The sequence below is a fragment of the Vigna umbellata genome, chromosome 6 (assembly GCF_029865625.1).
Source record: "Vigna umbellata cultivar VRB3 chromosome 6, Vumbellata_1.0, whole genome shotgun sequence".
NCBI classification, from domain to species: domain Eukaryota; kingdom Viridiplantae; phylum Streptophyta; class Magnoliopsida; order Fabales; family Fabaceae; genus Vigna; species Vigna umbellata.
The window spans coordinates 25254482-25315429 of NC_142170.1; the positions used below are offsets into that span (position 1 = coordinate 25254482).

At 31.4% G+C, this 60948-nt stretch overlaps 6 protein-coding genes across 12 annotated transcripts; 3 read left to right on the plus strand and 3 right to left on the minus strand.

Annotated features, from left to right (window-relative positions):
* Nucleotides 1-966: 966 nt before the first annotated feature.
* Nucleotides 967-3480, minus strand: LOC124845432 (putative protein phosphatase 2C 58). The gene is made up of 5 exons (XM_047322528.2): nucleotides 3329-3480; nucleotides 2486-2734; nucleotides 1888-2164; nucleotides 1411-1565; nucleotides 967-1257 (listed from the first exon to the last, which is right to left on the minus strand). The coding sequence occupies exons 1-5, from the start codon at nucleotides 3359-3361 to the stop codon at nucleotides 1120-1122; spliced, it is 852 nt and encodes a 283-aa protein (XP_047178484.1). The 5' UTR covers nucleotides 3362-3480; the 3' UTR covers nucleotides 967-1119.
* Nucleotides 3481-18544: 15064 nt separating this feature from the next.
* TPX2 (targeting protein for XKLP2) lies at nucleotides 18545-23446 on the plus strand. The gene is made up of 18 exons (XM_047298527.2): nucleotides 18545-18878; nucleotides 19653-19735; nucleotides 19816-19908; nucleotides 19988-20374; nucleotides 20451-20549; nucleotides 20649-20768; nucleotides 20866-21018; nucleotides 21103-21165; nucleotides 21278-21358; nucleotides 21441-21599; nucleotides 21678-21812; nucleotides 21938-22021; nucleotides 22102-22221; nucleotides 22308-22474; nucleotides 22574-22682; nucleotides 22759-22818; nucleotides 22914-23008; nucleotides 23101-23446. The coding sequence occupies exons 1-18, from the start codon at nucleotides 18722-18724 to the stop codon at nucleotides 23216-23218; spliced, it is 2283 nt and encodes a 760-aa protein (XP_047154483.2). The 5' UTR covers nucleotides 18545-18721; the 3' UTR covers nucleotides 23219-23446.
* A 2200-nt stretch (nucleotides 23447-25646) lies between these two features.
* Nucleotides 25647-31626, minus strand: RING1B (RING 1B). Its single transcript, XM_047298526.2, has 10 exons — nucleotides 31319-31626; nucleotides 31194-31236; nucleotides 29987-30045; nucleotides 28031-28112; nucleotides 27747-27867; nucleotides 27620-27661; nucleotides 26717-27238; nucleotides 26523-26630; nucleotides 26014-26235; nucleotides 25647-25924 (listed from the first exon to the last, which is right to left on the minus strand). The coding sequence occupies exons 1-10, from the start codon at nucleotides 31455-31457 to the stop codon at nucleotides 25898-25900; spliced, it is 1365 nt and encodes a 454-aa protein (XP_047154482.1). The 5' UTR covers nucleotides 31458-31626; the 3' UTR covers nucleotides 25647-25897.
* A 4983-nt stretch (nucleotides 31627-36609) lies between these two features.
* On the plus strand, nucleotides 36610-40227 carry LOC124825813 (pentatricopeptide repeat-containing protein At5g27110). Its single transcript, XM_047298525.2, is given in 3 exon segments — nucleotides 36610-36918; nucleotides 38002-39263; nucleotides 39266-40227. Coding segments are annotated over 2 exon segments (2115 nt in total). The 5' UTR covers nucleotides 36610-36918; nucleotides 38002-38023; the 3' UTR covers nucleotides 40141-40227.
* Nucleotides 40228-44578: 4351 nt separating this feature from the next.
* Nucleotides 44579-49462, plus strand: LOC124825812 (dol-P-Glc:Glc(2)Man(9)GlcNAc(2)-PP-Dol alpha-1,2-glucosyltransferase-like). Of its 7 annotated transcripts, none has more exons than XR_015780444.1 (5): nucleotides 44579-44948; nucleotides 45027-45124; nucleotides 47499-47615; nucleotides 48754-48899; nucleotides 48981-49121. XR_015780444.1 is itself a non-coding variant. In XM_088093401.1 (3 exons), the coding sequence occupies exons 1-2, from the start codon at nucleotides 44811-44813 to the stop codon at nucleotides 45120-45122; spliced, it is 234 nt and encodes a 77-aa protein (XP_087949527.1). In that variant the 5' UTR covers nucleotides 44582-44810; the 3' UTR covers nucleotides 45123-45124; nucleotides 48981-49121. The 7 variants fall into 7 exon arrangements, 4 of the variants coding, with proteins under 4 accessions (XP_087949527.1, XP_087949526.1, XP_087949525.1 ...); XR_015780443.1 differs by having other exon boundaries at nucleotides 44580-44948; nucleotides 47507-47615; XR_007027793.2 differs by lacking the exon at nucleotides 47499-47615 and having other exon boundaries at nucleotides 44580-44948.
* A 5403-nt stretch (nucleotides 49463-54865) lies between these two features.
* LOC124845572 (uncharacterized) lies at nucleotides 54866-60471 on the minus strand. Its single transcript, XM_047322689.2, has 4 exons — nucleotides 60234-60471; nucleotides 57250-57372; nucleotides 57076-57166; nucleotides 54866-55289 (listed from the first exon to the last, which is right to left on the minus strand). The coding sequence occupies exons 2-4, from the start codon at nucleotides 57361-57363 to the stop codon at nucleotides 55159-55161; spliced, it is 336 nt and encodes a 111-aa protein (XP_047178645.2). The 5' UTR covers nucleotides 57364-57372; nucleotides 60234-60471; the 3' UTR covers nucleotides 54866-55158.
* Between the last annotated feature and the right edge of the window lie 477 nt (nucleotides 60472-60948).

A 60948-nucleotide genomic window follows, 5' to 3' on the forward strand; every position in this document is an offset into this window, starting at 1 on the left:
ATAGAATAGACAACATGCATTTATGTTTATGTTTATGTATGTCCTTTAATATTTCAAATATTAATTAAATAGTTTTTGTAATTAAATAGTTTTTACAAAAAGTAAGAAAAATATTAAATATTATAAAAAATAGAACAAATAATCACATGTGTCATAGATGCAAATTTTAAAATTAAGGACAAAAGAAAACTTAATACAAGTTTTTTATATTATCTATTAAACTAAAAGTGTTTGAGTAATTTAAAACGAACACAAATGTAAAAACTTGAGTATTAAAATAGAGATACAATAGAATGAATATGTATATATCCGCTATATCCAATTTAAAAAGCTAGTATTAACCATATTTAATTAATATGATAACTTTTTTATTAAAATCGAACTAATTGATAAAATATCGCATGTTCATTTATTATCTTAAGAATAAATAGATATAAAGATATATTTCTTATTCGATACAAATATAAAAAATATATATTTTTCATTAGGTCAATATTTTTTAGTTTTATCTAGATTTACAGAAAAAAGAATAAAAAATATAAAAAAGTAATATTTTTTATAATTACTCTTTTCCTATTTATTTCAATAATAAATATATAAATACTTTTGTAATCATAAAATTACTTAATTTTAATTTACTTATTTATTATTTTTAAAATAAAATATTTCTTTCATTTGTATGCCGTATTTTATCGTCAAACAAATAAATATACTTTTTATTATTTACGTGTCTCTTCAATAAGACTTCTTTTCATATTCTTTTCTTATTATCCAAGTTAGGATCAGAAAAAGAGCATTGATATGAACAAAGAAACAACAATTTGAAAACTTATTATATTAATATTTTAATACTTTTAAAATTAAAATATTAATAAATTCTTATATTATTAAAATAAAATTCTCAAGAAGTGAGTGTTAAAATACAATTTTCCTGTGGAAGCAGGGTCACAATTAATCATTTAGATATACAGACACTTAAAAAAATATCTCATTAAAAAAGGCAAAAGTTACAGAATCATTTATACATATGCAAAAACCAGTGCTTGTTAGATTCTACAAGCATTTAGTTAAGAAAAGAAAGAACATGAAGTGCTTAATCTAAGATTCTAAATGTTCCAGTCATTGGAACCTCACAACTATGCAAGAAATATCATCTTTACTTTTCTTGGAAACTGCTTCTTCTATCAAGTGCTTTGCTGCAGCTTGAGCATCCTTTATTTGCCTAATGGAATCCACTGCTTCTTGGTTTGACATTACCTGAAAACATCATTGGAAATTATCAAATCATTGAATGAATTTAAAACTATTTTTTTTCTGTCAAAGTTGCTTTTACTTCTAGAAACCAAAATAGAAACATTGCTTAAAAGGAATTAGGAAGTGAAAGAGAAAGAAAATGATGAGAAAGTTAACCTTCCATATTCCATCACTGGCCAGAATAAGAAACTCTGTATGATGAAGTACTTCCTCTATAAACACATCAGGTTCTGAACTAAGATGCATCTTCAAGCTCCTATCACCAAAAGCTCTTGCTACTGCTAACTGTCCATCTACTCGAGGGACATCTCCTGCAAGAAACATAAATTCAAATGTTCTATATTACCAATTTTGTTCATAGTTTCTATGCATTTCTTCTTCAAACCAAAATGCATGTATATAGATTATAGCATACTTGCAAAGCATATCATGTCATGTCTCTCATTCTAAGGCTTGTAGGAACTGAGAATCAAATGACTTTTTACGTTAAAGGAGAATATGGAAGAACTTATTAAAACTTATGAAAAGCACTTCTGACTCGTAGAACATGGTTGTAACTTATAGGTTCATTTTAGCATATGCACATGTTGCTCTTTCTGTGGTACAGAACACATAGAAAAGCTGGTTTTTTACCTGGAATGTTTGATACAAAGCCTCCACGTCTCTCAATAGATTTCTTTTCCTTGCTTGGTTCATGATCTACAGACAGTTGCCTAGCCTTTCCATGCTCACAAATAACAGCTCTTGAGTCACCAACATTTCCTACTACAAGCTTCTGACCATCTATCAGTATTGCAGTTACAGCTGTTGACCCTCCTCGCCCCAATTCAAGTGCTTGTTCCAATATTTTCTCATCAGTTTCAATATAAGCCCTCTTCACTGCGTGTTCTGTCTCATTCCAAAAGTCATGCTGCTTGCAGAAAACATCAGTATGAATTACAGAAGAATCTCTTGAAGCAGGTTTAGAAGAAGGGTATTCATTATTAGATGCTCTCAAACTCGGAAAAACATTGAGGGGCCACCAAGTACAATACTTAGATATGTTAGATGTTGTTTGTGTTAGTGTTGTTATCCTATCAAATTAAGTTTTACTCTAGTAATCATGTAATAAAGATGAAACTTCAATTCTGATTAAAGATCATACAGCCAGAAACTTAAGAACTGTATACGAGATTTGTCATACTCATGAGAATGTGATCAAAATGATGCCGCAGGAGGAAAGTTGCCTTACCTGTTTCAAGATGTTATGGAAAAGATGGTTCTGCAAATAGCTCGCAACATCGTGGCCTAAGTGGCCATCAAATATTGCAAACAAGCCTAATTCTCTGTCCTTTTCTTGCTTGAATTCCGAAACTAAATAATCTTCCATGGGATGTCCAGATTTTCCCTTCATCAAGTGAAAGCCATGTGTAATATGTTTTGATATTTTTCCTTTTCCTTTCCCTGTCTCTGGTGTTGATGTTCCAAACCCTGCTTTCACCTAAACATATATGATCAGAGTAATAGATCTTTCAGTCTCAATATTTTGAAAGCTCAACCTTGAAACAGATACCAAGTTTAGAAACTTTAAAGTTGAATAATTTAAAAGGAAAAATAGTGACATCCCATATTGCCATGCATATTAGCAAGAACACTGATCCAAACCAAACACAGAGTTAATGGTATGTCACGCAATTGAAAAGCCAACACATCAATACATCTTAACACAAACACAGGAAAAGGACCATTCAAGAAGCTGATATGAGCACTGATGAATCTCCACATGCTGGATTCAATGCATTGAACATTTTGTGATTTATGTCATCACACAATTCTGCTATAGACACTCCTCAAGAAAGAAAAGACATGGAAAGAAAACGGTAGAACCAAATTAAATCGCAGCATATCTATCACTTTTTGAAAGAACACCCAAGTTGCATTCATTGCAAACAAATCAAGAACCTCAAGATAAGCATATCTATCACACCGATGAATAAAGCAGACTAGAATAAGCAGTTCATAACACGTGAATGAATGAACTTGGCTGCATAGTTTGCAGAAAAGAATCACGATGGTTTTCTCTTGTTCTGCTGACCTTCATCATATTGAGGATATCTTTTCCTGTCATGATGGCACAGTGGTAGGAGTTGTTTTTGTTGGTGGTGTTGAATGTTGAGAAACGTTGATGAATGTTTGTAGAGATTAGAGGGAGAGAAAATGAAGAAGAGAGTATAAATAAGGAAAGTTTGACTTTGTGCACGTGACTTGCCCGCAACTATTATTTTGAGGCCGCGTTCTTTGAACACAACGCGTTATTGCCGACGTAGCTTTGTTTTTTGAAGTTGCTTGTATGTCTTTGGAGTTTCTCTTTCACATGATTTACCTTAGTATCTTCTTAATATCAACTTTCCCACTTGCTCTTTGTTCCCATTTGTATCAATGCAAAAACAAAGCTCCCACATGGAATAAGGAAAACTATGCGTCACATTGTGTTTTACTAGGTCATGGAGTAACTTACGCTTATCTTCAACTTTCATTCTTATCATTCGTGTCAAACTCTGAATTTATTAATTATGCAAACTTGTTTCACCTCAATAATACAACTATAATAAATATCTACATAAAATCTTTTGTTTTATCATATTCTTTAATAAATCATTAAAAAAACTTATGAAAGAATAAAATTGGTTGATAATCACAAAAATCTTTTGGTAAAACAAAATTACTAATAGTAAAATTTACTAGTAAAATTCCTTTAACAACATATAAACTATTTAAATTTATTGATAATTATTCGTAGTAAATATTCATCCGTGATTAATATATATTTTTTATCGGTAAAATATTATCAATAAATATTGTGATTTAATTTTTTATTTTCTCATTTTCATTCTCCTTTGTTGGTATGGTTGTTGTGTTCATTATTTTTAATGTTACGTGTATCACTGTTATGTCTCCACCTATGACTCTTTTTCTTTTCTTCTTTCATTTCTTTTCTTTTCAACAATATCCATTTAATTTATAATAAATATTTTATCACATTTTAATGAAAAATTGATACCTGACAAATTTTTTAATAAAATTATCAACAAATTCTTAAAAATACAATTATTGATAAATTTTTTTAAAAATTCATTATTCGATAAATTTTATTGTATCATAGTAAAAAAAAAGGTTTGATCCTTTTGAATATCCTTATTTGTGGAGGTCTGTCTCAAATAGCTCCTCGTATTCTAGATGGTCTCAATTAGGTCTCTTATTGTATAAAATCGAATCAATTTAGACCTCGCCGTTAATTAGGCTGGACGACGTTAAAAATTTTGATACGTGGCTTGGTGACATGAGCAAGTTGTTCTGACGTGGCATACATTGGTCGCTAAGTTGGCTTTCTTTTAAATAAGTTGGTGGTCGGCCAGGTGGTCGGCCAATCGGCCTGGTGGTCGGCCAATCGGCCTGGTGGTCGGCCAATCGGCCTGGTGGTCGGCCAATCGGCCTAATGGTCGGTCACTCGGCCTGGTGGTCGGCCGACCACCAAGCTGAGTGGCCGACTACCATACCGACCACCAGGCTGAGTGGCCGACCACCAGACCGATTGGCCGACCACCAAGCCGAGGGGTCAACCACCAGGCCGAGTGGCCGACCACCAAGCCGAGTGGCCGACCACCTGGCCGACCACCAACTTATTTAAAAGAAAGCCAACTCAGCGACCAATGTATGCCACGTCAGAACAATTTGCTCATGTCACCAAGCCACGTATCAAAATTTTTAACGTTGTTCAATCTAATTAACGACGAGGTCTAAATTGATTCCATTTTATACAATAAGAGACCTAATTGAGATCGAGAAGCTATTTGAGACAAACCTCCACAAATAAAAATGTTCAAAAGAATTAAACCTAAAAAGAAAACATAAACTTTGACATCTATTTTATTGATAAAATTTACAAAAGAATATTTATTAATAATAAAAACATTAAATTATTGATCGACTTTACTGAATGATTTTAGTAACAAATATTTTTCTTGATAATTAAAGTCTATTACATTTGATAAAAGTTTGTTAGAAAATTCATTTTTATATGATAAAATTCTTCAATAAATATTATTATATTAATGGTTTTTTATTAGTAAAATTTTATGGATAATAATATTATAGTTTTTCTTATACAAATAAATATTGAAGTGTTTAAAAGAGGTTGGATTGTGGCATGTGTTAAATATTTGGCATGTTAAGGTTAAAGGGGTGTTGTTTTATAGCTTTGATGGGGAGTTTTGAGGAAACTAAAATGGATACATATATATATGATTGTGTTAAATATGTAGAGAGAAGATGGAGGTGTTGGTAGGTGTGGAATCATTTTTTATTGTTTTATTGAATTATTACAGAGGTGGTTGTAACTTGCATAATGGGACCATGCAATTGCTGCAACTGAGTCAATCAAAAGCAGCCACATGGTTGTGGAATGGATCAAAACCATGACTTTAATAAACAAAAGAAACTGCTTTGTTCATTGATTAATGCATGTTTCTTATGAACCCACGTTTTACAATTGTATTATCTTGACATCTTCATTAACTAAAATTTTTTATGTCGTTTATTATTATTTTTTTAATCTTGTCGATCATTAATTGTTTCTTTTTCAGCAAAGAGTTGGATAAATATATTGAAATCATATCGTTTTCACGTTGTATAAGTTGATGTGATATTCTCGTCAAACTAAACTAGGTCAAAATTTAAGTGAAATTTTAAGATAGATTCGAGGTATGATATCATAATCTTGCACAGCTTATAAATATTTTTAAAATATTTAATCTTATATTTGAGAGTTCATTCATCGACATGAAAAGTCTGTTAAGAATCACACAGATTGTCGTTTTAAAAAAAATAGTATGATAGATTGATAAAATACGTGCGTGTTTTTTTTATTAGGAAAAGTAAATAAAAATAGAGATTAGAGAGAGAAATTAGAAATATCAAATTTCGTTATTTGTTTTTTTGATATATGAAATAAGAAAAAGGAAAATTATATATTTTCGTTAATATGAAAGTATTTTCTGCCAGGCCTGGAAAAAGATAAAAGATTACCATTTTCACTTTTTCTATTTATGTGATTAATTTTTTTCATACATAAAAAATTAACCTAATATTTAAGTGGGTTTTAGCCTAACTCAACCCTACAAAACCGACTTGTAAGGTGAGATTTGCACCTCACTTATATATTATAAATTGACCTTATCTCTAGTCGATGTAAGACTTCCAACAGTTAAACTCAACATTTTTTTTTCTTTTAACTCTCAAATATTAGTAAAAAATAGTTAAACTCAAAAGCTTTCCATTCTTCCTTCTAAATTCACACAATAATGAAATTAATAAAATAAATTATTTGTTTATGTTTAAATTTTTTAATTTATAAAATATTTTTATGTAATTGATTTATTTCCTTTTCTATTATCTATTTCACCTATCCAACAAGTATATGAGAAACTTTTCCACTTTTTTTACTTTATTTCTATTCATTCACATACATAATTTTTACTTTATTTATAATTTATAATGTATCTATCATTTTGTTTTTCTTATTTCTTTTATCTCTCTTACTTATATCCCATATACACCATAAAACATAAGGAGAATATTTACATACTTTTCTTTGTAATTTGTAATTTACATATTTAACATTCAATAATTATATATATTGATCTATTTTTCTAAACTATACATGTGATTTGTATCTAAAAGAAACTTGTATTGCATTGTTCCTCCATCATAGCCAAGTTATTATTTTTCTTTTTTATTTACATAATTGTCACCAAATCTTTCATTTCACTATCTTTCTCGATGTAGTTTTTACTTGTACTTTCTATACTTTTTACTTATTAGTTTTTGAAATTTTGTTTACCTTATATCTTATGCATAAAATCTTATTTTAATAGTTAAATATTACTAAAATAAAACATTTCATAATTCAGAAAATATGAATTAATACTTTATAATTTAGTTTAGAAACAAAATGCAATCTTTTATAATCATAAAAGGAAAAAAATACATATTTAATTCGAAAATTAAATTCATATTTCTAAACCTAAATAAACTTATCTTATGAGAATGGGATGATCCAAACATGTCTCTACTTCATTGTACACATGCCTAACTTCAACTCTATATAATGCGAACAATATAAATATTAAAATGTTCTAGTGCCTAAACTAATTTTAAATAAAAAGCAAAGAAAGTGAAGGTTGTTTAAATCCAAGGTCAAGCATACCAACATATTTATAAATGTTTACTAGATGACTTGGCAATCAATAATAAAAGACAACTAATGCTTCAATTAAGAATGACGCATTAAATTGGATTCTCTTAGTTGGATGCTAATTTTCAACGTTTGACATTTGCCCAAATAATCAAGTCCACACATTTGCATATGTAGGCCTACTTTTCTCAAAACTAGAAAACTTAAAAATCTGTTTTTTTTTAACCAAAATCATGTTACTTTTTGACGCACTTGAGAAAAGAAATATGTATACATTTAGAAAAAAAAATGCGTTTTAGAATATGTTCTTCATTGTAAAACACTTAAAATCCATTTGTAAAATAAGACTAAATTTAAACTAAATTTATAAATACTCCCTAAACTATATTAGCTAAATGTGGTCTCTCATATTAGAATAAAAAGGATTTTGCTATAAGAGACTATGAGTAAGAATTGAAGTGAGAGAGATTTCCAATATTACTTTATGGTCTCTTTTTTTAGGAGTAGTGATAACATCTACTCAGGCAATTTGTTTATAAAAATATCTTAGAAAAAACAACACATTTAACTTATTCAAATATGTTGAAAACGGTAGTGTTTTAGTTATTTACTATTTTGTAATATTATTATGCTTTATCGAAAAATGAAAAGGGAGAAAAAAATTATGTAATTATGATAAGAAGACTTCTTATCCATAAAATTTGATTAATAAAAAGTAAAGATAAAAATATTGAAAATGATTTAAGAATTTAGAGATAAAAGAAAATAGTTTATCATATAATACTCTTTTTTTTCATATAATGGTGAGAAATAGAAATATTTGGTCATATTTTCTTACACCCAAGGCGCTCTCTATATATGAAAAACACATGTTAACTTTAGTCACATCTTTGAGCACATGAAATCTAGACAATTTTGTAAGGAAATTATTTTTTAAGAGTTTTCATATTTAGTAGAAAATCAAATGGTGATTCTCGTGGCACATAGGAGTTAGTTCAAGAAAGCCTTCATGATTAGCTTCAAGAAAAGTTAACCTTTTCATTAGTAATTCTATCTTTCCTAAAAGACTTTATACCCATAGAAAAATTATTGATTATAAAAATGTATTCCTTCAGTCGTAAAATACAAGTCCATTAAAATTCTTAGTTATTATTAGTTAAGGTTGTTAAAATCTAATATGGAAATCATGAGCGGATTATTTATATGAAGCAACTAAAAGAATTTGAAATAAATACTAACAAAAATTTTGTTTGTGATGAATGAACGGTAAACAAAAAATTTAGAATGTTTAGATTTTTTTTACTTCTGTTTCCATAATTTAGATTTAATTTTTGTAATTTATTGTATTTGACCTATGTAATTCTTTTATATTTTTTGTAATTAGAGATTTTTATGGATTTTTTTTTCTAATTAGCAAATTAGAGGACTTATGGCATGAGTTTCATTAATGAATGGATTGGCCTAGTAGTCTGATCACAAGTCTCCGATAATGGTACAAAAAACTTGGTACACTTTCGATAAGTGCATCGAATCATTTAACTAATATAAAATGATAAGATTAAGTATCATTTTCCAAGAGAATTGTATAATATTAAATAGTTGTGCAATTAATAACTAATATAAACTAAAGAATTTGAGATTATGTGCAAATAAATGAATTGATGCATAATTAAATTGGACTTTGGGAGTTGGAGACGCTTAAGAATGAAAAAAGGTTAGAAATGATATGGATTGACATTATTAGGATTAGATTTCACTCACTTCACTCTTGTGTATAAATTAACTCAGCTCTTCTTCATCAAAATACTAAAGTCAATCCACAATAATACTCAAACTTCAATCCCTTAAAAGAAAGAGTCTAGGTTTTCTTATTTAGAGTCAATTCCTTAAAGTCTTAATAGTTGAAGAGTTGAAAGTGTAAAAACCAAGTTATCACAAATTTCTATATTAATAATAAAAAATCAAATTTATGAGAAAAAATAAAAATCAAGCACATTAATATCAAATTATAAATAATTTTTTATAAGAGAGGAAAATAGTAAAAAATGTATCTAGATAATGAAAAACTCAACAAATCATATTTTTTTAGTATGATTATAAAAATTCTACCCAACAACAATTCCTTTTACTGATTTAATTTAGTTTATTTGATTGGTGATTAATTCTATGATTCACGTAGTCACATTTGTTGTTAGTTTCACTTCACACATTTGTTCCTAAATCGATACGAAGATTTACTAAGTTTGCCGTAGTAAATAAATGGTTTAATCATTCACTAAGTCCCTATTTTCGCATGGAATCTCAATTTCGTCCCTTTCTTTCTGAAAATATCAATTGGGTCCCAATTTTATGAAAATTGCAACAAATCGATCCTTTCCGTTAAATACTGTCAAACGGCGTTACGGTGTGTTTGACGTGGCACGCTGCGTTGGACGTGTTATCTGACGTGGTTTAAGAGAGCAGGAGCAGTGGGGCACGTGGAAATTGAATATTTTATAAGTAAAAAGAAAAGAATTTTTCTTCTCCTCTTTCGCCATGGTTCGAGCTCGTAAAGCAGGGAAGCTTCATTCCCTTTTCTCTTTGTCTCACGTTGAACCAAGAACTCAAGCAATGGGAGTTGCGGCGTGCACGGGAAAGTTCTTTCCCTTACTCTTATGGGTTCAAGGCTCGAATCAAAATAGGGAACTTCCCTCTCTTCTTCTTTGATTCCAGCGATTTCTCTTTGGGAGTGGAGATCAGGTTTGGTGGCTCAGGCGCGCTGTTTTCGCGACGTGTGGGTTCGCCATCAACCACAACTAACTACCAACCTAAAAAGTCTAATCACAAACACCATTCACATTAACATTATAAAAGGCCCAAATAGATAGAACCCTAACACGTTAGACTATGTTTGAATTAAGTTTAAAAAGTACTTCTGCCAATTCGAATGCACCAAATGAAGAAGAAATTGTTGTGTTCAGGTTAAAAATTGATCTAAAATTGCTGCAACAGGCGCTTCTCCTCCGCCTGCCACGCGTTCCGGTGCGACGCGAAGATCTCCACCACTCGAGCGTTCGCCTTCGAGTCCTCCTGCCGCCGCGACTTCATCTGGCGCAGCTCCTCCGCCGCCTCCACCGCCCGCAGCGACAGCATGCGCACCTTCCCCTGAAGCGCTAGTACCGAGTTGTTTTCCAGCGTGGCCAGAAACATGGAGAAGCTGAGCCCTAAATACGAACGCAACATCTTGTGATAGTCTTCTTCTTGCTGCTGTTGTTTCTCTTTAGCCATTGCGACGAGGGCTTGGGTCTTCCTCTTGGACTTCGTCTCTGTGAGCAGCCCCTATTCGTACGGGAAAAGGAGAAGAAGCAGAGTAATGGTGTTGGTGGTTTTGGTTGTATGGACTTTTAGAACTCAGCAAAAGGGAAACAGTGCCTTTTTGTCCTTTCTTTCTCTTCATGTGCCTGCCTTTGTCTATGATGCTTATTTAACCATCATCAATTAAAAAAATTGTTGTCTTCAGATTTGCTATTGAAATGCATCAAACGAAGATAGAACTTGTTGCATCTAAAAACCTCTTTTGAGCTCTCCCAACTGATTCAAACACAAACTTAGATCTAGGTTTTAGAAAACAGTCATCTAGGCTGCGTAGGGCGGGGGCGGTGAGCTGGTAGGGGAGGGAGGAGGAGTGGAGGAGGGGGAGGAAGTCGGGGAGGATGTGGTGGATTAGGGCTTGGTTGTAGGAGGCGATGGCGGCGGCGAAGCCGGTGAAGAAGAGGACAGGGGGTACGAGGGAGAGGATGAATTTCCACGTGCCCACTGCTCCTGCTTGAATCAACCACGTCAGATAACACGTCCACAACAGCGTGCCACGTCACAAACACACCGTAACGCCGTTTGACAGTATTTAACGGAAAGGATCGATTTGTTGCAATTTTCATAAAATTGGAACCCAATTGATATTTTCAGAAAGAAAGGGACGAAATTGAGATTCCATGCGCAAATAGGGACTTAGTGAATGATTAAACCTAAATAAATTTGTCAAAGGTTGTCTAGTTTCTCTTAGTGAATCATTTGGTGCAGACGTATTTGATTGATGATTATAATTTTATGTCAACCAAAAGTGTCAATCATTTTATTGACCGCCTATGTTTTAACTAATTATATTAGTAAGAAAAACATTTGTCACATAATTTATACATTTACGCTTATTACACATTTATTTTGAAAAGAAATGTTTAAGTTTTCTTCACACTTTTTTTTTATCTTTTTTATCATGACGAAAGTTAACATGGTGAAAGTTAATAATATTTTTCACTTTCTTGTATATACTAAACAAGGGAAATATTTTTCTTTTGTCATAATCACTTTTCACTTTACATTTTTTTTCTTAAGAGGAATGAAACTAATTAAGAGGAACTAAAACAATCTTTTTCAAATTTTTAAAATAAAAATCGTCTGAGTTAAAGATAAAAATCACAAATTTAAAGATTAAAAGTCTTAAAAATAGAATAATTTTTGGTGAGCAAATCCCTGCCGCCCTATAACTGTGGTCAGCCACAACATAATTAAATCATGAATTTGCTCGGCGCAAGTTGGACGAAACCAAAAGCAGGAAGAAAGGTATTATAAGTTGTTGCTTCTGATTAATTATAAACAGAAACAAATTTGGCCATTATGAGTAGCAGCGTGTTGAATAAAGACTACGTGTTCATCATTCACTGAACCTTGTTATTTATTTCATTATTGCAACTTATAATAAACATTACCTTTCATCATTGATTTGATGCCATTTCATTATACCATTTTCCCATTCACAATTTGTATGTTGTTTGGCTAAGTTCAGTTTCGATGCTCTGATTTCGATTTTTCCATATTATTTAGTGGATATCTCATATTCTATATACAGAAGGTAACCAACTGAATTGAATTTTTCTAAAATAATAGAGTTAATCTGAAATTATATATATATATATATATATATATATATCTTGTATGTGGAATCAATAGTCTCTTTTTCAATGAATTGTTATCCCCTTCCTATTTTTAAATTCAATTCTTGTTCGTTAATAAATGTTTAAGATCTTTCTGTATAAAAATTAGTTAATTTTAGAAGTGTAATAATTTCATAATTAATGAATAATAATAATCATATATTTGAGTTTTTTTTATGAATTTTTTTTATTAGAATCAACCTAATTAAAGTTTAAACATGACTAGTTGTGATTAAATCTTTAATTAGAATGATTTTCTAGGTTAATTCACTCTACTGTAATTGTTCGGTCATTACGAAGAATTTGAGCTTTGTTAACTGAAAAAAAATATATGAAAAATTGACCAATATATATGAAAAAAAATACATAATTAATGTTTTTTGTAGAAACTCATTGAAGTGACTTCTTTACATGTATTAATCTCAATAAATATCAAACCACCTGATACTATAATATGATCATGCATCACTAACATCTAGATATGCATGTCTTATATTAGATATCTAAAAGAGGATAAATAGTATACAAATTTTTAAAGCATTTTAATGAATTAGTCATAACAAATCTTTATTTTGGTTCATCGTAAATCTTGAGCGATATTTATTTATCTTCTACTAAACTTTAAGATGGAAAAGTTTCTCACAATTAATAGGTCGATTCAACAAATCCGTTCCAAATAGGGTATGTCAGGTTAACATTTTCAACTTATCAATTCATTTTGATTCGATCCACCTAACTTCCTAAATTAGTAAGATAAAGATAGATGAGACAATATGAGTCATTATGCCTTTTTTTTAATTAAAAATAAAAATAAAAAAATAATTTAAAAAATTAACTTTTATATATTATATTCTTTTAAAAATAATATACAATAATATTGTGTAATTTAAATCATTAACCCTTACAAATTAAGTTTTTAATTATTAATTATAAAAATAATTTAACATATACATATAATAATTATTTTAATTTATCCAATTTAAAGTTAATCCATTAGAATATTAGGAAATATTTATATAATTATATATATATATATATATACATATATATATATATATATATATATATATATATATATATATATATAATTTAGGTTTAATCATTCATGAAGTCCCTTTTTTGGAGCAGAATCTCAATTTCGTCCCTTATTTTTTCGGTTTCTCAATTGGATCCAAATTTTATGAAAATTGTAACAATTGGGCCTCAACCGTTAAATTGGGCCCAACGCCGTTAAGCTGTGTTTGACGTGGCACGCTGGGTCCCGTTTTGTAATTGACGTGGCATTAGGGATTGGGAGAAGTTTGTTTGACATGGATAATTATATTTTTTAAAATACAAATAAAAGCAAAGTACCAATGAAATATAGGGATTGTGATTGAGATTCAATTTTATGGAATTAGGGATTGGGAGAAGTTTTTTCATTGGAAATAACCTAATTACAGTTTAAACATGGTTAATTGTGATTAAATTTTTAATTAGGATGATTTTTTAGGTTAATCCACTTTACCTTGAATTCAGTCATTACTACACTAAAATCCTTTTGACCGTCCGAACCATTATGAGGAATTTTAACTTTCACTAGTACAGAGAATAGAAATTGCATCGGTTAGATTCGTTTATACGCACCGGTTTTACAACCGGTGCATATAGAGGCGAGGTAGAAAAGTTCCGTTTAATGTCTCGGTTCTAAACCGGGTCAAAAAGAGATTGATTTTTGTCTCGGTTATCTTTTGAACCGAGTTAGTATCTTAAAAAATTCAACAAAAAAAAATTTCAGAATCCATGTCTCAATCCTTTTCGGTCCTGAATCATTTTCTGGTCTTTCCTCAATCCTTTAACACAGAAGCCATGTTTCAATGCAGAATTCGAACTCAAGCAGCTATAATTCCAAAACAGAAACCAACTCCAAAAATCAGAATAAGATACATCACAGCATCACAGAGCAGATAAAACCATAAATCAGAGTAAGGATACATCTAAGAACAGATAAAACCAGTATAACAAAAATGAAAGAAAATCCTCATTTGACGCTGCCATCGGCCCCCATTTCCCAGCTCCTTCCTTCTCCCCCATTTCCAGTACCATTTCCAGTACAAAGAAATCACCTTTTCAATTGGTAGAACCCAGCCTTCGAAGCGAAGCCGGACGGTCCCACAACGGCTTCATCCACGGTGATTGAGGGCTCGGAAGGGGGCTGAACGGGTGCTAGGCCAGCGGCTCCACCACTGGCACGGGCCGCACCAGGCGGTCCACGAAAAACACTAGATCTGAGATCGCGTCAGCTGGTGGAGTGAGATCGCGTCCGGTTGGGTGGCGATTGGTGGTGGGGTTGGGGTTGCGGGGTGGGAGGCACGACGGAGCGAGGGCCAGGGAGCGACGGAGCGAGGGCCAGGGAGCGGCGGAGCGAGGGCCAGGGAGCGGCGGAGCGAGAGCGAGGGAGTGGCGGAGCGAGAGCGAGGGAGTGGCGGAGTGAGAGCGAGGGAGTGGCGGAGTGAGAGCGAGGGAGTGGCGGAGCGAGAGCGAGGGCGTGAGAGATTGACGGAGCGAGAGCGAGGGCGTGAGAGATTGACGGAGCGAGAGAGCAAGGGAGGAGGGAGAGGGAGGGAGAGGGAGGGAGAGGGAGGGAGAGGGAGGGAGAGTGAGGGAGAACGAGTGAGAGGGAGGGAGAGTGAGGCAGAACGGGTGAGAGGGAGGGAGAGTGAGGGAGAACGAGTGAGAGGGAGGGAGAGTGAGGGAGCGAGGCAGGGAGAGCGAGGCACTGTTCTTAAAAAATGAGATCTGGAAAATGAATAGGTCTCGGTCCTCTGCTCGCCCGAAGCCATAAACGCGTATAGGTCTCGGTTCTACACCAGACCGAGGCCTATAGTTCTTAAAAAAAAAAAAAAAAAATTTCAGAGACTGTCAGGGGGCAGGTGGGCTTTTAGGCTTCGGTCATTACTTTAACCGAGGTAATATGACTTATATGCTTCGGTTGATTTTGAACCGAGGCGTATAAGTTGGCTTAAATTGCAAAAATACCACCGCATTTTAATAGACTTCGGTTGCACCTAAACCGAAGCATATAACGCGAGTTAAAAAGCAGTTTTTTTACTAGTGTTTGTTAACTAGAATTGATTGTTCCACTACCAATTGACATATATATATATATATATATATATATATATATATATATATATATATATATATATATATATATATATATATATATGAAACAAATACATATTTTTCGTAGCTGTGATTTCTTTACATGTATTAATCTCAATAAATACCAAACTACTTGATACTATGATATGATTATGCATCACTAACATCTAAATATGCATGTCTTATATTAGATATTAAAAAATATAAGTAATATAAAAATTTTTAATAACATTTTAATGAATTAATTATAACAAATTTTCATTTTGATTCCACGTAAATCTTGAGCAATATTCATTTATCTTCTACTAAGTTTTAAAGGTAGAAAAGTTGGTCACAACTAATAGGTCGATTCATCAATCTTTTCCAAATATGGTTTGATAAGTTAATATTTTCAACTTGTCAACTCGTTTTGGCTCAATCCACCTAGTTTGATAAGATAAAGATAAGATGAGACGAGATGACCCATTATGTTTTTTAATTAAAAATCAAAATAAAAAATAATTTAAGAGATTAAGTTTTATATATTATATTCTTTTAAAGATAATATCAATGATATCCCATTTAAAAAATTAATCCATTAGAATCTTAGAAAATGTTTATATAATTAAATATGCTTACAATAAAAAGGAAAGTTAAAAAGGTTAAACAAAATTAAAAAAAATTAAACCAACCTACCAGCTCGTCTTTTGATAGGATGAGATACAAATTTTTGACTTGTTGGTTAAAACAAGTTGAGTTTACTCGTTTTGTTATTCCTACTAAACTTATTACATGTTTAATCACTTACAAGTTTAATAAAATCTAAGAAAGGTAGGAAGTTGTTGTTTGTAAAACCATTATAATCATATATTGTGATTTATAGTAGGAATAACAAAAGACGAGCTGATTGTGTATCACTCTTGTAACGAGGAAAGAGAAGTTTGAACATAACTTTCCAGTTTGTGATGCCAAAATTTTTATAGACTTTTTTAAGATAAGTATTTTTAAATCTTTCAAATCACGTCATCTAATAATATCCATTCTAATAATCTTCTCAGTAACTCCAAGCTATTTCATATCAAATTTATCATTAATTTATCTTTCTTCTCAACCTCGTGCTTACTAGTAATTATTATCATAATATCATCAATATACAATAACAATATTTCCGGAGCAATCTTATCTTATAAACTTTTCAATTTCAAATAAAAGTAAAATTTTAAAAGTTAAAATTATTTTACAACATTCATAATACTTAAATTTTTTTTTGTAATAATTTAAATAAATTTTTAAATTTAGTTAATATTAACGTTTTGTTAAAAAATATTAAATTATTTGATAATAAAAATTAAAAATTTAAATACTGATTTAAATTAATTATTTAAGTGTATTTATTATACATATTTGTGAATCAATTTCTTTTTTGAAATAAATTGGTTGTAATATCTAAATGAAATTATATATATATATATATATATATATATATATATATATATATATATGTTAAGAGTAATCAATATTTTAAAATTGAATAAATATTTTTTGTTTTGATTTAATTACATTTGCACAGTTTGTTTTGTTAAAAAATTAAAGTTGCTATAAAATGTGAAATAAATAATATATTAATTAAAATTTTACTAACTTATTAAATATTATAATATTTCAATGAGTTAATTATGTAACATATAAAATATTATATTAATTTGAGTTGCGATCCTATTGTTAATAAAATAACATGTTACAGTTATCTTTTATTTGTTTGTAATATTTTATTTTTGAACAATATTATTTTATTTAAAATAATAACATATTTTAAATTGTTTAATGGTATTGTAAAGCTAAGTTGTAACTTTAATTAATTATTTAAGTTAATATTGTAAATATGCATTATTTAAATGCATTAGAATTTTTATTTTAAAATCATTTAAATTTAAATTGAAAATAAATATTAAAAATATTGTTTATTAAAATGATAAGAAAGTTTCTAAATTCAAGTTAGAAAAACCCAATTAATAATATCTACAAAATAGATAAATAAATTTATAAATTTATTAATATTAAATACATATTAATTATTTAATAATTTACATAAAATTTATTAAAAATAATAATTCAAAATAAATTAATTTTCTATGATTTTTATGTTTAAAAAAAGTAAAAAAGAAAGTTGGAAATTATTTAAGTAAATATTTTGAATAATATGTCATTAGAAAAAAAATTATTGGAAATTATGTTATTTTAAATAAAACTGTACCAATGATTATAAATAGTAAACAATATTATTTGGATAAATATTTAAAAAGATAATCAGTGGAACATGCTACTTTAAAAAAAACACTTGCAAATCTATATAGTTTTTATCCATAAGTAAAAAAAAAAAAAGAAAAAAAAGAGCAGAATAAAAGAAGAACAAAATCAACATAAACAACAAAACAATTCTTCCAACCCCTGGTCCTTTTAAATTCTATCATTACATCCAAAGTAACAAGAAATTTAAAGAAAATGAGATTTGATTTTGGAATCACTTCTCTATTTTTCCAAATGAGAATTAAGGAAATGAGATTTCATTTAAGCAAAGAAGTTATATTTCAAAATTTTAAAAGTCAAATTACCAATTTATTTATTTATTGTAATAAAACTACTATTGATTGATCATAAATAATTTTAAGTCTGGTTTCAAAATGGTTATAAAAGTTAACAATTTCATTATGCATGTTAATCTGTATTTTGTAATTAATCTCATTTTAATCAAATATAATTATACTACTTTAATGATTAACTTTACACTTAGCATGTTCTCTTGCATCTATTGCAATTCCTCACTCACTCACCTGCGTGTTCATCAAAACGTTGTCGTTTGAGACGCGGTGTTGATGAGAAATGAGAAAATAGCCGTTGTGACACTTGCGAACCATATAAACCAATCGGGTCGCTACATGGCTTCATAATAAAGTTCAAAAGAAAATTGGACCGTTAGAGAACTAACCGTTACACTTTCCGCTCAACATTACGCACATACACATTCCCTCTCCTTCGTTTCTTTCCTTTCACAGAAGCACCAAATAAAGACGCTCTCTCCCTTTCCCTCTCTCTTATTAATCACTTCTCCAGTTCTCGACGCAAACCCTAATCGGAACGTGAAATGGCGGTGACGGAGGAAACCGGTGGCGCCACCGTGATGGACGAGACCTACGAGTTCTCGGCGCCGCGATTCTTTGACTTCATTAAAGGAGAGACTGACGAGGAATCGCTTAAGGCTGAGCTCTGGTTCGACACCGCTCTCTCTTACGCTCCTTCTCGTACGTTCCTGTTCTCTCCTTTTATTTCTCAATTCTTGCTCTACCTTGATCACTCTCTTTAATTCGATAATGATAATGATAATAATTATAATATTGATTAGTTTCTAGGATTTTAGGAATTAGAATTGAGAGAAGATAGGGTTGTCGTCTTTATATCGAGGTTTTTATTCGTAGGTGAGTTTAACGATCGGAAATACTGAAATGAAGAAAATAAATTATTATTATTTTCTTCTTATTGGTTCCTATCATTGTGTAACGCTACAATGACACAGTATGGTGTGAATGCGAATTTTTCTTTCATTTACGTTTCAGTTTCTCCCGTAATTTATGATAGGGTTGCTTTGCTTCCAATTGCTTCTTAGTTTTTAGTTGCATTTGGTTCTATGGTGTTAAGAAGAAGTTGTTTGATCTCAGCTTGTAGTTTGTCTTCTAGGAAATTGTTACTCAATTCTTTCACTCAATCCAAAAAAAATTGAATGAAATATATATATATATATATATATATATATATATATATATATTGCGATTAGTGAATGGCTCTCAGCCTAAAAACTGTTCAGTAAAGTATTCGGGGTTTATATATGTTGTGAAGGGTTCGAAACTTAGTGATTTCTCCATTTGTTGTTTTAGAAAGTGATCAAAGTCTGTAGTTTTTTTATAGGAAATAGCAAATAGCAATTAAACATTGTTGGTCTTCTATATGTTGTCACCAAAGTGTTTTGTGGTAAAAAATTACTTGGCTGAACTTCTCTGGGTTTTCAAATTTTGCTGCAGCATTCATGCCTAAAATCAAGACTGCTAGATCTATTACTGTAGATAGCTTGTGTGATTTTAGGGAAGCAGACAAAATGCAGAAGGTACTATTATCTATTTCAGTTTTGGTCATGTGTATAATTGAATATTCGCTCCTTTAACTAATTATCTACTCTTTTGATAGATGTTAGCTAGTGTCGATGTTCCGGAAAGGAATATATACCCACAGAGCATGGATGCCAAAACAGAGGAAGTTGAAGTTGATAAAATGCAGAAGGTACTGTTGTATCAGTTTTCGTGATAGATATGCACTTTTAGATTTGGTTAGTTTGACTGATTATATTTCATTTTACTAGGCACCAGCAAATGTTGATGAGAATGTTCTGGAAACTAATATAAAACCTCAGTGTTTGGCTGTGACTACTGTAAAGGAAGATGATGCACCTTGCACTGAAAAGGAAAGAATTGAGAATGATTATAAAGGAGATAGTGGATGCTTTGTTTCATCAGCTGAAGGAGCATCTGCTGAAGTAGCAAAAGATGCTTGCACTCCAAAACCAGCTTTGCTGAAAAAAGTCACCACTTCCACTAATTCCAAGAAGACACAGAATAAGAAGATTCTTACGAATACAAAATCTCAGCTAAAGTCAGCAACTGGGAAGAGCATTGCTGGGACTCTTCACTTGTCCCAGGAGAATCAAGCTATTAAGAGGCAAAAATTGGAAGGAGGAAAAACTAGACAGGTAATTTTGATCTTCACTGTTGCTTTTTTGGTCTTTATATCAAATGCATTCTAATTTATATTTTTTAACTTTACAGATTTTGAATGTCAAGCATCAAACTTTGCCTCATAACAAATCAAAATTGGGTTTTACGATGTCTTCTAGCACTAGTAAAACTAATAAGGAGGAGAGAAAGGTTTGTTTCGTCCCATTAATTTTCATATATTAAATCGAATACTTTATGTTTCAAATCTTTTTCGCTCTTTTTTTCACTTGTTGATTTATGTATTTGAAGGTTTATATTCGTGAGACACCAACAACTCCAGCCTCTGTACCATTTGTATCAATGGCAGAAATGATGAAAAGATTTCAGTCCAGTACTAGAGATCTAGCACTGCCTAGCATTGCTTCTCATGTATGCATCCAACTTTCTACTTGCAGTTCATGTTTTAGTGCTCTGCATTCGAAATGTTTTTTTAGTAAATATTCATAATGCTACTTCTTTGGTTCAGACAAAACCCAAACTTACATTGACTAGGCCTAAGGAGCCTGAATTTGAGACATCTCAGCGCATTCGCCCAACCAGGGTGAAGAGTAGTGCAGAACTTGAGGAAGAATTGATGGCTAAAATTCCAAAATTCAAGGCTCGACCATTGAATAAGAAGGTAATATTTTCATTGTTGGTTTTCTGCTATTCTTCACTTCCATTTATGTATATTTTTTTACGTGTTTTTTCTTCTCTATTCTAGATTTTGCAAACTGCAACTTTGCCTCCTATTCCAAGAAGTACACCTCAGCCACCAGAATTTAAGGTAACCATCACCAAAGAATAGAATATTGAATTGCAAATGAAAAGATACGTATTCACGCACATTACAAACGCCAAATGGCTATATTCTGAATTACTGTCTTCATTTTCTTCAGGAATTTCGTTTGGAAACTTTGGCTAGGGCCCATCAGAATGCAGATACTGTTTCAATAGCTTCAACAGATGTGTCTTATAAGGTACAACTATTTTAGAAACAACTGAATCTAAGTATTTGTTATTCACTTCGATCCACAAGTCACTCTCCTCTTTGTTAAACAGGGGAATTCATGGAAGCCTCATCACCTTACAGAACCAAAAACTCCATTACTCCAAACATCACTAAGAGCCCGCCCGCCCAAGGTGAAAAGCTCGTTAGAATTAGAGCAAGAGGAGCTTCAAAATATCCCTAAATTCAAGGCAAAGCCTCTAAATAAGAAGGTAATAGTGCCAACTGAGATGTTTCACCCATTTCTAAGAATTTATTCTGTCAATTAACTAACCGTATTTTTCTTTCAGATCTTTGAAAGTAAAGGGGATATCGGAATATTCTGCAATACCAAGAAGCATGTTACTGAACCTCAAGAATTTCATTTTGCCACAGATGAAAGGATTCCACCACCTGCTTCTTCCGTGGCTGATTTATTTGGCAAGGTAATGATGAAGTGTCTGCTTTCAGATATTCAGTAATCTAGAATATAAAAAAAAATATTTTTCTTTTCAATTCTGGAATCATTTTTATCTGGTGAGAGTAATCATTTTATTTTTTATGGTTGCAGCTTTCTTTGAAGTCTGAACCTGAACGTAACCATAACCCAATTAAAAGAAACACAACTCCAAATCCATTTCATCTCCACACAGAGGTTCATTACTTCCCCATAGTTTGAAACTGCAGTGTTTTGATCTAGTTATTCTTATATACCAACATTCTTAATCATTACAGGAAAGAGGTGCCGAGAAAGAGAAGAAACTGATCATGGAACTTCTGCACAAAGAATTGGAGGAGGAAATAGCTAGGATTCCCAAGGCTAATCCATACCCTTACACCACCGATTACCCTGTGGTACAGAATTTTGTCGATCAATACTTTTTTGTCTCCGTTTGCTAGTTGAAAAAATTGATGAAGTATACTGTGAATATCATTTGCAGATCCCACCAAAACCAGAACCAAAGCAATGCACAAGACCAGAGCCATTCCAATTGGAGAGTTTGATGAGACATGAAGAAGAAATGCAAAAGGAACAGGAAGAAAGACAGAGAATAGAAAGAGAAGAGGCCCAGATGAGAGAGTTTAAAGCACTACCAATCTTAAAAGAGTGAGTGAAAAGAAAAGCAAGACTTTCTTACTTTAATGTGCAGATGGGGAAACTGCAAACGAACTAATTTTTTTTTCCAATGGATATTAAAAAATGCAGGGACCCAATCCCTCTTCCAGAGAAGGTCCGCAAACCTCTCACACAAGTTCAGGAATTTAGTTTACATATGAATCATCGAGCTGTGGACAGAGCACAATTTGATGAAAGGGTAACCAAAAATTTCATATATAGCTTTTTCTTGTGAGATTTTACAGTGAAAGTACTCAAATAGTTTGTTTTTACAGATTAAAGAAAAAGAAATGGTGTACAAACGATACAGAGAGGAGAGTGAAGCAGCAAGAATGGTATGTCAACTATGTTTGCAATTTAATATCTGAGAATAAGATAGTTATCTCTTATTGATTGATACTGATAAGTGATCTGTACCATGAACGTGCAGATAGAGGAAGAGAAAGCTTTGAAACAATTGCGTAGGACGATGGTTCCTCATGCTAGACCAGTTCCAAAATTTGATCATCCTTTTTGTCCCCAAAAGTATGAGTTTAAAACCTAACTAAACTTTCTTTTCACTTTTACGTTGTAAATTTGTAATTGCTTATCGTGTGTTCTCACCATCTTGCTCTTAGGTCTTCCAAGGACATAACGAAACCCAAGTCACCAACTTTGCGTATACTCCAGAGAAAGGAAAGACGAAAGGTATTTAATGGAACAGTACTCTCGAGTCCTGCCTCTAACATGAGATGATGGTCAAGTTTTTTCAGTGTTCAAGAACTCTTGAATCCTCTCTAAGCGGTCTTGTTTGTGTAACCCTCTCCAAGTGATGATGTGTCTGTGTAATACTTCTCATAGCTCCTTCTAAAAAAACCCAATTCTTTGATGTATATTTTCCTAAAACATGTTAAATATGTATTAGTTTAAGCATCACACACACTGTGATGTCATCATCATTAACAAGTGATATTTTTCTTTGCAGATTAATAATGTTAATTATTTTATCATAATTTTCACATGTCTCACGATCCTTTATCTTTTTTATTCACACTTATCTTTCTTTCATGTCTTATTTCTATTTTAATTGGCACTTTGTCACTATTTCACACTTGCCTTCTTTTTTATATTTTATCATAAACAAAATGGCTTAATTATTTCTTGAAATTGACATAAATGCATTTTTGTTCCCAAAAGAAAGAATTTTTATTTTTAGGAAAAAATTAGTTTTTATGAAAAAAAAATTGTAATGTAATTTTTAATATAATTTTTATTATGGAAGGCAAAACTATTGGGTATTTCATATTTATAATTTATAATTTTCATGTGTTTAATTTGGTTATTCAATTATGGATTTTAATGTTTTGTATGCTATATTTTATTTTGGTGTAATTGGCTAAATAATGTAAAATTTATTTACTTAAAATAATTATTATGGTTAAGCTTTTTACCTTGAATGTAAAATTGAGAATTTCATTGAAATAAAATAACGGCACAAAAAGCGTAGATTAATTATGGAGATTACAAAATCATAATTCAACAAAAACATTTTATAGGTCGCAAAATTCATGTTTTTAAACTCGGTCTAGAAAATGAGTGTTTCATCACTATAGGATGTTAGTAGTTTTAACCAAGAATAAGATGTATGAACTTTAATCTCTGTAGGAATTCAATTCAATAACTTAAATATATTTTGGTTCTCTTATTTTCACATATACTTAATTTGTTTCTACGAAAAATTACATATTTCATTTTTAGTTTTTTAAAAGTCGAGAAAATCATAAAAATGTTTTTCAAAATTAGTGTAATATTTATATAAATAATAAATTTGGTTTCAATTAAAATAAGATCAAATTTATTATTTATATAAATGATATTAATTAATTTATTTTATAAAAAATATGGATTAACAAATATTGTTTTTAATTATTATTTTTTTGTAAAAATATTTTTACGTAATTAGAATTTTATAAAAACATATTGATTAATAACATGAATTAATAATATAATAATTTAATATATTAAAAATTATTTTTAATAAAAATATCATTACAACATTTATATATAATAAATTTTATTTTAGAGAAAGAACAATATTATTTTATTTAAAAAAAATAAAGACTAAGAATAATATATATATATATATATATATATATATATATATATATATATATATATATATATATATATATATATAAAGACTTAATTGAAATCAAAACTTTTATTGAAATTTTTTTAAAAATGAAAATCAATTTAACACAATCTCACAAAAGTGAAAATCATCCGAGAAATTAAACATTATCTTAATTTATAGTTTTTTTTTCGTACAAATATACATTGAGATAAAATAGTAATTAATCAAAACTTCAAATTATTTATTATATTTAAAATTATAAGATTTCTTAATTGTTTTGATAAACTAAATTAATGTTTATAATTTAAATCATATCATCTAATCGTGATATGGGTCAAATACCAGAAAGTGTATTGTAACTCAAATATCTTCCTTAATCAATCAAAATAAGTGTTATGCCTCACAATCATTTCTCCAGATCACAAAGCAGGACAGGTCATTATTAGGATTCATCCATAGATTCGTATGAAAAAACACATAATAGATTAGATTTTAGGTTGTTCAAATGTATGCGTAATCAATTATTAAAATATTATAACTTTTACAAATGTCTTGAGATGCATATGAAACAAATAAAGTAAACCATTCATGATACACATATTTTATTAATCTTGAGATAGATGGTTGATTTTTGTGGTAAAAATAGAAAAAAAAATATAAAAGGAAGATGATATAGATTGTGCTCGATCTAACAAACAAAAAATTTTAATATTAACAATTAAAATAAGTCGAATAAAAAAATATTTGATCCATCTTTAAAATATAAAAAGCGTGCCTCCCTTGCTTGGTAATTCTCACAATGGGCTTTGTTATGCTCTTCGAATTTAGTTAAGATACATGCATTTTGAACAAGTGTTTATATTCGAATGCTGAACTTATAAAGTAAACTTTGCCAAATAAATTTAGAATACTGGAGAAATTATTTTGCTAAATCTGCTTATGGCAATAAGTAAGCAAATGAGCACAAGGAATTGAAAATGAATAAACAAAATTAAAACTGTCATAAATTTTAGAGTTGCAGACCAAAGTACCAAACTTGTACGCAACAAGTTGAAACAAATTCTTGTATATATATAAATAGCCATTGGGGAGGTTCATATAAATTCATTATAGTTTTAAGTTGAAAATTTTCCTATGTACATGCAGAGTAAATCCTTACATCAATAATATCAAAATTGTCTATATAAACTTTGGGGAGGTTCATCTTATTTAACTATATATAGTTTTGTAGTTAAAAATTTTCCTATGTACGTACAGAATAAGTTCTGGCATTCATAAATCTTACAACTGTCTTTAATGTTTCACTCCTTCCGCCTGTATGCCAGAATCTGAAGCAAAAGAAAAAGGGTACAAAAATTAGTCAATACTTGAACAAGCAATAATATTGAGTGATAGTTGCGTCTTGATTCATACTCACCATATGCGCCCTTTGAGATATGCATTTGGATTTAAGTTCTGTCAAAGATTCATGCCCTTGCAGAGTTTCCAGTTCATCTTTGCTAGGATCTATTATCAGTGCCGTTTGCTCATCAAAGGATGAAATCTCGTCAAATGGCTTTTCATAAACTGTACTGCAGCATCCTTTAACTGCCAATATCTCAATTTCTTCAATTGGCAAAGATGTCTGGCCAGCAACATACTATGCAGAAAAAGGATTCATTAAAAGAAATTACAAAATCATCATCAGGCTTACAATTGGATCATCCAGAAACGAATATCATGCAATCACTTTCATTAATACGCGAGCATTGGGAAAGTGAAAGTTTGTTATACGTATTGAAAAGCATGCTTTTATTGCATAAATATCAATAACTTAAGCTAGTAAACGTGAATCAATGAAGTCTAGTATTGATGTCGTAACATTGTTAAAGTTAATTTGACTCCAAATTATCATTGGAAGAAGCAAGCGATCAAAGAGAACCTCACCTCACAAAGGTGCTTCACTGACAAAGTTGGTCGACAGCAAAGGTGTGGCTGCTGCAAGCTTGGTGTACTTTGTTTGTCCAGAGAGAAAAGAATGAGATGAACATCTAACTGCAAAGATGAATATAGCCTCTATAAATTGAACTGAAACTGGAATATTTTCACCATTGTATAGGGAATTCGGCTGTAAGCTATACCTCATCGGTGTTTTCATTCAAATTACGGAGATAATCAACTAACTTCGCCAAGCGGCTACTGCGGGCACTTTTGCTATTGATACCATTGCCACTGCCACTGCCATGCCGTGTGTGACTCCTAAAACCACCCCTCCCCCATGTTAGCTTTTGAGGTTTTGACAACGGTCTAGAAGAAATTCCTCGATTCTCTCTTATGTCCACATCACTTTCTATGCATCCTCTGTCAGGACTTGCTGTCGATGATGATGGCTGAGAAGGGCGAACTCGGGTCCGCCTCTTTCGCCTTCTCTGCCTAATTTCTGTACATCGCTCATCCGTGGAAGATGAGTCCTTTTCATTGTTATCATTTTCATCCTCATTATCCTCAGATCCTTGATTATCCATTACTTGGTTTTGTCTCCTAGAAAGGACATTTCGTTGATTGCGCTGTGCTCTTGTTACAAATGAACCTGGTGTATCTCTGCGTCTCTTAACCAGTGCTTCTGATTGTCGTTGAACAACTTTTGCAATTGAAGCTTGAATCTGTCAGAAAAACTATCAAATGACAACCTAGTAGCAAAGTACTCTTGAACATGCTAAGATCTGACTATCTAGAGAATACTGACAACTGCTAAAATAAAAAATAAGGATAACTCTGAATAGTAAGTAAATATAAAGTGATGGATGGGAATTTAGGGGCCGCCAGCCATATAGATAGAAAACAAATCTAATTTTAAAGAAAAAGAAAAGGTCATCAACTATACTAGCATTCCCCTCAGGCTAAGATTTGAGCCTTCGTAACCCAGGAGTCCGATACAGTCAATAACAATTTCACCGTGAAACTTTCCTCAATGGTGTAATTATTGTACATGATACATCTGAAAGTTGAAGCATGCTTAAAATTATTGCTCAAAAAGTATTTACCAGCTTATTGCGGTTCTTGTCCTCTTCACGAAACTCAAGCTCCTAGTAGGTGTGATATAACTAGTTAAATATTGTGAAAGTTTATGTAAACTCATTAAATATTGAATACAAATCAAGTGAACTATACCTCTTCCTCGTACTTCTCAATGTCTGGATATAAAGCTGCAATCAGAGCATCGTAGTTTGGATCATCTCTCAAAGAACGACGACTGGCACAGTGTGTCCGACAAGCCGGGCATTCATTGTTCCTGAATTACACAAACATTAATAATCTAGCTGCATATAGACATTATAGCTATGGTTTTTCAGATAAAAGACAAAAAATAGACAACATGAGGACCTAGTTTACAATTATCAGGAGCACATTAATTACATAAACGAAAAAGTGTGGAATGGCTTCATGTAACCTACCCCATTCGCATCGACTTGTCAATGCATTCTCTGCAAAACCGGTGCAAGCATTCCATAACTGTTCGTGTCTTCTTAATAATACCTGTTTGAGGAAGCATCAGAAATACTCTGTTATTATATCTTCAACGAACAGGACGTTTGTTAGAACTCGGGTATAACATGAATAGCAGATTTAAAAATTTCCTTCAAGGATAAAATCCAGCACTACTTAGCAAAATCATAATTAAGATTAAAGGCACCAAAAACAATGGCCAATCAACCTTATGGTTGATGTACAAACATCAGATACAGTGAATATATATATATATATATATATATATATATATATTAAACAAACTAGTATGCCCAACTTATAGGAACAAGTTTCCTATTTTTTATCTTTAGGAATTTTTATTTTAAAAACATGACTTAACAAAGTGATATGCATTTCAAGTAAGAGCTCATTTAATCACTCATAAACTTGAACTGCTTTAACGATAATCGCTCTTTCCTGCTATATGCAACAAATTTAGAGTTTTGGTTTCAACACTGTTCAAAAGCCTTGATTAACCGAAGATATCTTGAGATTGTACATGATATTTTCTTTCGTGCTTGTAATTTGCACTGTTATTTAGCACACCTTCACAAAAATATCGGTGAATTGAAGTTGCAAATCTCCCACGGTTGCCTCAAGCGCACACTCCCAAATGACACTTGAGAAGAGAATTGGAAAGTGACAACTGAAGCCACGAGAATGAGAACGGTTATTACTGGTCCTAAATAACAAATGCATGTGGCTCAGCAAAGACCACAATCTGCCACTGAAGCAAAACGACAACAGAAGAAGACAGAGACACAATTCCAGACACAGAAACTGAGCAAAGGTGAGGTTTAAAACAGATTTGACTGTGAATACATGCCTCAGAATCAAAACAAGTTGATGATAACAAATTAGACTTTATGGTAGTATAGAAAATGGTAGAAAACAAGAGGAACATAAATTTAAGAGAGAATGACCATTGAGAATTGTAGTTATGATTGATACAGAACTTGTGTGATTCTTGTACATACACGGGCTTTTACAAGTTGTCAGAGATGCCTTTTCTGACTGATCCACCAATACCTAATTTTCTAATGAACTTCCTACCTCGCTTATTCAAATTCAATTGTAACACAATTGCAGCCTTGCAGACACTTCAGCACAGACAGTCTAATGAGCTAGAATATAAACTCTACTGGAGGGAAATCCACACTTTTTTGTTTTGGTAATAATGTTCAGGAGTACTTTTAAACCACAGAAGAGATTTTACATATTAGAAAGGGAGACTAGAAGAACTGTGGCACAGTGGTAGAAGGAAGGAATTCCACTACAAAGTGATTTGACATGAAATACATCCAAAACAACTAAACAACATCTAAATGAGAGACCCTGCAACACTTCTCTTCAATTCAAATTTCAAACTTCACTCTCCTTGCTCCCCTTTCTTCCACCCAACCAGATATAGCACAAAAGCAGATCATAAAATTGCTTTTTCTATCACAACCCACCTACACAGTGATGTCCATTTCTGATATACACATAACACCACCAGCTTCTCTCATCCAGTGTCCCAATGTCACAACACATATTTTGAAGATGATAGAGTAGTTGTTCAGAAAAAATGGGGAAACACATGGTTCTGAAGGAGGTAGAAGTACATAATAATAACAACAACTACAACAGTCTTAATCCACATGATGAGGTTAGATAGATGGGCCACATCACACTGAAGAGCTCCAAATGATAATATCCTCACATGTCCTTCTTAATCTCCATCCATCTTTTTTATTTTTAGCTGGACTAAAACTACATGATCTACTGTCATCTCTCATGTGTGTCTTCATTCCACCAACCAAGATAAAAAGGTATATTCTCGCACATAATTTAATATCAGAGATGTACCAAGAACAATTAGACTAGATAAAGAAAACACATACCAAGGCAAATTGGACATTGGACTTCTTTACGTATTTCGAGAAGCTCTACAAAAACAAATCTGCAAACAAAGCAAGAACATAAGCTTTCATTTACACTAACCTAAATAATGCAGTTTATAGATCGAATATACTGATTGGGTAGTCACAAAAATCTTCACCCATTTGATGGCTAATACTAAATTTGGTATACAGAGTTAAGTTGCAATATGCTTGCAAGAAATTACACGGACACTAGCCATAACCACCTAAGAAGCCAGAACAGGACAAAATGCAAGTTTTCAAACTTAAGTTGCTGCTTCTTGCAGATACCCATATGTGAACTTTCACCAGATATATTTAATTTGCTATTGTATAAAAGTAGACTATGTAATATGAATGCACTGTTATAACTTTTATAGCAAATCATAGACATAAACTTTAAATTCAAATGTTTATTCCAATTCAGGACAAATCTAAACCTAAATTTAGGATATGGGTCATGCTTCTCATTTACTCAAACACAGCAGGGAACCTTTCTGAATCATCACATCCAATCTCAACATACAAAACCAATCTCAACATACAAAACGAAACCCACCCCAATAATATAGAATATCTAGTAGCTAGAAGATGGATCTATTATCCATCTGTTGATTAATTTCTTTCTTCACCGAACTGCAACGTTAGTATTAAAAAATCACCATGCAATTGTTTATAGAAAAAATCTGGGAGCACAACCAAAACTATTGTAACTATGTTCTCCATGAATTGCAACCACTAAGCAAGCTCCTATTCAACTGCAGCCACTTCAATTTTCTTTTTTTATCACCAATCCAAAACTTCACGCAAAAAATGACAAATGATATTCTGATTCCTAACTAAAAGCACATTTCAAAACTACTTTGAGCGAGATCTTCACCCCTAATCAACATCACGACTCCATAAAACAATTCTGATCCAAAGCTAGGATCTAATACCAAAACCTACTCTAAAAACAAAACAACCGCTTCTCACACACGCATGAAGAAGAAGAAAATCAAAACATGCAAACGACAGATTGTTAGGTTTACTAACGGATTACTAATCAGATAGGAAGAATTTGTGGAAACCAATAATACGTCATGGCTCAAAAGCCAGTAGCTGGATCAAAACCGTATCATATGGAGAAACAATAGATAAAACAAAAGCTAGTAAATAATGAGTATGATGCAAGGGAGAGAGACAGTACTCGGAATTGTCTTCGGAGGGAGAAGACGGAGGGCGGTGAGAATCTGAGAAGAGAATGAAGAAACTATGAGAAGAAGAAGAAAAAAATAGAAGAATCTAGAAGAAAGGAAGGGCAATATAAAAAACCTGAGCCGTTTGATTCATAATTATCCTGTTCTTGTTGTTGTGCATCTTCTTCTTCTTCGGTTTTTTCTTGGTGGTGATGTTTGGTGTGACGGTGGTGATCGTGAGGAGAATCAGGGAAGGAACGCTTCTGAGCGGGCATTGCTATTGGAAACTACAAAGATTTCAGTATGTGTGACGGTGGTGAGAACAGCGAGAAGAGACGAGGATCAGCAGAACGGAAGAATGAGATTCGCAATTTTGGTATGTCAATGCCTTTCTCTCTCTATCTATGCATTTCCTTGCAGCGTGCTGTAACAATGTAGTTAGGTGGATTTCACGTAGATAAATGGATTTATTTGATATATGGTTCGTTTTAGGTTTAGATATATGTTGGGTGATTTAATGTGAATATATAAGATAATATATGATATGACTGGATACACAAAAAATATAATAAGATAACATGGTTATACGTGATATATGATGAAAGATAATAAATTAAATAACCTTAGAGATCTAAAATAAAATTCTTGTTAAAACTACTGGAAATAAATGCACGTGTATGCATGCATATAAAAAATAAAAATAATTTCTTACATAATAATTAAATTAAAAAATATTACTAAATTTATAAAAAAATATATTTACATTAAAGATTCTTATAAAATAAATTATTTTTATAATTTTATCATAAGTAATTTTTTCTCTATAAATTATTAATTAAATTTAAAGAAATAGGTATGTAAAAGATAAAACAACAAAGATTTATATTTACAAAAATAATAATAATTAAACATACTATCCTCAAGAAAAAAAAATATTATAATAACTATTAAAATAAAAATTATTAAGAAAAAATATACAAAAATAATATTCTTTTAATTTTAGGATGGTATAATAATATAATTTTGAGGATAATTATTGATAGTTTTTATAAATAATAAAATTAATAAATTGAGTTATATTGATAAGGATAAAATTGGTATTGTATGTGAAAATGAAATAATAATTTACTTTATTAATTTTAAATTATATAAAATTTTCTAAATTTAAATTTTTCAAAAGTTATGATTTTTTTTCAAAATAATAAACTAAATTACACAAAACTTATATTTTATTTATATAACTATTTTTAAAATATAAAAGATATACAAGAATTTCAAATTATAATTAATATCAAAAAAATATTAAATTATTCTTTTAATATTTTAATAAATAATCTAATTTAAATTTATGTGTCACGGTAATTATAAATATATATAGGTTTACTAACTTATGCTTGTTTTTCAGTTTTTAGCAATGTGTACTAGGTTTTTTTACTTGACAAAAATACTCTAATATATCATGGAAGTTAGAAGATTAAGGATATTTTAATCATTTTCATTCTCAAAACTAAAAAGAAACCCTCAAACCTTTGTTCACCTCCCTCATTCCTCTCAACTATTTCTCTTTCATCTCTCTCACTCCAACATTTTCTCTGTCATCTCTACGCTAATGTTAATTGAAAAAATCAAAATCACTCGTTTAACTCTAATCTTCTTTCCTCACTTATCCAAGTTGTTTCTCTCTCATCTCCATACTTTTTCTTACCCACCCACAACAACTCGCGACACCACAATTTGTTGTTCTTGCTATATTCGTTCATTTGTTTTCCAGTTTACTAACATAATAATTGATAATGTTGAAGTTGATTTTTGATTGGAAAGTTGTGTTATATATTTTCCCTTTTGATTATTATTAAATTTCGTTTTTAAATTTTAGAATTTTGTTGTGTTACAAACTCCCCCTCTACAGGCACACCATCATCAATAAACCAAGATCAAAATCAAATCAAGTTTAGCCCATTAAAATTAAGTCAAAAGAATGTAATGGTAAATAAAACCCTTAGCTTCACAAATCACAGAAACAAATTGGATAAGTGAGGGAGGTAGATTAGGGTTAGGCGAGCGTTTCTGGTTTTTCAATTGGGGCTAGCATAGGGATGATAGAGAAAATGTTGGAGTGAGAGAGATGAAAGAGAAAGGGTTGAGAGGAATCAGGGAGGTGAACAAGGGCTTAGGGTTTTTTTCTTTTTTTTAGTTTTGAAAATGAAAATTATTAAAATACCTTTAACCTTATAACTTAAAATTCATGATATATTAGGGTATTTTTGTCTAATAAAACCCAGTACACATTGCTAAGCTCTTTTTTCACATTTTAGTAAAGTGTACTGGATTTTAGTAGATAAAAAATATCGTCGTGTAGGGTATTTGAATAATTTCTACTCTCAAAACTAAAAAAAAAAACAAGAAACCTCAAACCTTTACTCACCTCTCTCTCATACCTCATTCGTCTCAATTCTTTTTCTTTCATCTCTCTCACTTCAACATTCTTTATGTCATCTCTATAGTAGCTCCAACTGAATAAATAAGAAACACTAACCTAACCCTAATCCACATTCTTCACTTATACAATTTGTTTCTCTTTCATCTACATCCTCTCTCTCACCTACACACAGCAACCCGCGACACCGCAATTTGTTGTTTTTGCTCTGTTCATTCATTTGTTTTACACTTTAATAACAAAGTAATTGATGATGATGATGTTGATGTTGATTTTTTATTGGAGGGCTGTGTTATATCTTTTCTCTTCTGATTGTTATTAAATTTGTAAAGAACTAAAGTCTACAATAATTTCAGTAATTTCAAAACTAAAAGAAAAACAAGAAAACCCCACGAAAAGACGTTAGCATCAACCCATAATAGTTGCAAAACATTTAGTTTCTTAATACCAATTTTGATAAAATCATGAAATGAAAGGAGTAGAAGTTAAACTATGAGCGTAGTTTAAATTCCAATTTGAATTTCAATGCGTTTTTTTTCTTCTTAATTTCACTTATGTGGCAAATGATAAATCAGAATGACAACATCATGTTTATATTGACCAAACAAATTGGAGACGTGAATTGTTTAAAATAAACTTACATTATGTGATTTACTCTGAAAAGTAGAGCTAACAGGTTCATTAGAACTAGTTTACTGATTTCTGGTTGATTTTTAATTAGTTGGTATATCAATGCAATTCTTCTTGGAAACTACTCAATATTCTGCAATATGCTCAAAGCTAGAATATGTGTAATTTGTTAGAATATTTTTATTCTTTTTACAAAAATGAAATGAAAATATGCTTATCAATATGAAACATTCGAAAGGGAACAAATAGTAGTCTCTTTTCTGAATAAGGGAACAGAGTCAACAACAACAATTTTCTTTGTTCATAACTCTCTTCAATAATTTGTTCCTATTAAATCATTTAGTAAGTTGTGCACGAGCTTCATTTTTTGCTGTGTTTTTACGTGCGTTATATGTAGGAAGGTGAAAAGTATATTTCAAAATATTGATTTCAGTGAAAAATATGTTTTTAGAATTATTTTTAAGAGTTGACTTCAGCAATCCATTTTCTGGACAATGACTTACCCCTTCCGAAATCCCCTTCCCACAAAAGGGTTTTTCTCTTCTGGAAAATATTTTCAGAAAACTTAATAATCAAAATATCAAATCTCCTTGAAGATAAACTACTAATTCTAAAATTTAAAAACGAAATTTAATAACAATCAGAAGGGAAAAGATATAACACAATCCTCCAATCAAAAAATCAACATCAACATCATCAATTATTTTGTTATTAAAGTGGAAAACAAATGAACGAACAGAGCAAGAGCAACAAATTGCGGTGTCACTGGTTACTGTGTGGGTGAGATAGAGGATGGAGAGAGAGACAAACAAATTTGGTAAGTGAGGACGGTGGATTAGGGTTATGTGAGTGTTTCTGATTTTTTTCAGTTGGGGCTACTATAGGGATAACAGAGAAAATGTTAGAGTGAGAGAAATGGTTGAGAGGAACGAGGGATGAAAGAAGAGTGAGTAAAGGTTGGAAGGTTTCTTTTTTTTTCTTTTTTTTTTTGTGAATGGAAATTATTTAAATACTCTTGACCTTAAAACTTAGAATCCATAATATATGAGGATATTTTTGTCTACTAAAACTTGGTACACTTTGCTAAAATGTACCAATTGAAAAAAGAGCTTTTGAGTTGGAAACCAACCGAGATCAAAACTGGTTTATTTTTTTGTTTATGCGTTTTTTTATTATATTTTTTTTCATCAGTTTTTAGGGGAATAAAAAAAATGAGAAGGGATGATTTCTTCTTTTCTCTTCTTCTCTAGTCACTTCTCCTTTTTCTTTTCTACTTTCCTTCTCCTTTCTCGTTCATTCCTTTTCCTTTTTTGTAAATTTAAAACCAGAGAGAGTAAGGGAGAAAAGCGGTATGTGAGAGAGCACTAATGCTCTGGAGAGAAACAAATCTAGGAATTTTGAGACTACCCTTAAGTGGTCGCCCAAGGAATTTTTCTTCATTCTTCCAAGTCCAAATCAGGCGCTAATCAAGCTTCAAGGCTCAAAAGTGGTGTTAATCTTCTCTAGTTTGTGCTAAGCGATTTAATCAACATTAAACAATGTTTTTGGCCCAAATACAAGGCCTAAAAAGAAGATATATGTATATATTTTCAACTAACTAAGACTTCAATTTCATCCATTTCAAATAGACAAACATAACCACAATTTCAACTAATAGTTCCAACAAAAAAATCCCTATAGCATACTACTAATTATAGACCAATTCAAAGGTGGGAAACAACGTATCATCATAAAACTCAAAAATAGATTTTAGGAATAATTCCATCAATTAAAATTAGTATAATTTAAATCAATCAGAGACCATCAAACATACACTCACAATTCTAATCATATTAGAATTTGAAAATAATAGTATTTAACTTCACCCACCTAACAGAAGCTCATACTGTTCTAATATCTATTTTTACAAACCACAAAAACATGACTAGGAGATATTGTTAATACCACATTTAAGCTCATACAAAATTTATTTAAAAATTTAAATTTATTATTATAAATAAATCTTGAAGAATTTATTATAATTATTATATAATTTTTTTATATAAATTATTTATTTATTTTCAACACATTGCATTTATAATCAAATTGATTCCTAAAAATTTTTAATGTAATTTGAATTAATATATACGTATAAGTATATCTATATATAATTTTTTAATGATTTTTTATCATTTATTTATTGTAATTATTATTATTTTAATTTAAAATATAGTATATAAATTTAATTAATTTTATAAAATGTTTTTATCAAATATTAAATATTATTAAAAATATGCTCGAGGACAAATAATAGTGTATATATATTTTGAAATAAGAACTACATTTTGAACAAAACTAAACTCAATATAAAGAAGTTTGGTTTTAGCTAATTAATAGTTCTTTGGTTTTAAAATTTGGTTGATTGGTTTTCGAATACCATTATGTAATTAATTTTATTTCTCAACCTCAACCTCAACTTATATCTTCTTAATTCTTTTTTTCTCTTTGATCCAACCAAAACATCAAAAACTTTTGTTGCAGAGTCCCTTTCTACACCTCTGTTAATTTTTTCAGGACGCCGCCTCCTCCCTCTAACGCCATACCAGTTGTTACTGTGCCGCCGTCTCCGGTCATCATCACGGAGCACCAGCCACCGCCGTGACGCCATAAAACCAATGGTTGCTGTCCAGGTTGGTCCTCCGTTTCCTTTCCTCACATGTAATCATTAAAAGAGCAAAACTAGACAGCTCCGTAAGGAATAAAACGCCCTAAACATCTGCTTGTAATCTTGTATATAATTCAGTAAGAGACACACACGAAAAACCACTAAACATAACACATCCTGCTCTTACACTTAATTTTGCTTGGCAACCTACTTTGATTTGCTTCCAGAAGAATGTGCTCCACAGTGCACGTCCAGTTTTCTCTCAAAAATTTCTTATCAAAGTGACCTTATTACGGTAATGACGAGTTCATTTTACTTTAGTATTTATCCAAATTCATTGCTGTTTTTGAATCAAAATACCATTTAAGATTATGTGAAGACTAGATATTTGTGGATGGTTCAGGATTAGATATTTGTGGATAGTTCAATAGGGTCCGATAGCAACATAAACAGGGTCCACAAACCTTTCTAGGATTGACTATGGTATCCACTTAGAAGGTTTTAAGTCAACCCTGTAGAGCTGGCTTAATAAGGTGGTATATGCCTTCATTTATATACTATTATTTAGCCATTTCTTTGTGGGATCTCCAGTAAAATTTACAATGTAACCTCAACTTCTCACTTTAGAGGAATTAAACCTTCCTGTAAAAAAATCTTTGAAAAGGGCATTGAATTTTACCATCACTCAAGGCGGAACCAATGCTGACGCCAATGACTATAATTGTTATATTAACACATTTAAAGCATGGAGGAAAAATTGCAGCAGAAACCAAATCTAGCATTTCACAATCTTGCTTTCACAACCATTTTCTAAATCTCCAACTCAAAAACTTGTATATTTCTAATTGAATCCCAAATCTGGAAAAGTGGGGCTGAACCCTTTTTCAGTTACAATGAATGAAAATGACTTTAATCAAGAGGTTCAAGCTTTTAGCAGTTTTTGTACCCTCATGACTTTGCCTATATTCCACCTCATCTTTTGCGCCTTCAACTATTTATAAGCTGGTGTGCTCTCCACTATTGATTCTGCCACCCTTTTGTATTTGTGCCGTTGTTATTATTTGTTTTGTTGCCATGCTTTAGATTGATGATTATGGTTTTTGTGTAGTGTCTCTCTTGGTAATTGCTGAATGGACACTAGAAAACTGCTATCCCTTTTGAGAACTTGTAAGAATTCGAAGTCACTGAAGCAAGGCAAGCTCATTCATCAGAAAGCTGTAACATTGGGATTGCAAAATGATATATATTTATGCAAGAATTTGATTAACCTATATCTTTCTTTCCATTTGTATGATCATGCAAAGTGCGTTCTTGATACCATGAAAAACCCATGTGAGATATCCTTGTGGAATGGCCTGATGGCTGGTTACACTAAGAATTACATGTATGTGGAAGCCCTAAAGCTTTTTGAGAAGTTGTTACATTACCCTTACCTGAAACCTGATAGTTACACTTACCCTAGTGTTATTAAGGTTTGTGGGGGGTTGTGTAGGTTTCTGTAGGGAAAAATGATCCATACATGCTTGATAAAAACTGGTTTAATGATGGACATTGTTGTTGGAAGCTCTCTTGTTGGAATGTATGCAAAATGCAATGCATTTGAGAAAGCCATATGGCTGTTCAATTAAATGCCTGAGAAGGACGTGGCATGCTGGAATACCGTAATTTCTTGTTATTACCAAAGTGGAAACTTCAAAGAAGCCCTACGGTATTTTAGCCTGATGAGGAAATTTGAATTTGAACCTGATTCAGTTACAATCACAACTTCTATTTCCTCGTGTGCCAGACTTTTGGATTTGAACAGGGGAATGGAAATTCACAAGGAGTTGGTTAATAGTGGGTCTCTGCTGGACAGTTTCATTACCTCTGCTCTTGTTAACATGTATGGAAGATGTGGTCACCTTGAAGAGGCTCTAGAGGTTTTTGAGCAGATGCCTAAAAAGACTGTTGTTGCTTGGAATTCCTTGATTAATGGATATGGTTTGAGAGGTGACAGCATATCATGCATTCACCTTTTAAAGAGGATGTACAACGAAGGAGTCAAGCCAACTTTGACTACTTTATGTAGTTTAATAATGGTTTGTTCACATTCTGCTCGACTACTAGAGGGAAAGTTTGTACATGGATATATAATACGAAACATAATACAACCTGATGTTTTTATTATTGGCTCACTTATGGATCTATACTTTAAATGTGGAAGGGTAGGGTTAGCCGAAAACATCTTTAAATCAATACCAAAGTTCAAGGTAGTTTATTGGAATATCATGATTTCTGGATATGTGACTGAAGGAAAACATTTTGAAGCCCTTGCCCTGTTTAGTGAAATGAGAAAATCTTATGTTGAGCCAGATGCTATTACTTGTACCAGTGTTTAGCAGCTTGTTCTCAACTAGCAGCACTAGACAAAGGTAAAGAGATTCATAATCTGATCATGGAGAAAAAATTGGACAACAATGAAGTGGTTATGGGAGCTCTCCTGGATATGTATGCAAAGTGTGGCGCAGTAGATGCAGCATTCAGTGTTTTCAAATGTTTGCCAGAAAGAGATCTTGTGGTCTGGACTTCAATGATTACTGCTTATGGATCCCATGGTCAGGCCTATGAAGCTTTGGAGCTTTTTACTGAAATGCTGCAATCCAAGGTAAAACCTGATAGGGTTTCTTTTCTTGCTATATTATCCGCTTGTGGCCATGCTGGGTTGATTGACGAGGGATGCCATTACTTCAATCAAATGATGAATGTTTATGGCATTAAACCTGGAGTTGAACATTATTCATGCTTGATTGATCTTCTTGGACGTGCTGGAAGATTGCATGAAGCATAAGAGATTCTACATAGAAAACATGAAATCAGGGATGATGTTAGGTTGCTAAACGCATTAGTTTCTGCATGCCGTTTGCACAAAAATATTGATCTAGGAGCTGAAATTGCTAGAATTCTTATTGATAAGGATCCTGATGATTCATCAGCCTACATTCTCTTGTCAAATATGTATGCTTCTGCACATAAATGGGATGAAGTACGAAAAGTGAGATCAAAGATGAAGGAGCTTAGGTTAAAGAAGAATCCAGGTTGTAGTTGGATTGAGATTAACCAAAAGATCCTGCCTTTTTTTGTTGAAGACAATTCACACTTGCATCTAGAATCTGTTAATAAATGCCTTTCATATCTCACTGGTCACATGGATGATCAGTCTAAACCATTTATATATCATTTTGATGTTGAAACACTGAGACTTTGCTAGTTTTACAATTAGCTTGGAAGCTGCAGGGGATAGGAATCCTAAATATATATATATATATATATATATATATATATATATATATATATATATATATATATATATATATATATATATATTATATATATATATATATATATATATATATATTTATATATATATATATTTATTTATTTATTTACATTTAATTATTGGACCCAAGTCAAAAGTTATAATTTATAATATATGAATTAGCTCAAATAACATAATTAAATTATAACTTAAACGTAGATAATCTTCATCATATATTTAATGTTAAAAAATCATAAACTTATATAAGATATGGAGATAGTAGTTTCAACTTAAAACCTTAAAATAATAAATTTATAAAATTACTTATATTTTTTTTATTTTGTTCATTTCTATTTCTATATAATGTAATTCCTCTTAAATTTCTTACTATAAGAATAATAATTCCTGGTCAGTTAAAAAAGTTTAAATTATATTTGTACGAATACATTATTTTTTGCTGTTTTTCGATGTTAGAGTTTATAGATTTTAAGCAATGCAAATATCTTTATCTCATTCCTTTATTAGATTTCTTATCATTTTGAATTTGTCACTGTAGGAAGCATCTAATCTTGTTACCCATTAATCAAATTAATCTTTCAATAATTATGCTTATGATCATACATGTTCTAACCTTTCTACACTTTATGTTATAAAAATTTGAGTTGGGTCAAATTTGCACCTTTTTTTTTTTTTATCAAAATGAATGAAACTAAACTCTTAATATAGAATTTTTTCCGATTGAAATGAAAGTAAACTCATTAATACAGAAGGTCTATTAATTTTGTCGGAAAAAAAATTAAAACTATAAAATTCTTTGGTAAAACGGATAGAGTTTATTTAATTATTTTAACATAAAAATAACCTTTTACATATTAAATATATTTTGAAAAAGATTTCTTATTGGTAGGAAAAGTGCATTCTAATACGGCCAGGTGTCTGGGTTAGCATAACTCTAAATCTTTTCTATCACAAATGGACAATAATGCAACATTTCATATTATTTTGTTTTTAGTTTACACTTTTATGTGGAAAACAAAAAGATAATCGAAAAAAAGTGTGAAGGAGAATGAAATTTATATGCATACATTATAAAAACAAATAATTACATTTTATTATTCTCTCTTTTTCGTCCTTTTATTTCCTACTTAAAAGTATGTGAATCTATACTAAAAGTTATGCCACTATTTCATAGAAATGTATATTTCATAGAAATGTATGTTGAGAGAAAATAAAAGAGTATAGTGGGAGTTAGGAAAATGAGTTTAGCTCACAACATAAGAAAATGTTATTTGCTTATAATTCAACTTTAAAGGTAACATTTGAAATATTTTTTTGGTTTTTTTCTCTATCAAAAAAGTGACATCTCTTGGTTTAGGGAAAAAAATGGCATGTGGTTTCCCTAACTCTTGCAATAGCTATATTTTTTTTATTTTTTTTTTCAATTAAAGGTTTTTGAGGATTTTTATTTACCTATATCTAGCTGGTGATTTTAAAATATCATTAAAAATGTAACTATACTAAATTAAAATCAGGGTTTCAAAATTAAGAGTATAAAAATATTAACTACGAAAATGAGAATTAAAAACGTAATTAAACTTATTTATTTATTATTATTATTTTTCTTATAAAATCAAACATAGTTTGTAAAAACTTTCACTAATAATTCTTTACCATATTTTTTAACTTTTAAGTTGAGATGTTCAACATCTATATATCCTTTTTAATTGAAAAAAATGTGTTTACAAATAATAATAAATATTATAATAATAAACATAATTTGTTTAACACTATGTTATTTATACGGTATATGATTATAAAATTCTATTTGCGTCGGACTGACCGAGGTAGAATGTAAGAATCTAGAAAATAGAGTATTAGAGTTGATAGGTGTATTAAAATAATGAGATCGAATATTTTATTCTAAAATAATCATATAATATAAATAAGATTTTTTTAAAGCTCGTCTCATTATCTAAATATCTTCTATCTCTAAAACACTATTTTCTTAACCTCTCTACCATTTCTCTAACTTTTCTCACTCCTTGATCACTTGTTTGATGATCAGGAGATACCTAGACAATCACGACGTCAATGTCTACCTATTTGTCCGATCAGATTGTTGATTAAAGCAAGTAAGTCTCGTTTCTTTTTTGTAGTGTTTTCTTGATTCTTAATCATGCAAAAGGGGTTTTTGTTGCATGTATCAATTCGGTATCTTCTTCAATTCTTGACTCAATTTAGGTTCTAAGGTTTCTCTTTAATCCCCAATCGGTGATTTGTAGGTGTTTTTAGAAACTCTTTGCGGTGCAAGCCACGGTCGGAGTATTTTCTAGAGCTATGCAGAATTTCATTGAGGTAAGGGAAGTTAGAATTTCTTTACTTAGTAATTATTTATGTATGTTCAGTAGTTTAGGATTTATGAATTCATTGAGCTGAATTCATGATGTTAGGGTATATGAAAATGTGCAATTTGACTGTTTAAGTGTGAAATTGATGAATTGTGATAGTGAACTGAATTGGGTGATGTTTGATTTTTTATTGGTTACATGTAATGTGAGAAATATGTTATAATGTGGTTTAGTTGTGAATAGAGTCATATTGTCATGGACTAAGGTTAGTTTTGAGGAAGGGGAGTAGTGAAAATGAGAATTTGGGGTTAGATACTCAATTGGTCTATTGTGATAGTTTTGGTAAGTCAAATAGGATTGGTTTGGGCTCATAAGTTGCTTAAAATTGTGCCAAAAGTGGTAGAATGTGATTTGGATTCATAAGTTGATGATTGATAGGTTTTGAAGAGTTATTTGGTTAGTAAACACTTTAGAATAAGGTTAGAAAGGTTTAGACCCACTTAGTTAAGTTTAATTAAGTATATAACATAATTTAGGAGGATTAGAAGTTGGGGGAAATATTTAGAATTGGTAAATTTTGGAGTGAGTTGGGTAATTCTGCAGTTTGGTGCTGCAGAATTATACATACTCGCTGAGCGAGTGGAGTCGCTCAGCGAGTGGTTGAGGAGTTGGGCACACTGTCTGAACTTTCGCACAGCGAGCAGGGACGTTGAGCAAGAGGTTGAGGTATGGGAGCATTGTAATTTCTATTTGACCAGCGAATGAGGTCGTTGAGCGAGTGAGTTGGGGGTCTGGACCACTGTCTCAGGTCTCGCACAACGAGCGGAGTCGCTGAGCAAGAGGTTGGGATCTGATACACCGGGATTTTTTTTATTCAATCAGTGAACTGGGTCGTTGATAAAGTGGTTTGGAGTTTGGAGGTAGTGTCTGGAGGATTCGCACAATGAGCAGGGTCGCTGAGCGAAAGCACTTTGGGGTCGCCCAACGAGGGGGTTCGTTAGCGACTGGTTCAGGTTATGATGCACTCTTTTCTTCTTTGTTCTTGATTAGTTTGAGATATATGATGATTCAATTGTATAAATATGCATGATTAAGTTGGTTCCAAATGGTTTCACAGTTGGTCATATGGGTTCCACGGGAGAACTCCTTCGATACGATTTAAGTGTTTTAGAATGAATACAGGAGCTCAGTATTGGGGGTTATCCTAACACTCTAATAATATTTCATTCTTGCATATAGAAGATTGATACATGTGGTGAGAGTAGTAGGAGGTCCTAGTGTAGGCACTACCTAGAGGCCTATTGCACGATAACGGACTAACCTTTTGTGTGTGGTAGGGTGAAACCCATTGACAATGACTTTGTAAAGTAATAGAAGTCACTACAAGTGAACAACCCGTCATAGTTCGGTATTCATTCTAAGTCCGGACAGCCAAGTCTAAGTCATAATATGTTTAAGATATTTGAAGTTGGTTATTTCATATGCATGAATTGAGTATGGTTGTGTTATACTAATGTATGAATCTTTTATATCTAACTTACCATTCTTTTTGTACTTATCTTTGTGTGTGGCTATGTTATTTGATTTTGCAATGATCATCCTATAGTTGTGAGTAGAAGGAGATAAGATGTCAGTGGAGCAGGTTTTTGGTGACAAAGACACTGCGGTTTAGTTAGCCTTAGATTAGTATTTGTACATAGTTTTGGTTTATTCGGTCTGTATATAAAATTCAAATTTATAATTGTTTCGGATAACTATAAGTTAAACTTTTTGTTATTGTCAATTGATCCATCATATATCATGTAACTACTCTTTGATATGGTTTTATAATGTTACATAGAATCTTGATTTATTGGAGTTTTTAATATTCTACTATTATACTTTAATTATTATCTTAATTAATCACTAATTATTGTTGTTGTACTAAGACCGAAATAATATAATGTTGAAATATATGCAAGTCGAAACGGGTCGGGTGACGGAGAATATCTTTCCATCTACAATCTAAACTTTCTAGCATTTCTTTGCGATTTTAAATGAAAAGTTAAAACTTTTTTTCTTTTCAATTTTTGTGTTTCGGTTTTTGTTTTCGCCCTTTCTCTTTCTCTTTCACTTTTCTTGGACTCTTGAAACAAAGAAGCAGTAAAAGTTTCATTTTGAAGAAATATTAGGAAAAATCATAAACTTAAAAATAGTTTGAAAGCCTGGGAATTTTTGTTTTGAGAAAAAGATTACATCAGCAACAAAACAAAACGCCCTAATCTTAACAGTGTAATGTCTGAGACACAACAAGAAACCATGAACAAGAATTCAGAATCTTCAACCAAACCTAATAGCAACAACAATTCACCCAAACCCAAACCCCCTTTCAAGCCAGCAAAGGACGACACCAAGCCCGTGCTTCAAGACCCTGTAATCTTTCTTTGATTTCTTTGTGTCTACACTTTCATTATTTCTTCATTCTTCTTAACCTTTCTTCTTCTGTTTCAGATACTCAGATCCGACCCAATTGAAACGGAAGAAGCTGTGTTGCGATTGCCTCCATTCTCAGTCCCCACTTCAGCTTCTCCACCTGCAGAGGCCTAAAGGTATTAACTTTACTGTTTTTTGGCTTAATCCTTACCTATTGTCGATTCCTCTTTCTGTTTTCAACCATGGGTTTTCAGGTCTGGCTTCTGATAAAATTTTAGAACTTTTAAAATGACGGTAGTGGTTATTTATCAGAGTTTTTTTTTTTGTTTTATTTTAGCATATGTTCAACTAACGGATGATTTATTCTATTATGATTTGTTATAATTTATTCCACTTTTGTTCATTTCCTTCCGTCTTGTCTCTTTGCATTGGTTCTTGTTTTGACCAATTTCTGCATAAATGACTATAAAAAAAAATGAAAGTGAATGGAACTTGTGAATTATGTTTAAATTAGATTATATACCAAACTTTTATTGAGGCTCTTTTCACTGAACTTCTTCAAAGGTGCATAAGATGATTTTAGATTATAGAGAAGCTTAGTAAATCGTGCTTATTTTTCTCTTCTAGAAAAATTTAGCCAAATAGGTCTTAGTTTTCAGCAAATACCAGGTTAGCATGGTAGGTATGCTTTGTTAGTCATGTTCAATTCATTTCTAAATTAAAAAAATCTTACGATATAGCCTTTAAATTTTCTTGTTTTGTTCTTTTCCGCATGGAAAGTTTCATCTCAGAAAATTTATGTCTGAGTTGAAAGTAGTACTGCCAGACACTAGTGATGCAAGAACAATAGATTAAGATTTTTAGTCCTTCTGGTGCTTTTTTGTTTATGTCTGTCAGATTGGGAATTAGAAATGCACAATGATTTTGGTTTATTTGCTGGTACTTGTTCTGTTATCAGCCATTGTTACTAGTTCACATGATAATCTTTTGAAGTTGAATTTCTTTTACAGCTTGAAGATGCTATTGTACTGAATGTTTGGGAGTTTTGTGAGTGATGAATGTTGGATGGTTGTTTCTAAGTAGAATGTTTGGTATTTGTTTCAAGGAGTGCCTTTGGTATCCTATGAATTTTTACAGTTTAATTTCTTCTACTTTAGAATTCATAATAACTCCATGTGATTCATGTAGTGTCCAGGGAGATTAATAAATTTATTGTTGTTACCATTCATTTGACCATTTTGTACTTTTCCCACGTTTTGAAAGAAAATTTGCAATGATCATACAAAACATGTCAAAGGTACATTGAGTTTTTATGTAAGAAAAGTTTAGGTAGATTAAATGAGTTAGACAATGAATAACCACATTGGCATTTGAATTTATTTGTGTACTTGGTTTTGCGGACTCTTGAAAGAGACAACTAATTTTTTACTTCCAGATTTCCACCTTTTTAAGGTGGTTGTGTCTACACTGTCAACCCAACATGCCAAGAGATTCATCATTATTATAACATTTTTATTTGTAAATATATTGATTAATAAATTAAACATGGAAAATATTGTAAATATTTATTAACAAATTAAACATGGAAAATTACATCAAACTGTTGTGACCGATTCTGATAATTATAATAAAATTAGAACATCTTTAACTAAAGGAAGAAAATGCCATTAGTTATATAACCTTAAAGGGATTAAGATTAGTAATAAAGTAAAGAGTCTTTATTTGTTATTTATATAAAGAACTGTTAATTGTCCACCCAATTACGTTTTTTTCTATTTTTAAAATTGAGTAAGTTGATCTTTTTATGGATTTTCTTTTTTGTTTAAAACTCAATTATTTTTATTCTTAATATTTTGAGGGTGGTGACGTATTTACTAAACTTAAAATGGTTAGAAAATTTCTTTTAGGAACTTGGAATAATTTGAAGAGAATGTTAAATATTGTATGTGGAGCTTAATGTTTTTGTCACTAAATGTAATTTAATAGATTCAAATTATAAAAAAGAATGTACAAAATGGGAATTTAAAAGTTTCTGGTAAAAATAGACAGAAAGCCAAATTTGTTTCAAAACTTTGAAAAACTTAGATGACTCTAAAAGATAGTAAAATTGAAATCAGTCTTAATTAAGGGCAAAAAAATTCCAATTTATGCGTAAATGTGTAAAGAAAATTTAAACTCTAAATGTAATATGATGAATTGTTCACCTAAATAAGATTAAAACTCTAAATAATGCAGACACAGCATGAATTGTTCACTAATCATTGATGTCAAAGTCCAAATCTTTACTCTCGACTTATATAAAATGGCTATCATTAGTTTAAGTATTGACAGATTAATCGAGCATTGGACGATTTATGTTCAAATAGTTTACAAATAACTGAAATCCACAAAAAATGTAAGCAGTGTGGATTTCTTAAAATGATGATCCAACTTCATGTTTCATACATCGGCATGGATAATTGATCGAAAACAAGCTTGAATGCGCTAAAAATGATCACATCTAACTTTAACAAATGGAATTTACAGAATGATATCATCTAATCCCTGCAGTTTTGCAGGATTGCATCTTGGACATTAATGAGGAAATCATCTTCTGTTTTCAAAGATTCACTAAAGAAACTCTGCAAAATCTGTGACTAACTGTCACCATGTCTGTCATGCCTCTTGGTAAAAAATCTATACGTATTTGGTTCTCTTCTGATGGTTTTTTAGCATATAAAAAAATGAAAGAATTGTTTTGAAGATATTATGGTACGTGTTTAACAATGACTTCTTCACCTTATGCCTGTCTGGTGGTGTTAACCAAAATCATTATGTGAATCTTATTGGCATAGTCCTAACCTTGTTTGCCAGAGCCACGCAGCCTCAGCACTTCTGCTACAGTCAAAATTGAACTGCATTATTAACTATGAAGAACAAGGAAAGCTGCTGATAAAAAAAATGAAGAATAAGGAAAGTACATATAAATTGTTCACTATCATATACATGACAAGGTTCCTGAGTCAGAAAGGACCTACACTGAGTTGTTTTATTATTAAGTGGAATTATTAGCTTCTTAATGTTGTTTGTCTCAAATAGCAATGAAGTTCCATGATCCATACTATACCATCACAGAAAATGTCTGGATTTGTAACACGGTTACACTAGATCACCAGAACAAAGTGCACAGGTGCTATACTAGTGTACTAACAATAATTGTAGCCTATATATGAAATCATTATCCCACACATCCAAGCCTGGTTCACCCCAAACTAACAAACAAGTATGCAGTGTCCTACAAAGCAGCTCCAATTTTCTCTCATCCAATGCCCATGCATTCTTTTTCAAACTCTTAAAACACAAGACTTCACTTTTTCGGAAACCAATATTTGCCCAAGGCAACAAAAGCAGCAACTATTAGCTGCCTTTTTAACATAACCTTGCTAGATGGATTGCTTGACTTAGTCCTTGTCCCATTGTACTAAGATTCTACCTCAGTTTAGGGAATTAAGTACATAAAATTCAGTAATGAATTACTTCCCAACAGCTAAATGCATTTTTGTAACTCAATATTTGAGTTCAAGAATAAAACAACCATGAAAACATTCAATGTATACAAGTATTCAATATGGAAGATGGTCTATTAAGACAAGCTAGACTCACATCTGCTCTAGCTGCACTTTAGAGACAAATCCACGTGCTCTGGCTGCACATTGTCCCTGTTAATATCTTGTTGCTCCTGAAATTATGATGTGAGCATCAAGTAATGGGTACATGATATGTGTAATTTCAACTTTCTGGCTCACTTGTGTCTCGACTTATGCAGTGTAGCTCATCCATACCTTCTTGCTGATAATCGGGCATTACCCTTTTTATCTTTGGAGGAAAATTATAATGGCTCATTGATCAACTAAATACCCTCTGGTCCCAGTTTATATATATGTTCATGGCTTTCCATCATCCACATGTTGGGTTAGTGTACACAGACATACTATGAAGTCTTGTTTTATTGAACTGCTTGTGGGATTATAACTACTATCCTTTATCAAACAGGAAAAGCTAGAAGTAAAATATGGGTTTTGGCATACTTCTTGGCCACTGCAGCTGTTCTTGTACCAGCTCCACTGATAGAGTTCAGATACTACACCATACCATTCTATTTCCTGGTGCTTCACTGTGACAATAGCGATGATCAAAGTTGGATTCTCACAGGCATACTGTATATTGCGGTCAATATCTTTTCAATGGCCATGTTTCTGTTTCGGCCTTTCCATTGGGATCATGAGCCTGGAATCCAAAGGTTTATATGGTGATTCAATTCATTGAAAAAAATATTTGTGACAGCGAAACTACCTTTTTTTGTGAGGCTTTTACCTCCAGTTTTATAAGAGTGGAATTTTAAATCTACTTAGTTATCTTTTTGAGGGATTTAAATCTCCTTAGTTGATATGATAACCCTTTTAACTACTTGAAGGAAAGTGTTATTTTTTTCTTGTTGAAGTTTCTGATTATGATAGTTCCTTTCATTTTATATATATATATATATTTTTTGTGTAATTTTAAATAGGTGAATTTGAAACTGTTATAAATGATTAATTTGGTCCTGGAATGTTCAAGACACTGTTAATTTAGTTATTGAAAGAAATGAAAAAATTGATTTAGTATCAAATTGATCTTTAATATTACATTTAGTAACCAAGTGGTTTCAAGAAACGTAACATCAGAACAGAGTTCTGGGGATTTTTATTCAAATAAGAATTACATCATTTTTTTAAGGTTGAAGTTGATGGTGTCTTACATATTGAGTGATCAGATTAATCATTTACCCTTTATGGTTTATTATATGCTCTGAAGTATGGATAGCCTTAGAGATATGTTGTATACATACTGGATACAAACCTATTCCTAGTATGATTTCGTTAATCATATTATGAGCCTAATGTACATATTGACTTCATAATTAATCTTTGTCGGAATATGATTGATCACCATTAATGAAGTATATTATTTCATCCACTATTCATAAGGTTTGAATCCGACATCTTGGTCTTATTTGAGAAATAGAATAATTGTGTTAACCTTAAAGATAGTGTGTTGGTTTGACTATCCTATTTTTGAAATAAAAACTAATTCCCATATTTATTGAGAAGGAGTTTTTTGCATTCATATTCTCTCAAGCATTAAATGTTAAGAAAAAATTATGAATATAAAATAAAAGTATCAAAGAATAATTGAATAAAATTCAAATAAGTGTATAAAAATAATAAAGAAATTAAGAAAACATTAATATAATTGTTTAAGATTAGTAATTTAAAATAGGAATGACGAGGATTGGTCTGCATGTTCATCATGGTTATACACGTGTATACATATGTTGTATGCATTTTCATGTTTTCATATGTTAAAATCACTTGTACTGAGCAAATTTATATGAAGTAATCAATTACAGTAGTTATGTAATCAATTAAGTTCATCAGATAGCTTATGCTTAAAACTGTGGCAAACTACACAAGTTTCAATCAATTACATTAATTGTAAAATCGATTAAAAGTCGTGTCTTTGCAAACATCTATTTGAATTGTGCTGTGATGTGTTTTTGGGAAGAAAAAGTTTTCAAAATTGACTAAGTGTATAACTTAACCGATTACACTGTTTACGTAATCAGTGTGGTATACTTTGAAAATTGTTTTCAAGCTAAGTCCTAACTGTAATAACAGTCATATTTTCAAATGTTTTGACTTACTGTTAACATGCAATCGATTACATTATTTACTTAATCAATTAAATTTGTTTTAATGTAATTCTGATATAACTCTGTTATAAGTGTAACCGATTACATTATTTTTGTAATCAATTAATAGCGTTAGACATAAGGAAATCTATATATTGACGGGTATTTGTTTACACTAACAACTTATGATGATTTGAAATTCCATATCTGATATCACTGAGTTCAGAAAGAGTTATTACAGGTGCACAAGTTCTCCAAGAATCAAGTCGCAAGAGATTTGAAGATTTTTAAGGATTCTTGAAGGATAACATTGAACGTTTGTTAGCTGATCAACCTCTACACAATTAAGGTGTATTTTGTTCATTTTTGTTGGTAGATGTGCATTTTCTTTGCATTGATAGTCACGTTTCCATATTAGACTCATGATTTCATTTAGTATTTAGGGTTCATTTTATTTTTGAATTTCTAAATTTGGTTGTTTAGTTACCCATTACAGTTTTCTTTTAATTGCATTAATTAGGTTTTGTTAGTCCATATTACATTAGTTACAATAGTATAGGATAGATATCATGCATTGTTTTTTTCCCTTTATTCATTAGTTTTACTTAGGTATTAGTGTCCTTTAATCATGCATCATTAATTAGTTTTTACCATATTAGATTTCATTTTACATTTTATTTTCCTCACCTAGTTTTAGTTTTTAGTAAATAAATAATTAGGCTACAATTCTATTCTTAATAAGTACCAAGTCCTTGAATTGATTCCTTAGTCAGCCTTATACTACATTAGTGGGGAGTAGGTTTTGTTGGCTTTGAGGTGACTAAAAAGCTTATCAATAGTGCCACAAGAACCATGCCTAACATTGTAAAGTCACAAAAAAGAACTCGGTTGCAAGGCACCTCTTGTTGTGAGACACAAAAGCTCGTTGGGCAAGAAGCTACTAAAAGCAAGGACGTTAGGCAATGGTTCATCGGCGTTAGGCGATGGCTACCAACATTCAGTGGTGCTCAAGCGTTGGGCAAAGGCTGCCCGTTTCGAATTTTAATTGATGGTGCCCAATGGTACTGAGATGTTGTCGGGCAATGGCATTGCTAACATTTCAAATAAGTATTTACTCATATCTTTCGCTAAGGTTTGGCTTATTCTTTCAATCCCACACTTTTTCTTCACCTTATGTGACTGAGAGACGCTCTTGGAGGTTGTTAAAGGGAGAGATTTCCATACTATAGATGTGGATGCGAATGGGGCGTGCAATTGGAGCTTGTAGCAACTGTTAGGTTCCATGGGATAGGGCGTTGTTCTTCTCTTTTGTTACAATTTCTTCTTTATATCTTCAATTTGTACGACCTAGGTTCTCCACCGTGGAAAACTAATAAATGAATACTTGTGTAATTTGTGCTGTTAATATATACATTTTTCCATTTCAATGTTAATATTTGATTTTTATGCTTAATATTTTTCGTGACTTGATCACCCATAACATGATTGTTGATTCTGGAAGTGTTGGAAAATGTTTTTTGAACCTAGAGTTGAAACTAAGTACCTAATGAAGCTTATATCTAAGGATAAAACATGATTCATTCATAATCTTAAGATTATTGAATTTAATGTATGATTTCACTTGTTGAGGATTGGAGGAATTCGAACTTCATGAGTTATCATAAACTCAAAGTCAGTCAGGATTAAATTTTAGTATATTTCTGAATTGATTTTAACTTGAATTTTGAATTGAGATAATTGAGGATACATGATGTAGAAAAAGTGATGCCTTGTATCTCAACCAAGATGGGGGGGGGGGTGAATTGGTTAACCCTTTAAAAAATTGTTCTTTTCAAAAGTTTTCAAAATCTTTAAGGTTTCTTGGAATGCAATATAACAAGTATATGAAAAACAATAAAAGAGAAGGGATAGAAAGATCAACACAAATATTTATATTGGTTCGGCCAAGCCTATATCTAGTCTTTCTTCAACAACCTTAGTTGAAGGGAACCACTATAATGATAGAGTTATACAAGCAAGAACACAGAGAACTCCGCTCTCAATGCACTCTCCTTCCCTAATTCAATATCACCTATAGTACAACCTAGAAAGCAATTCCAACTTTCTATAACCTTTAGAGCAATCCCATCTCTAAATGAAGAACACACCGGTTCTCATTCTGGCTCACAACAATAGGAAACATAATCTTCTTGATTGTAGTGAAGACAATGATCCTCAAAGTATACACCTCAAGTACAGAATATGGTCAACAATGTGTAAGAACAGTTATCTTGCAAGAATCTTGATGAATTTCTTTCCAAATGAGTAATCTTGATTCTCCAAGAAGCCTAGGACGCTCTTGCAATCAATACTTAACAAACAAGTCAGTTATGAAAGTGTAAGTGCATGAATTCGTATTGAAGCAACGCACAACACGTCTATTTATAGAATTTTCTCACAATGATGTAGTTTAATCGATCAAGTACATAATGTAATTTGTTAAGTTTTTTCTTCTGCTTTAGCAGTTTTACATCTGTTTCAGATTCAACAGATTAAACGACACATGGAATCGATTAGATAAATCATACAAGCCAACAACAAAAAAATATGATCGTTATAGGAAGTTATAGCTTTTAATGAAAATGATTTTCACAAGATAAACACTCTAACCGATTATGAAACTTATGTAATCGGTTAAGTTCCATACTTAAGCAAATTTCAAAATCATTTTCCTTTCTTAACACATCAATGCAATCAGCAAACACATGTTGGCATAACAACTTGTTTTAATCGATTATACAACTAATGTAATTAGTTAAAACATAGTTGTTTTGCCCCTGTTAAGCATGCACTGAAATATGAAGAAATTTAACAGATTATATAAATTGTTTAATCATTATTTCTTCCAGATATACAATGTGCAATATGTTTCAACTTATGATTCATTTCCATACAATGAATTCATATACCAATCATTTCAAGAACAAACACAATAATGATCAATCAATTGTTTTGTCATTTGTTGTACAAGAAACTATAAAATATTTCTTTTGTTCATCATCAAAAACACATATATGAGATGGGTTTTGCTAGATATAACTCCCCCTATCAACACATGAAAAGGAAGTTGTTGAAACTTAACCTTGAAAATTGTACATACTTTATGTGAATTTTTGTTGCACAATAATTGTTTGATAAAAATACAAAAAAAAGTTTTTTGATGTTATTGTGAACTTGTAATCTAAATAGGTTATGGATTGCAAGAGTTGTCATTTGTTGCACAAGTCCTTCTAAGAGAAGGATAAAATGCTTGTTATGTGCAACTGGTGCACTTGTCATGTCGTGCTAAAATCCATATCATCATCCTACCTAAGCCGGCCCGTTTTAACCTTTGGTGTTGATCGACTTGTTTCAACCATCAATTAGGGTCGACCCGTCTCAATCTTTGGTGTGGAGCAACCTGTCCCAACATTTTACTTGATCGACTTGTTTACCTATGGTATGGGCTTGCTTGTGTCAACGTTCTACCCAGTTGGCTCATCTTAACTTTTGGCATGAGTCGCTCGTTTCGACCATTAGCCCCTACCCGCTTATGTCAATGTTCGACCCAGACCAACTCGTTTAGACCTTCGTTCCGAGTTAGCTTGTCTTAACCTTTAATCTTTCCTACGGATTTGCGATTTCCTATAAATTATGATTTCATTGTATGAAAAAAATTCTCTCGTACCAATAAGCCTTCTAAAGTCATTATTTCCTCTTCATTGATGATGACGAATTTTAAAAATTGAAATTTTTGAACTACTAAAACCATGCTTAGATATAAGTTAAACTGTACATATTGTAGTTTTCTATGATTTTTTTCATATTGAATAAATTAATATCTTCAGTTTTTCATAATGTCTTTTATCCTTTATACAATGTTATTTTTAAAAAGATAGATTTTGTATTAACGTACATACACTGTAGGTTACTTTTAGAAAGAGTTACTTGGTATCGTTAATGTACCATAAAAAAATTAGATTATATAAAAAGTCTTTACTCGTGTTGAATTTTGGGAGTTTATTGCTATAACCAAATTGTTTCGTTCGGTCAAATTTTTCCTGAACCAATTCCTATTATATAAAATTCGACATTTCCATTACATTTTATGCGAAAATATTTAAAAACATAAGCCATGTGGATCCAAAATACAAAAATCAAATTTAAAAATTATACAAAATACCAAGCATAATACAACAGTGAATAACAAAATATTTATGTTAACTTCAAGTTATCTGGCAATTTCAAATATTTTATATGAAATGCATGAGGAATTTTTCTATCTCACTTTTGCAATCCTGAAAACAAACCTTCATGACTATGATCATAATAATAGCAATAACTAAGATACGTAGCACTTCTTCATTTGTCAATTTTTAAAATGATTCAAAACCACTTGGCTGTAATATAAGCCCAATTATAATCAACTTCAAAAGCTTTTCTATCCTTGGACAAGAAAAAATATATAGGACAAGGTTGAAATCAATCTTCGCGCCATTGTTTTTGACATTTATCATTCAAGCAACGATAAAATAGAGTTGCTGGCTCATCAGCAGATCTAGTCTGAAATTCTTTGAAAGCAGCTTCGCCATGACCGCAATATGGGCATGTCGCTACAACAAAAGGAAATGAGTGAGAAAAAGGGAAAAAAAGAACAAGGAATTGATAAGGACAAAAAAAGAAACAAATATGACATAATTAGTCATGATTCCATTTTTAATATCAGTCATTATCCCTGAAAAATATCTTCATACGACACTGGAAAGAATAATCTCTTTTTTTTGGATGAATGAGTTTGGTCATTATGACTATTGTATTCCAATTTATGATTTTACCAATCAGTCAATTATATGTTTTTCCACCAAGGGGATAACTTATTATTCATAACCAAAAAATTACAAAAATTCTTAAACTTTGTACCAACTAAAAATATAAGAGAAATCAAAATGGAAGTGTATGATGAACGACAAGCCAAACTACAATATTGACACAACCAAACACAATAAGTGTTGCAGGTATCATTCAACAATGTCGTGAATCACTTGAGATTAAGATTTAGTTCAATTCATGTTCGAGTTTCAAATTGAACCAGAACAAAATTTCAACTTCCCATACTTCCTAAAACCAAATTTTAACATTATTGCATTGTTTTGTGAGAGTGTCATGCTAAATCACATTTATTTGTGATTCTTATCCCTTTTATATTTGTACGAGATTCACCACGAGAAAGGGCCTATATCAGAGACCCAATGCACAAGTCTCTAGCCAACTGGGATTTGGAGTGGAAAGGGTAAATATGCTTAGTTTTTTCCCTTAAACAAAGAGGTTGCTTCCAGGATTTTAATCCACAACTTGCAGCATCACCCTTAACCATTGAACCATGGCTTGGCCTCCCAAAATACAAGCAGTATCAGGAATGCAACACTCTTTCTAATATTGGATAAAATTTATAAGAAATCATAACTTTGGTTATTCCACTTCTAAGTTAGAAGTGAGACTTATTAAATGGGAAGAAAACTAGCAAACAATTTACAATAAATTACAGCTTATAATAGAGAGGGTTAGAAAGAGTGTTGCTAGCATTTCTCACATACTATTCCCAAATTTGTATTCAAAGCTAAACTATATTGGAATTACTAACAAATCACTTCATCTCTGGTGATCAATGACTTGTTCACACAATTGGTAGGATAACTTAACCATGAACACATTGGAGCAGAATCGTCTTCAGCTTCCAAAGAAGCAAATTTACTAAATCTAGAATTATACCAGGATATTAGAGCCTTCTACCCCATTTTCTAACCATTTTCTTTGCTTTTATTCAACATGGCAACAAACAGTCATTGCCAAAGGCACAACACAAAGGGGGAAAGAAAGTTGCAAGAGAGAGAAGATTCAAAAAATATGCAACAGAATCAAGAGCTATTGAACATAAAATGTGTGAGCAAGACCCAGGAGTGACGAGAAGTGAGGTTCTAGGCCTAGTAACATGAACCGTGGGAACCAGGATATGGGAGACCAGGGTCCAACAGAAGCACCAGAGCAGCTATAGTAAGCAATAAAATATGTGCTACAACCTAATCCTTCTGCAATAATATGTGCGAAAGACTAGAACTTATAAAAAGTTCTGACTTCATCCTGAAACACTTATCTTCTTGCTCTAAGTACCATATGCCCTTCGATATCATATAAGTGCAGGACATTGATAAAAGTGCCAGACATCGATAATTTATTAAAACTTGAGTATTTGTGCTCCAAAGATAGAAACATTCAAAAAGATTGTTAGTTATTCATCACAGTGCTTAATATATGGTGAATTCTGAATACATTTATGGAACATCCTAAACTATAATTCTTCAAAGATAATGTCTATTTAAATAAGAAAGAAAGGGAATGTACCCTCAGTTTTTGGAGCATTCTTCATGTCATCTGGGGAGATTATAGGCTCTATTTCTTTTTTCACCAACCTTTGCTTTCTTTTGATCTTGACCTGTGAGGTGAAACCATAAAAACCACGCACAAGCAACTAAAAATATATTAAGGAAGCACGAAATGGGGAAAGTTAATTCCTACCCTATTGTTGACGTGGCAAACATATGGACAAGCAGAACAAAAAAATCTTGCAGGCCGATCCAAATAGGGCAATTCAAACTGCAGCATGTTACCACATGTAGGGCAGAACTCCATCGTCTATATCTGCACAATCAGATAATCGCCATTAACATTAAGAAATATCTATTATATTTCTCTCATTAGGGTTTCAATGTTAGCCAAATTCCTGGAACTAGAGAATGCTACCTGGTATGGGTTTTGTTTTTCTGTGGTAAGAAGAAATTAAATTAAAAAATAATTTTATTATTGAGTAATGTTATAGCCTATTAACCAGTGATACTTATTAAAGAAACTACATGCTAATACCTTACAACATGAGAAAAATATATCCAGCACTTTTGTTTGCTAAGTAGGAGGATTAGTGGAAAAATGTTGTACAAGGATTTAGAATTACTCTTTTTCTATCCCAAATGCATTGATTAATAGATAAAAAATTAAAAAAATCTACGGATTGGTTTGGCATTTTTGATTGCTCACCCCTATCTTTACTAAATAGTTTGCGCATTGGTCTGATTTATCTCAGACATTTACTGCACATGTTTTGTTAGCATTTTGATCAGATAAATGCAAGCATGTGAAAACACAATAAGATCCCAACTACTTTTGAAGGCTTCAAATTGCATCAACCAAACAAATAAAAAAGCAAACTTTATTATTCACGCCACTAGAAGGAGCAAAATTTTGGTGTAGACACATCCCAATTTTTTTGAGTCACTAAAACGTCTTAAAACTTAAAAACTTTTTGCAACATTATAAAAATCCTCAAAAAACATAAATAGAATACATCTAATAAATCCCAATGTTAATTAATATTTACAAAACCAACTATAAAAATTCAATTGTAAACCAATACATAAATCCTTAAAATTATTTGCCTACAAAAAATATAATTCATATTAAAACAAATATGGGTGACAAAAAGTATAGCTCTTTGCCTCAAAAATATAATTCTTTGCCTCAAAAATATAATTCTTTGCTCACAACCAGATCACAATTTAACACATAATAAAAACTAAAACATATAGCACATTAGACAAGATGTTTAATCTTAATTTACAAAACAGTAACCACAAAAGTCACGCCAACCTGCACCCCAATTCCTTAATCCAGTGCATGTAATTACTCAGAGAGTAAGGGATCGTCATACATTGAATGTCATCACCAAATCAGAAGCACAAACAGAGAAAATAAACCAAGAAACACTGTTACACCTAATAGTTTGTAGGTTCTGTCCTATAACCGTAATAGTCATCCATTCCCAGCACCCATTTCCAATGCTAACAGCCACAGACACTACTTAAAACTGGTACCCTCTAGTTCAGAACCCGTAAAGATTTTAGACAACCCAACCAACGTTAAATATCATCAAACAAGACCCTATAATTGCAACCAATGCATCTGAGAACATCATATTACATATACCGCTTAAAACAGTGCCCATAAACACCCTAAGCATATCAATGCATGCTTTCACAGCCCAACAGCAATCAGAAGTGTTAATAGTGATCATACAACAGTAGAATTATCCCAATAGCAACTTTTAGGGTGAACAACAGCAAGTCATAACCCCCAACAACCATTGTCAGGTCAAATAGAGTTTAATTTACTTTTAAACACATTCCCAAGTCAACTAAACTCAACTAACAGCAATCCATAATTCCAGAAGACTTAATTAGCTTAAACCGAAACTAAAACAGTATTGCACATAGCAGTACGTGAATTCACAGCATTTTACAGGATCCGACAGCCAAATACAGTTAAATCAAGCTTATAGTAAGACATTGTAAACCAACACAGAAGTCCTTTTTATCAATCCACCCTTACGGTAACAGGGCACCACTCACGTATCAGTTTATACATTTTTCAGATTCTTTAATTACCAATATTCTGTTCACAGGTTTTCATTCAATTGGGAGTGTACTTCTGCCTCAAAATCCTAGGCGAACATATAGAGTATAAATTTACAATGCCCATTTCAGTAAGGTAGTGATCAAATACAATAATACCCAAAACAGCGAACCAAATTATAACATCATAGAAATATATATATCCTGTCTCGTATAATCCCTATAATTATCTTCTCAAAATAACTTGCAAGCTTGATCAATACATACATACAAATGAAGAAGGTTTATACCCGCCAAGCAGAAGATTGCTTTAGCTTCAGTAAGATTCGAGCCCCTGGCCTCTTGGTCACTTACACCATATACACACCTTACTACCACGCCAACTTACCAACTTATTTTTACTGACATTATTGCCAATTAATACCTTTTTAAGTTATTCTTATTTCACATTTTACACATATTTTCATTTTTAATACAACAAATACTATTTCACGCTATGTAAAACTCATACATTCCACCATAAACTCTAACAAATTAACCAACTTCTGAAAATAACTTATTAATAAATAATATTTCAATAGTTAATTTATACCTAGAATGGTACAAATTATCTGGTCTTACATAGACAATTCATCAAACAGATTGTGGTAGTAAAATATTCAAATTAAACTAAATAAACAACAAGTACTTAACTTAATCTACCCCCTCCCCCTTCAACCTCAAAATTTTGTCGGACATAAGAAGCCACCAAGAATCGATTCAGCGTATAACAAAGAAATTGACGTCATTCTTAGTATAAACGTCCGTTGGATGATTTTCCAAACACACTAATTTCATTTATTGTTGTATCACACTGGTGATCTACAGTTTGGCAATTTTCATCAAATACATAGGATCTCAGAAGAAGAAAAACACAACTCACAAAGTCAACCCTATTCATATATCCAAGCGCATTGTTCAAAATTTTCATCAAAAAACAGAAAGGCTCGTATGGCATTTTAATCATGAAATAGGCACGAATAAAGAATATAACTATAACTGGTAATTAAGACAAAAACCAGAAGGAAAGGGATATAAGAAGAATTTGTGCATTGTTACCGCTATACTTGACGATGTTTTCTAAACACTTTTTCCTTCTCAGTTGCTTTCACTCAACACTCTCTCCCTCAGTTAGCGATGCGAAGGAGCGCACATATAAGAGAGAAGATAATTATTGAATAAGAAAATTGGATTAAGATTTGGAATGAGAAGAGTGAATAAGGGTTTTCGTTTGGAGGTTTTGAGCGGGGAACTGGTGCGTGAGCCAGGCTCAGTCGTTTTGAGTATGACCAATGGATTTGGAAAATCCCAATTACGGTCCAAATTAACATAAATTAGGGTTATTATTTTTATTTGGCTCTTGAATTATTTTTTAAGAAAATAACATCTGTAAATTAAAAGTAATAATTATATCTCTAAATTAAAGTTTTTGGAATTAGATATAGTTTATGGGGTTTGAAATTGTGATAAAAAATATAATTTAAAACTATTTTAAATTTTTTAGGGACTTAATTTAGAAAATTATACTATTAAGGAATTAGCTAAAAATATAGTTTAGAGTTTTATTTAAAAAAAATTCAAGTAGTTTAAAACTACTTTATTAAAATGATAGTTGCGTATCATTTGATTTTATGAGCACATTGGCAAAATTATTTGTGTTAATTTCTTTCGCTATTAAAATTATATAGGCAATTAGTTAAAACTGTAATCTGTATTATTCTTTTATTATAGCAAATATTTTATTGAATTATAAAATTATTTTTAATTTTTAAAG

Coding starts and splice junctions, on each gene's coding strand:
- LOC124845432 (XM_047322528.2), bottom strand. CDS start 3,361: ATGACAGGAAAAGATATCCTCAATATGATGAAG. Junction 2,735..3,328: donor ATATCCTCAATATGATGAAG/GTCAGCAGAACA, acceptor ATATATGTTTAG/GTGAAAGCAGGGTTTGGAAC. Junction 2,165..2,485: donor TCCATAACATCTTGAAACAG/GTAAGGCAACTT, acceptor TTCTGCAAGCAG/CATGACTTTTGGAATGAGAC.
- TPX2 (XM_047298527.2), top strand. CDS start 18,722: ATGGCGGTGACGGAGGAAACCGGTGGCGCCACCGTGATGGACGAGACC. Junction 21,019..21,102: donor CTCGACCATTGAATAAGAAG/GTAATATTTTCA, acceptor TCTCTATTCTAG/ATTTTGCAAACTGCAACTTT. Junction 22,683..22,758: donor GAGCACAATTTGATGAAAGG/GTAACCAAAAAT, acceptor TTGTTTTTACAG/ATTAAAGAAAAAGAAATGGT.
- RING1B (XM_047298526.2), bottom strand. CDS start 31,457: ATGCCCGCTCAGAAGCGTTCCTTCCCTGATTCTCCTCACGATCACCAC. Junction 31,237..31,318: donor TTATGAATCAAACGGCTCAG/GTTTTTTATATT, acceptor TTCTCTTCTCAG/ATTCTCACCGCCCTCCGTCT. Junction 25,925..26,013: donor TATCTCAAAGGGCGCATATG/GTGAGTATGAAT, acceptor CTTTTGCTTCAG/ATTCTGGCATACAGGCGGAA.
- LOC124845572 (XM_047322689.2), bottom strand. CDS start 57,363: ATGGAGTTCTGCCCTACATGTGGTAACATGCTGCAGTTTGAATTGCCC. Junction 57,167..57,249: donor TTTGCCACGTCAACAATAGG/GTAGGAATTAAC, acceptor TTCACCTCACAG/GTCAAGATCAAAAGAAAGCA. Junction 55,290..57,075: donor GAATGCTCCAAAAACTGAGG/GTACATTCCCTT, acceptor CTTTTGTTGTAG/CGACATGCCCATATTGCGGT.